The 70,964-nt window shown below is 48.0% G+C and overlaps 2 protein-coding genes across 2 annotated transcripts; both read right to left on the reverse strand.

Annotated features, from left to right (window-relative positions):
• Positions 1-2,302: 2,302 nt before the first annotated feature.
• On the reverse strand, positions 2,303-31,142 carry TNNI3K (TNNI3 interacting kinase). Its single transcript, XM_059853531.1, has 25 exons — positions 30,301-31,142; positions 29,622-29,730; positions 28,210-28,295; positions 26,050-26,147; positions 25,447-25,557; positions 21,325-21,423; positions 20,885-21,023; positions 18,339-18,483; positions 18,146-18,250; positions 17,076-17,170; positions 16,340-16,489; positions 15,716-15,802; positions 15,271-15,327; positions 14,155-14,247; positions 14,012-14,069; positions 13,703-13,897; positions 13,256-13,360; positions 9,352-9,404; positions 9,141-9,193; positions 7,855-7,987; positions 6,737-6,846; positions 5,157-5,216; positions 4,780-4,949; positions 3,032-3,111; positions 2,303-2,918 (listed from the first exon to the last, which is right to left on the reverse strand). The coding sequence occupies exons 1-25, from the start codon at positions 30,338-30,340 to the stop codon at positions 2,848-2,850; spliced, it is 2,502 nt and encodes an 833-aa protein (XP_059709514.1). The 5' UTR covers positions 30,341-31,142; the 3' UTR covers positions 2,303-2,847.
• Positions 31,143-35,532: 4,390 nt separating this feature from the next.
• FPGT (fucose-1-phosphate guanylyltransferase) lies at positions 35,533-39,530 on the reverse strand. Its single transcript, XM_059853532.1, is given in 4 exon segments — positions 35,533-37,425; positions 38,186-38,278; positions 39,133-39,300; positions 39,439-39,530. Coding segments are annotated over 4 exon segments (1,794 nt in total). The 5' UTR covers positions 39,509-39,530; the 3' UTR covers positions 35,533-35,962.
• Positions 39,531-70,964: the final 31,434 nt, after the last annotated feature.

The raw sequence follows: 70,964 nt of genomic DNA on the forward strand, positions 1-70,964 counted from the left end.
TTCTCAAAACAGTGTCTCTGTCATTTGAGCAGGCAGAAGTTTGGTAATAAGCAAAACCATGGAAATGGATAATTGTATAGGTTTGGAAAAGCTTCCCATGGTCCTTTCTGCTTTCCTATTTGGTGCTAATTAGTAATTAACTTCAAAGTGAAAAGTAGGTTGCACTTAGGGAAAAACAAGATGTGCAGCAAAAAGAAAAAAAAGAGTAATCATTAAAGTGAGCATATGTGAGCAAAGCAAACTATCCAACAGTGTTGCCACTGGCAAAACTCATTCTTGGCTCATCAGGAAGGCTTTTTTAACTCCCTGAAGTGTCAGGTATTTTCAGCTGCCTGTCATTGGCTTCTGATGGTTGTGCCTCAGATGAGCCTCAAACAGCTGGAACCTGGTGACATTCCACAGCTGAAGAGAAGCATTTAATCAGTTCAAAACCATGCCAGCTGTGCACTGCGGACACAGCATGGGAAAAGTCTAAAGTCTAGCTCCTGGAGTGGGCACCAGCCCTGGCATTGCTGGCAGATGTGTGGAACAGTGACTCACAGACAGCACCAAGGGTGCTGGGGGTGGACAGCATGGGCAGCTCATCCATCTGTCTGAAACGAGGGCTGCAAGGTGGCTTTCCTGCCTGGGAATTGCCTGAGTGGTTTTGGGGCTCAGCTGTACAAACCAGACAGGACTGACCACTCTGCCTGCCCACTGGGGCTGAGCCTCTGAGGCAGCCCTTCTGTGCTGTGCCAGCTGTGCAGGCCTGGCTGTGCCAGCTGTGCAGTCCTGGCTGTGCTGGCTGTGCAGTCCTGGCTGTGCTGTCCTGGCTGTGCTGTCCTGGCTGTGCTGTGCTGTGCTGGCTGTCCTGGCTGTGCTGTCCTGGCTGTCCTGTGCCATGGTGGGGAATGTTGGGCCCTGCTGCAGGAGTGCTGGGCTCACTTATGGCTGCTGTCCAAGCCCTTGTCTGGCTGGACGCCAGATTGTTTTAATCTAGATCACCTATTGCTGATATGCTAAACAATTTAAAATATCACTACAGCTGCCAGGCACTGGCAGGTCTCCAAAACAGGGTAAGAATCCTCTTAGCATCTCATTCTTGGTAAATATTTTGGTGTGCTGGGGCTTCTCTGGGAACAGCACGGGCTGCTTGCACTCTCACAAACTGCTTTGGAACATGTTCTACTCATTTACATATTTCAGAGTTTTTGTTTGTTTCACTAAGTGATCACTCCTATGAAACTCGTTTTCCCCTGAGCCTGATTTTCTGCTATAGAGAGCAATTAACTAAGACATTGGATCCTTCAAGGAACCAGTAATTTTAATTAGTATTAAAATTAGTTGCAAGCACTTGTCTTTGTGAAGAGCTTTTAAACTAAAAAAGCTTTGCATTCTGGTATTTTTGTTGTTGTTGTTTCCATGCATTCCCCTCTGACATGTTCTGAGAAGGTGCTCAGGGATGACACAGCAGCTCAGGTATCAGTGAGCACACAGAGGTATTAATGCACATGAAGTCTGCTTCCTTGCTCCACTTTTGCTTTTCTAATCCAGTTTAGTTTCTGGTTTTCAGGCCCAGTCACTGAATGCAGAGTCACTGCATGGTTACTTTAAGCAAGGGAAAAAGACAGAATGCAGAGATATTTGTAAGATACCTGTTGAAAAAGAATCAGTGCTGGAACTGATTTTTCAGCTATGACATTGGATCCTTTCTCACCAATGGTATTTCTGGCCAATGCAAAGACCAAGGAATGAGACCTCATCTCTATCCACCCTCTTTCTTCAGCCTATTCCCTGCCTGTGCTTCTGTAGCTCGGCCATGTGGAGCAGATCATCACCTGGCCAGTCAGAGTCAGGTAGGCAATTTTCGTCAGCATCCAGGTGCAGCTTCTCCCTTCTGCTCTGCCCCTGTTCCCTCACAGCATGCAAACTGCCAACCTTGCCTGGACTCCTAGAAAAAATACAACAGATTTCCTCCAGTTGTAGACAAATCTGGATGTTGTTTTGTTGTGGTTTTATAGTTCCTCTTGTTCATCCCCTTCCGTGGAAATCTCGTGACTTCTTGGAGATTGCAGACAGGGTCTGGCAGGGTCCTGGTGAGCCCCATCCCAGGCTTTCCTGTGTGTTTATTCTGACATTTCTACTGTCCCAGCAGCTGCTGGTGTAAATGGAACAACACCTGAGACATGAGCCCAGAGGAGCAGTGGTAACCACTGACTGGTACCAGGGCAGTGCTGGGAGAGCTGGGACAGAGCTGTAACAGCTTCCTGCCATTCAACTTTTCAGCAAGTGAAACAGAACAAATGGAAAATGACCCCTAAGCTTTACTTAGTGAAATCTTCCCCATTTTTATTGCTTCAGCACTATTAAGTAATGGCAGATGTGCTGGAAGCATTGTCAGAGCCCACCATGCAGCCACAGCTCCTGTCTGTCACACTGCTTGAGGCCTCTGTGCAGACCTGCTTCAGGGATCATGGCAGTAGAGAAACAACATCCTCAATAACATCACAGAGCCCTGCCATCAATGGGAAATACTGATTCCTGCTCAGCCAGGAAGGCAGCTCTGCCTTGGCCACACAGACAGTATTACAGATAACTTTTGTTAATTTGAAAAAGGACCCCAGAAAATAACAGCGTGACTAACTCTGTAATTGCTTCTAGAGGAGGAGTTCAACTTCTGCTGCCCTGCCTCTCTTCTCTTTTTTAATGCCCCATGGCCAGACTTGCTGTTGCAGGGCATGGGGTGGTTAGCTGAGGCAGATGCAGAAGCAGAGAGCAGGACAGGGACATTTGTCATCCAGGAATGTCAGAGTGACACCCAGGGCTCCGTGGTGATGGCTGGGCTGGGGCAGGTGGATGCTCCATCCCTCAGCTGCTGTCCTCCAAGCTGCTGCTGCAGGAGTGGAACCTCATGGTGCTCAGGGGGTCCGACACGTAGCCTGCAGGAGCAGAGAGGGTCCCTGCAGCTGGCACAGAGGGCTCCCTGGCCCTGCCCCAGCACGGCAGCCTGGCCCGTGCTCGGGAGCTCGGGCAGCACTCTGCAGCAGCTCACCGTTCTTGTCCACGGGTGGGCACTGGAAGCTCCTTCTCATGTCATCCAGAGACAGGCCCTGGGAAGGGGGCTGCCCGGTGCTGCAATTTAAACAGGAGGTGTCAGTTTGTAAGACTGGTGATGGCACATCTCCAGACCATGAGAACTTTTTTCCCAGAGTGGAAGGAAAGAACAGTACCATGAGACATCAGCCTGGGGCCCAGCCACAGCAGTGCAGAAAACAAAAAGCAAGAACAAGTCATGAAGTGAGGCTGTGACCCCCAGGCATGCTGGCACTCAGTCACCCTTCTCAGAGTAACTGCCCTCAAATACCCCATTTGGGGCTTCACAACTGTCTCTGGATTGCCATCTTGGAAACAATTCCAGGCATCAATCCAGGATCATTGGCATGTTTTTATGTGTCGCTGCTAAAAGGTTCTTGCAAATTCATTTCTCAGGCAAGGAAGATGGTGGGATTATCTTCCAGTCATGGACCAAACCCACTGTCTTGCTAACATGTGGTTCATCCCTGATCCTGGAGATGGGAGTTGCTATGTTTGCCCTTGAAACCAGCTCTCCAAGAGGTAGGGTATAATACCTCAGGCATTTATTAATGGTACAATAATACAGAACCCATCTGTGTGCCTTAAAAAATATCAGGAGTTCTCACTGTTCTGTAGTCATGAAATGAGTGATACCCAGCTTTTAGGGTGTACCGTGGTAGGACCAGTCCCAGCCCTGCTGACTCCCACAAACCTCTGTCAGGCTGTTCCTGACATAGCTGTGCCCCACCTCTGTGCCTGCTGGAAGGCTCTGGATTCTGTCTGTCTGTGCATCTGCCCCTTCCCTGCACACCAAGGACACTTTCACCTTGCCCCCCCAATGGCAGCCTGCTCCCTGTGATGGACAAGCTGATGGCACAGGTCCAGTGCTCTCTCCTGGTCCTGCCACGCCACCTCCCAGCAGCACAGCCTGCTTCTGTCCTTCAGACAGGTCAGAGGAGCCCGCAGAGCCTGTGCCCAGGCAGCTCGGTGTGTTGTACCCACCCCTGTGCCCAGGAGGGTATTGGGTACCCACCCCTGTGCCCAGGCAGCCCAGGTGTTTGTGGGTACCCACCCCGTGCCCAGGAGGGTGTTTTTGGGTACCCACCCCTGTGCCCAGGCAGCCCAGGTGTTTGTGGGTACCCTCCCCGTGCCCAGGACGGTGTTTTGGGGTACCCACCCCGTGCCCAGGAGGGTGTTGGGTGCCCTCCCCATGCCCAGGAGGGTGTTTTGGGGTACCCACCCCAGTGCCCAGGCAGCCTGGGTGTTTTTGGGTACCCACCCCGTGCCCAGGAGGGTGTTTTTGGGTGCCCTCCCCATGCCCAGGAGGGTGTTTTTGGGTACCCACCCCGTGCCCAGGCAGCCCAGGTGTTTTTGGGTACCCACCCCTGTGCCCAGGCAGCCCAGGTGTTTTTGGGTACCCACCCCATGCCCAGGAGGGTGTTTTTGGGTGCCCTCCCCATGCCCAGGAGGGTGTTTTTGGGTACCCACCCCGTGCCCAGGAGGGTGTTGGGTGCCCACCCCGTGCCCAGGAGGGTGTTTTTGGGTACCCACCCCGTGCCCAGGAGGGTGTTGGGTGCCCACCCCGTGCCCAGAAGGGTGTTTTTGGGTACCCACCCCAGGGCCCAGGCAGCCCAGGTGTTTTTGGGTACCCACCCCAGGGCCCAGGCAGCCCAGGTGTTTTTGGGTGCCCACCCCGTGCCCAGGAGGGTGTTTTTGGGTACCCACCCCAGTGCCCAGGCAGCGCACGCGCGCGCGTTCACGGCGTACTCCAGCTCGAAGCGGGAGCGCAGCGCGGCCACGTGGCTGCGGCCAGGGCCACCGCGGGCCACCAGGCAGTCCGAGGAGGACGAGGGAGACAGGGACCCGCTGCTGTTGCTGGAGGCTGGAGACATTAACTGGATTAAAAAAAAAAGGTAAAGGTACCATTATGGCATATTTACAAGTCCTTTCTCATCTCTCTAAGTCGTGTCCCACTTGGCCCTGGACTTTTCCAGCAGCTCCAAAGGCACCCTGTCCTCGGCTGCTGCCGCCGTCCCTGTCCCCCTTGCACTCCCATCTGCTTGCACACACACACACACAGGCCTCCCCTGCCGGGTCCTTACCTCAATATTGCACAGACACTCCTCCAACTTTGTGACAACTTCTGAAAACTCTGGTCTCCCCTGCGAACACACCAGGAAAACCAGAGCTGGGTTAAAAATGGAAGGGTGCAGATCTGATGGGATTGGACTGACACACAGGGAAGGGATGAGCCATCATTTCCCCTCTCTGAATTTCATGGCATAGCTGTCAGTCTGTTTGGGAATCTGATGAAATTTGCAAGTTTGGTGCTGAGCTACAACATGAAGATGTGTGTGCACATGAACTTTAACTGCAATTCCTCTCTTTTTCTGTAACAATCAGATTTGAGCTAATGATGACTAGTTCACAAAAAAATCTATCAATAAATTATTGGCTCTGCTCTTTAGGTTGACTTTCTCTTTGCCCATGAGCAGGAGTTCAGACACAGAGATGAGCAGAGGGCAAGCTCCTGGCCAGCCTGCCTGTATGGCCATCCTCCTCCCTCCCTTGTCCATGAGAGTTGCACTTAATAAAACTAAATGTTTACTTCTTTACAGAGCTCAGCCCCAGGCCTTATGGCAAATTCTCTGGCTCTAATTAAAGCTCACAAATCCAGTTAGCCAATGAAAAAGGCTTCTCAGGAGATGCTGCTAAGCTTCTAATCACCAGTTTGCCTTTGGAAACAGCTGCTGTCAAAAGTTTCTGGGAAACAGATGTTCAAGTACCTGATAAACAGAAACAGAGACATGGCACATGGGAACTAGTTTTCAGCTGGGATGAGCCTTGAATGAAATGAAAGATAAATAAAAGGATAAATTTTCTAACTTTGAGGCATTTCATGGCCATCCAGCAAAGCCCCCACTCCTTTTTTTTTTCCTTTACAGTGAGCAGACCTTGTGGAGAGTTTTGACCTGTGAACACTCGTTGAGCCCCAAAACTCACCATTTTTCCATAACAAATGGTAGCAAAACACTTTCAGTAATGCAAAATAGAGCCTAATAAAGAACAGTAGCAAAAAAACCTTAATAAAGATAATTTTGACAAGTTTTTGCTCACATCTTGTGCAAAGTTCTGGCCATCCATGGGCTGATTGAGCCATCAATTGTTTTATAGTTCTGTCCTGAAGCTCTGAAACACTGGCAAGACGAAGTGACATTGGGGTCACAAATGGGTAACAAGCTGCACTGGGACTCTGAAAAGATGGTTTTTCCTTATAGGGGCTGACTGGTGGTGGGAATGCTGACAAGGCACAGGGACTGCACCCATCTCAGTGCCTGCTTCAGTCAGCACTTTAATATGACACCTTATTAAAGAATTTAAAATGAATGTGTGTTACATGCTGTCCTTAACCATTGCTTACAAAAATCTGAGAGCAGCAAGGAAATTTCTACTAATTTTGTAACAGCTAAAGTCATAATCAGCATTATGTGATTAATTAAGTTTTGTTGAAAGGATAAATGTTAATTTACTTTCCTCCTCAATTCACCAACTCTCCTGTGTTTCCTGACACACCCCATTGCCTGCCTGGGGGCTTTCTGCAGTGACCCTTCCCACAGAAACCCTGACTTTGGGGGCATCAGCCAGAGCAAAGTGCCCATTTTCCCTCTGCTGGGTCACTCACCTCAGGACAGGCGTTCCAGCCCCTCATCAGCAAGGCAGAGATGGGCTTGGGGATGGAGTAGCCGATGGGGGGGCGGATATGGTGATAAGCCATGTCTGCTGCTGCTGCTGCTGCATGGGACAGCCAGAGACACCCGTCAGCACCTGGGGTCACCCCAGTCCCAGGAACACCCCTGCCCACTGCAGAGACACCTGTCAGCACCTGGGGTCACCCCAGTCCCAGCAACACCCCTGCCCACCCCTGAGACACCTGTCAGCACCTGGGGTCACCCCAGTCCCAGCAACACCCCTGCCCACTGCAGAGACACCTGTCAGCACCTGGGGTCACCCCAGTCCCAGCAACACCCCTGCCCACCCCTGAGACACCTGTCAGCACCTGGGGTCACCCCAGTCCCAGGAACATCCCTGCCCACCCCTGAGACACCTGTCAGCACCTGGGGTCACCCCAGTCCCAGGAACACCCCTGCCCACTGCAGAGACACCTGTCAGCACCTGGGGTCACACCAACCCCAGGAACACCCTGCCCACCCCTGAGACACTGCTGAGCCATCCAGCCAATGAATTAAGGCTGGATGGAGGCTGGAGGTTTAAGGAGCCTTTTGCCCTCAGACCAAGAGCAGACTGAGATGCCCCTGCCATGGCCACAGGCCCACCTCTGGTCACAGGTCACACAGCAGTGAGGGTCTCACTGGCACAGGGGGCTGAACTCTGCCTCCTCACCCATGCTGGCTCTGACCACGTCCTGCTGCACTCATGACCCCCAACAGCTCTTGTCAGACATCCAGGGCTCAGAATCTCAGCAGAGCCAAGTGCAGCCCTGGAAGTGCTGCTCTGCTGTTGTACATCCCCCTTCCCCCCCGGTTTGTGGATGCTGTCCTGAGGCACACCAAGGAGATGTACCAAGGAATGGCTTTGCAATCCCAACAGTCGTGTGAGAAACAGACAGCCTGCACTCAGAGTGTCTTGTTCATAGCCCCAGACCTACAGAGGATAGTTCTGTGCTCTTCACCAAATGCCAAATCTCAGCACTCAATAACATGCTTCAGTATGATAAGGGTTAAGGTTACACAGTGTAGCTACTTCAGAGAAATGCAAAACACTATTCCTTGAGCACGCTACCTGGTTTCAGGTGAGCAAAGGGAATTTCCCCCGTCAGCAGCTCCCAGAGGCACAGGGCGTAGCTGAAGACGTCGGCTTTGATGGTGTACCTTGTGCACTGGGTGAACACCTCAGGGGCCATCCAGCGCAGGTTCTGCACACCAGGACACAGCCGTCACACGTTGGCCGTGTTCACCTCCCCACACACACCTAGTCCTGGATTTGTAGGCTTGTTTTCCTTTGTTTCCTTATTTCCTGCCTCCATCACTCCATAAAATAATTGGTAATCTGCCAATTAAGGAAAAACTTCCACCTGGCTTGCAAGACCCAGTCAGTGTGTTACAGTGCATGATATGTACCTGCATTAGCTGGGTGCTCAGGTCCATAGGGCCAGGCTGAGCTGGCTTAAAACATCACAGCAGGGTGAGAATAAAAACAGAGCACCAGGCCCAAGGTCTGGAGACCACATCACATGGTCTGAGAGGTAAATGCATATGTGCCATATAATGGGAATTAACTACTGCTGCAGCTGGCAGAAGTAAAAGCTGGCAGTAGCTGCATTGGCCTGGGGTCTGCTCTCCTGGGGTCCTGCTGCTCCCTGCAGACCCCCAGTTCTGAGGCTGCTTCACAAGCAACTCCTCTCTCCCTGGGGTAATGGGTTCAGGGTGGACTTTTAGAGTCCTTGTGCTGCCTACCCTCCACCCACACAGTGAGTGCCACTACTGAGAGTTAAAGAGCTGCTTGCCAGGGCCTGGGGCAGCACCACCTCCCTCTGGCACTGCCCCTGCACTCCATCCCATCTCCCATCCCCACCCACGTTAACAGCTGGGGTGAGCATTCCTGGCCATGGAGTGACACACAGGACACATCTGGACTCAACCCGTGAAGACAACAGCTGTCTTGTAAACCTGACTGTGAGCAACAGGCTATTGTGAAGAGAAGAACTGTGAAACAAGGGAACCAGTGCTGAGCAGCTGCTAGAAAAAGGAGCCACCTGCCAACAGCATGTGAGTAGGGAAGAGTGGATTAAAAATAACTCTTTATTAAGGAATTGGAGCAATAGAGCTCCAAAGACAGCCTTATAAAGCATTGTTTTCTGCTGCAGATGTTATATATTCCCTGATCTCTGTTACTGAAGACAGAGGAAAAAAAATAAAACCAAGACAGAGAAAAACTGAGAGAGATTTAATACTACACCTGTCCATCTATTCCAACAAATGTATTTCCAATGTCTTCTCCTAAACTGTGTTTGCCTGTATGTTTGATATTAATTATGTGGAACAAAACAAGAAACAGAAGAAACAAACCCCAGGTTGTTTTGTCATGTTGTCTTCATCCAGGGATTGCAGAAATCGAGATTCTGAAGCAGAGCAAGAAAAAGAATTACTCTCAGGCCAATACTCTTATTATACAGCAGTCCTACCTTAAGGGCAGTTCCGTGGGGCCCTCTCAGTAAGCACATGTTTAGTTTTAGAGAATTTGGGGTTAATGCATAAGTGTTTCATAAAAACTCCTTACCTCCAAAATCAGCAACTACTGCATGCCCATCCTCATACAGGAGAATATTGTGACTGGGAAAAAAAAAAACCTATAGGTAATTGTTTGATAGCTTCTTAAAGATGGTGAAAATGCTATAGTTTTTGGGTCACAGCTAAATATTTGAGCTCAAATCACCTCCTTGGAGAGCTAAATGTCTATAGGTATTCCTCCTTAGGAAGGACACATTGCCCCTGAGAGGGCAAGCCAACCTTTGACTGATGTGCATGCAACAAATCCAGAGAGACTTTTAGAAATCAGCAACAAAACCACAGGGTTTCAAACAAAATGGAAACCTGGGGGAAAGCCCACAAGCTGCTTTAGCTAGGTCACAAGTTCCAGTACCTCTGGAGGTGAAGATTTCCCTGCCCCACTCACTACACCTTCATGGCACAGGGCTGTGGGAGGCTGAGCAAATCACAACACAAGGAATGTGGACACAACAGTGCTCTCAGGATATTTATCAAATGCTGACCGAGCCAAGAAAATTCAGAAGAGTGAAAAGCGTACGAAAAACAGAAATGAAAAAGTTGGCAAGAGTTTACATGAGGAGGGAAAATGGAAGTAATATTGATGGTCTCAACAAAAAGCACAACTTGCTCATATTAGAGCTGCAGATACAAACAAGAACAGTCAAGTGAGGAACACAAATTTTACCAGATAACAGTCTTAGGCCAGAAAAAAATTTAAGCTCTCTCAAGCAGGACTCCCACAAATCACTGCCTTCAAGATTTCCACCTTCACCTAAACCCAACCCTTGGGATGATAAATTTAATCATAAAAATGTAACCATGACTCTCTTGATTTATATTTGATCTGATTTTAGCTCTCATGTGTACTTTCCATCAAAATATTGACATGATTTTAGTAGGACATGTGGAATTGTTTTGAGACCCACAGCATATGCCAAATGAAAATATGAATCAAACACAAGGCTGAACTAGAGAGACTCTTGAAGGCTGTGCCCCAGGGTGGGTGTAGGTACACAAGCCATACAAAACTACAGACTTTGCTGTGCTCTGTGCTCAATTTGGTCTCTGTCAGTAGGGACAGAAATTATCACCGTGTCTCAATGTGAATAAACTGCACTGAGCCCTAGCTTCAACTTCAGCCTGCCCAGGATTGTGCAGACTTGAATAAATCCAACTTGACAAGCCAAGACATCCTGAAGACCTAGGCTGACAGTTTTTGTGGAGAAGCAGAGAAATCAACAGAAGTTCCCTTTCTCCAGATGGCATGCATCAGCCTTTCACAGAATCACAGGATCTTTGAGTCTGGAAGAGAAGTGTCCAAGACCTCCAGGATCACAGAGTCCAAGTGTGACCAATCCCCACCTTGTCCCCAGCCCAGAGCACTGAGTGCCATGTCCAGCTGTTCCTTGGACACCTCCAGGGATGGGAAATCTGCCACTGCCCTGGGCAGCCTCTCCCAATGCCTGACCACCCTTTCAGTAAAGAAATTCTCCCTGATGCCCAACTCGAACCTCCCCTGGCCCAGGACCTGACCACCAGTGCTGAAATGCTCATCTTGGTGCTGAGTGCATTGAGGGCCATATCTGAGAGCAGGAAGCAGGCTCTGGGAGGGTCTTGTCAGTCTGGTACCTCCACGGAGCACTACACTTACTGATTTTTCTTTTTTTAAGTAAAAAGTACACCCCACAGAAATGAGGCTTGGAAGGTACATCCTAAAAATGCTGTTATTGCCCCAGTGACACTTGAAAATTTGAAAACCTGAGATGAAACAGGTTGTTGAAAGGCTAAATGTTAATTTACTTTCCTCCTCAATCCACCATTCTTAAGCTTGTGTTTTGAGAAATACAGCAAGAAAAATCCAAGCTGAACTGAGCTGCCAGAAGACAAATACTGAGTTCAGCAGAATCTGAAATTAATTGTCTTCTGTTAAGGTCACACAGGGATTGCAGTGGTGAGAGCAGGCATTGTTCTCTTCATGAAACCATGGAAGGAAGAAAACGAGATAAGAAGGAGGAGTGTGCACTCATCCTGGCTTTGTGAAAGGACATGGAGCTGGATCTGCCAGGCACGGGGGCTGCTCTCTCCCATGGCAAGTGACAGGCTCAGCACGTCCCTTTCACAGGGATTTGGGCCATTAAAAGATCCTTCTGCCTTCAACATGCCGTGGGTGTAATGAAAAGCAAGGGATATTTTAAGATTTCACAAGGGATATTTCAACAAAGAGGAGTGCAGACTCCATCCTCATTACCACCAGGCTGCCATCCTCTCTTTCATCTCCCTCACCAAGCAGCTCTCAGAAGTGTTCACAGACAGTTAGAGCCATCAAAAGCAGGTCAGTGGCTCAAAGGCTTCCTCCAGCCATGTTCAGCTGCTATGGCTTAAATTAAATGGATAATAAAATGGTCTCTCTTTTATTAAAGTGCTATGATCATCGTGGCTGCCATCCCTCACCATGTGTAAGGGGTAATAAGGTGATGCATGTCACCATTTCTGATGGCTGTCAGAACTGAAAAGCAAAATAAAGCTCCCAATTATTCTTCAAATGGAAGGATAACCCCTTTTCCAGGGTAGAGACACGAAAGATTAATTTTCTTCTCTATTCTGTCAAGCCACATTGCAGGTTTATTTAATGCATTATAGGCAGTGCATTAGATTTCAGAATTCACAAAGGTGGTTATGAGTTATGCGAAAATTTAAGGTAAAAATATGAGGCTCCTGTGAAGCCCCTGGCAAAACTTAACATAGAATTTCACTCTTAGTCTTTCTCTTAAACTGTTGCAAAGATTTTCATCTGGTAATTGTGCCTGTGGGTTGGCTGGGACTCATGCTGCAAACATGACTCCTGCTCTTGCACTAAACTGTCAGAAGTTGAGCTCTCTCAGCAGCACACACCAAGGGCACCAACAACCCTAGAGCCCATTATCTTCTGACCCTTACAAATATGATCTGTATGGCTGCTCTGGGGCTTTCTGGCTCTCTAGGAAGGTACTGGTTTGGGTTTTCTTTTGAGGACACAATTATTGAAAATCCTTCAGTGCAGAATTGTTCTCCTCAGAGCCACCAAGGCACGGAGCTGCACAGAGAGGTCTGAGCCTTGGCTGCCCTGGAGCAGAGTCAGGCTCGGGGCTCTTGGCTCGTGCCACTGCCTCAGGAGCAGGGCTGTCCCTTGGAACAACACAGGTCTGTGGCCTGGCAGCACTGGGCAGGGATGCAGGAGGCTCAAAGCACAGTGCAGATGCCATTCCAGCCTGCCTGCTGCTCTCAAGGGCTGACAGAGCCAAGGACCACGTTTTGTCATTTTCACCTCCAATCTTGCAATCAGTGCAGCTCAGGTACTTCAGCCCCTGTTGCTGCAACATGCACCAGACTGTTTCCCTAGCTAGAACACAAGGAACAGGCTTTTCCCTGCAGATACAGAGGCCTCAGTGCTCCCACTGGGACACCACCAAGGAGATGGATGAGTGCCCAGTCCCGTGCAAGATCCCAGCTCCCAGGGGGCAGCAATCAGAGCTGCTGTCAGCTGTAACAAACGAGCCCAGCAAACCGAGAAACACACCAACTCAGTGATTGTGGGGAAATATTTACAGTAAAAGAGACAAAGCAAAGGGGTGGAGAGGAAGTGAGAAGGGAATGTGACCAAGCGCCCTTTGACAGATGGTGTTAGGCTGAAATTCAGCACTGGAAAACAGAGATTCAGGAAAACAAACAGATGCAGGAAAACAATGTCAGCGACTGCAGCCTTCCAGGACAACCACAGTTCAGCTGTTGAGACTTGTACAGGTTTGTATAAAACCCCTGAGACTATTTTCAACTGAGTGCTAAGGAGATACTGGGGTTGCAGGAGACTGCACAGGGTCCCTGTGGCTTTGAGCCTTCATGTTGTCTAAATTCTTAGGTTAGAGACAGAAACTGACCTGTTCAGATCCCGATGTATGATGGGCTGTGTGAGATTGTGGAGGTACTCCATGCCTTTGGCCACATCTACTGCAATGATTAGTTTAGACTGCAGATCAAGAATTCTGTATTTTGTAAAAAAAAAAATAAAAGATTACTTGAAGTTAATAGACAGCTGAAAATTATTCTGATCTGTAAATCATGCAACATTTAAAACTGTTTTACAGACAAAATAATGTTACATCATCTATGTAAAGTAAATCTATATACTGTAAAATAATGACAATAACAAGTTTGTGAAGACCTATCAGTTTATCTTGCACAGGCAATAAACTGAGCCAAAGCTCAACATTTTCTAGGGTGTTCCTTTCTCTGTTGTCCTATGCTGCAATGAATATTTACATCAGCTCAGATTCCCTGCTCTTCCAAATTCTGTAAGCAGGCCCACTGGTGGATGAGGGCAATACCTCTTCTGCTCGTGGAGCAGGGAGAAGAGTGATCCCCCAGAGATGTACTGGGTGACAATGGCAAACTGGCTGGGGTCATCCAGGCAGGCTCCCACGAACTGGATGACACAGGGATGGTTCAGTCGGCAGAGGATGGAAACCTCGCGGCAGAACATGTCCACGTCAGACTTGGAGCTGTAGGTGTTGGCTCGGTAACTTAGGGTTGGCAGGAGGGGAAGCAGAAGGCAAAGGTATCATAAGAGATGGGCTTTTGAAATGCTTCAAACTAGGTGATTGGCCAAGCAGGACGGAAAAGCCTGGCAAACTTACCGTTTGATTGCAACAATCTTATTTCTACATCGTCCCTTATAGACTTTTCCAAAAGACCCTAAAATAGTTTAAAATAAACAAGCTCAAACATGTTTGTTATGAACATCAAGCATTTAAAGTGAATGCACTTTCACTTCTGGTACCTGAGCCGATGATCTCGTGGAACTCTATCTCAGAGAGCTGCAGGTGGAAGTGGGATGGCAAACCAGCACGGAGCAGGAGGACATCAGCCTTTTCTGCAGGAGAAACACCCACCCTGTTGGTAAAACATGGCCAGGGGAGGACAAGCATGAAATCACTGCACTTCAGAACTCTTGCACTGGGAAAGCTGACTTTTCCCTGTAAATGGACTGCTAATCCTGCTCCCTGCTGCAGCGAAGCCCAGTGACAGACACATCCCTGCAGCCTTGCAGGCTGCCTTGGGCACCCCTGGCTTTAGCACCTGCCAGCCACCAGCACTGCCCCCCATTCCCAAACCCTGCCTGTGCCATGGGGTGGCAGGGCAGAATTCCTCACATGGAGAATTCATCCCTTCCTTCTGTGTAGCCAGTGCTCATTGCTGCTGCTGAGGATGCTAGTCCAGAGCCAGCTGGCTCTTGGTGATATGTGGAATCTAAACTTTGCAGCTGAATTTAGTTGTCAAATGTCTCTATCTTGTTGATCTTTTTAGTTCATTATTATAAAGTTTATCAGAATATTTCTAAACAGATAATTTTGATGCTGCTATGTGAGGGATATAAGGATTTGATTCTATTCAGAGTGAACATTTAAAGTGGAAAATTGAAAATACCACAAAAAAAAAAAAAGAGGACATATCTTAAAATACCTTAAAATATTTATCTGAATGTTTCAGCTGTATTTGTTTCAGAGCAACACAAATTATTTTTGGACAGAAATTTTCTTATAAGGATAATCCAGGCATTCTATGGTGTGATTTAAATGATACCTTGCATTCCTGGAGAAATGGGTATTTCATTAGTGCTATTTCACATCACAGCCTTTCCTCAAAGAAATAAAAAGAAATATATATTTTTTTTAAAGTGAATGAAAACAGGGTAAATACAGGAATTGTCATTATACCATTATACTGAGTAACAAACCTAAGTACATTGTTTCCTAAAATTATCCCAGAGAAATGGAACAAGGTACCATAAAAAGTTCAGGAATAATGAATCCTGTGCAGGATGTTCAGGCTGACAAACACCTTGGGTCAAAGGACCACAGAAGTTCACGTTGTCCCAATTTACCATTGCAAATACCTTTTGTCATGCTTTTAATCTTCCCTAGGGGGGATGGCACTGACACGTAGGACCCGTCTGAAATGAAGAACAGAGTGAAATTATGGAGTTCAACGACAACACAAGTGATGGTGCTGATAAATTAATGAGTCAATGATGCCAGAAAGAATTAATAATAAAGGGTGAGGGTTGAGATGAACACACCCACACATCTGATGGGAGCTGGTTTGGGCAGGGATACAGCTCATTTTCCTCGCTGCACCAGGCACAGCAGGCTGGGGTGCTGTAGGGCTGCAGCCTTGAGAGGAATCTGAGTATGGCCAGAAAATGCTGAGTCCCATGTCTGTGATTTTATTTGTGCTGGACAGGAATGACCCAAAGCTCTCTGGCATGGGTGGAGCACTTCCAGAGATTTCAGCAGTCTTTGGATCAGGCCCTTTGAATAAAATGATTGCCCCGCCCATACCTCCTCCAGGCTGGGAGTATTCATTGCAGGGGGATTCATCCTGAGGTCTCTTGTAATGCTTCAAGAGGGTCACAATTGCATCATGACCTGGGAAGGAAAGAGAAATACAAGGATTTGCAGGTAACTCAAAAGACTTAAAAAAAAAAATATTAATTTATACTAAATATGGGGATTCTTTAAAAAATGTAAAACATGACTACAAGGTATGCAAAGACATGGTGATGCTAATCTAAACCTACTGCGATTCTTAACTGTAGAAATATGGGAAATTTCTGCCTGTAAAAACAAGCATGTTGTTTTCTTGAGTCCACTTACTCCTAAAATGCAAGATATGGCAAAGGAAAGCCCTGCTGCAGAAATCCTGCCAAGGAAATTGACAATAGTCTCCAGTGAACTCTTCTTGAGTTTGTGCTGGATTAAACTAATGTTTACAGAGATCTGAGCTGACAAATTGAAGGGCTGGTGTTTATAACCTTTGTGCCAGTGCCTGGGGAGCAGGAGGTGGGAGCTGTCTGCAGGCACTGCAGGTTATTCATTCTGCAGGGTTCTGTCCTTCCCGTGCTGCCCTCCCCTTCCTGCACAGCTTCGGTGGGTTTTGTAGCAGAAACCAGGAAATTGAAATACCTTTCTCATAAGCCCACATCAAACAGGTCTGCTCATCCTTTTCTCCACTGGACCTGCTGGGATCACAAGCTACAAGATTCATATCAGCTCCGTTATCCAGCAGGAACTGCACAAGGCGGATGTGGCCGTGATAGCAGGCACAGTGCAATCCTGCAACACCAGAGAAGAGTGGCAGCACAGCTGTCAGAGCACTGCAATGGGACTGCAGCAACAACTGTGAAGTGCAAATTGATCTCCTTGATAAATAAATATGTGGTCGAAAAACACCTGAAGCAAGAGGTGAAAATTAGACATTAAGGCTGCAGGAACCAATCTATTGCCCCTGCAGAATGTGCCACCACTTTGCCACCTGCAAGCCACATTTAATGACTCTGTATGTGAGGAAAAGCAAGTGGAAACAAAGGCAGCTCTGCGTAGTGGGGACAGGAAGGTGTGCAGCCCTTCAGACACTACATTCCAGAAGCCTATCTCTTTGCAGAACAACTTCTAACACTGCTTAGAAGCCTTAATATGGGAGGAACAGTTTACACCAGGTTTTGTTACTCATATACACCCTAATGAGCCTGCTACATCCTCACTAAACTCTTATCACTTCTATGCCTCCAGTAAAAATATTTCAAAAAAGCTGTGCTCTGTCTGAAAGGTACTGGGGTGCTGGAAATCCTGGTGGTGTATGGCTTCCCAGTATTTTGGTGCTGGTACACACCCTCATACACAGTAAATATGGAGATGTTACCTGTGTGCCCATCTCTCCCCTGATGATTGATGCTTACAACATTCTGGTCAAGAAGAAACTTGACAAGGTCTATGTTCTTTCCATAGGTGCAAGCGCTGCAGAAGCAAAGGGAGTGGTGAGTGCTACAGGCCATAAAAGAAGTACTGTGGGTAGCCAGAAAAGAATTACAAAGAGATAAAAATGCAGTAATAAAGGATCATTAGAAATGTGCAAATGCATGATCAATCCACCAGAGAATATTCGTTTTTACTGGTTCAGAAACATTCTAATTATTGCTGGATCACCTAATTTTGCACAGTTGTGCAAACAGTCTGTGCTGCAAAGTGCCTCTTCAACAGCCCTTTACACAATTCCAGCATCCCCACCAATCTGTGTTCTGCCACCTGGTTTCTCCTTCAGGGTACCTGGCTCAGCAGACATCCAGGTGGAACAAGCTCTGATCCCAGCTCCCAGACTGCACAAGGAGAGGAACCACTGTCCAGCCAGGGGCTGGGGAACCTGATTTTCACTGCCTGGTTCTGCCTCTTGCTTCATGCCCTGTCCTCTATCTCATGACACAAACTCACCCTCCCTGTGCAGCTCCTGCTCTCTCTGCCCCTCACCTGGCTGTGGGTGAGACATTTGTAATTCTGGGTGTTGTGAGACATTTGTAATTCTGGGTGTTGTGAGACATTTGTAATTCTGGGTGTTGTGAGACACTAGTAATTCTGGGGGTTGTGAGACACTAGTAATTCTGGGTGTTGTGAGACATTCTGGGTGTTGTGAGACATTTGTAATTCTGGGTGTTGTGAGACATTCTGGGTGTTGTGACACATTTGTAATTCTGGGTGTTGTGAGACACTAGTAATTCTGGGGGTTGTGAGACATTTGTAATTCTGGGTGTTGTGAGATACTTGTAATTCTGGGTGTTGTGAGACACTAGTAATTCTGAGGGTTGTGAGACATTTGTAATTTTGGGTTTTGTGAGACACTAGTAATTCTGGGTGTTGTGAGACATTTGTAATTCTGGGTGTTGTGCTGCATGCATGTGTAAGTGGAGCCCTACTGACAATGGCATTTGAACACCTCACCTGTGGAAAGCTGTTTCACTGAATATGTTTTCTTTAGTGAGACTTTCTGTTCCTGAGAGCTGAATTATTTCCTTGACAACTTCAAACTTCCCATTGTAACAGGCCCTGAAAAGGAAGCCAGTACAGAGGGGTTAGCAAAACCAGCCTTCCCAAGAGCCCCAGACCTGTCCAGCAGCTGCTCCAGGGCACTCACAGGTGTAGAGGTGTGTCTCCATAGATATTCACCACGTGGGGCTGCACCTCGAAGCTGCTCTGCAGTAAGAACTTCACAATATCATGGTGCCCAAATCGAGAGCAGAAGTGCAGAGGCACATGATCTTCGTTGTCCTGAGCATTCACTGCCGGTTCACCCAGAAAAAGACCACAGAAAGGATTTTATCCTTAACACAGTGTGTCTGGGATTGTTTTGGATATTTAGTAGAATTTTATGTGTTGTGTCTATGCATTTTGAAACCTCCTGGAAAAATATTTGCGGACGTATTTGTTTAAAATTGAAATTTCTGTGATCTTTTGGATATCAAACCCACGTTGCTCTGTGCCACCTGCAGTGCACTGTCAAGGTGATTTTCTGAACTTGGGGCATGACTTCTTTCTTCCAGCTGCAAACTTATTGAGTCTTTTGACAAAGCTTTCCATGAAGGGATCATGAGTCATAAATGACATTTAGAAAGAGCAATTTTGAAGCAAAAGTAAGATAATAACAACATCAACAGAACTGGGAACATCCAGACAGCACAGAACTGCTGGCACCTACCAGCAGTAGCAAAATATTCCAAGGGCAGTTGCAGAGAGTGTCCCTGGGGAATCCTTGACCTGCAGATGGGAATGCTGGAGCCTGCCAGCTGTCCTGGAGCTCCCCACGCCAGGAGCCTTCTGCCTGCTGGCGGGACGGGCTCACTGGCGAGTCACATTGTGTTCAAAGAAACAGCTCAAGTTTGTGACCCCAATTACTGGTCTGCACTGAACAGTGCCAAATTTATTCAGGTTCTTTCCCCAGCTCCTTTCATTCCTGGGCACTAAAGACTTTTCCTCTGCTGCTGCACTTACAGCAAGTTTCAAAGTGTGCTACTTTAAGAGCAAAAGGCTTCCCGCTTCCAGTCTCCCTTTTCTCTATTTTCTGTGCTAAGATTTGGAGTTTAAAGAAAAGGACCTGAAATGGTGCCCCAGATTCTTTCCTTTTGGAATAAGCTCTGTAACAGAGGGCAAACCTCCCACTGCCTTGTCATGATGAGAGAACGTCTCTTTTCCCCCCCTTTATTATAATTATATCAGCCCAGTGCATACACATCGAGGCTGGAACACCTTGAGCTCACCTCTGGAAACAGCACGCGTGGACCTGGCTGTGCTGCTTCCCTCCATGCTCTTTTATTGCAGGAGGAGGATGTGTGACTGCAGGCAGGACTCACAGAGAACATGGTAAATTGATGTATTAACGAGCAGTATGTTTCCAAGCAATGTACTGCTACTTCCCAAAAAACATTTCTGTCTCTTACTCTGAGGATAAGGAATTAATTTTTCAATAATTTGGAATTAGCTCAGTATTTCACAGAATGATAGAATGGGCTGGGTTAGAAGGGACTCCCCTGTGGGCAGGGACACCTCCCACTGTCCCAGGTGCTCCAGCCCCAGGGTCCAGCCTGGCCTTGGGCACTGCCAGGGATCCAGGGGCAGCCCCAGCTGCTCTGGGCACCTGTGCCAGGGCCTGCCCACCCTCCCAGGGAAGACTTTTTTCCTGGTGGTTAATCTAACCCTGCCCTCTGTCAGGGTGAAGCCATTCCCCTTGTCCTGGCACTCCAGGCCCTTGTAAATAGTCTCTCTCCACCTTTCTTTAAGGCTCCCTTCAGGTACAGGTAAGAATCTCTGCACTGATAATCACAACATGCAGAAAATGTGACCTGTGAGTTACAGCATTTGAATGCCATTGTGGGGTGTGTCAGCAGTGTGCAGGGGCACACCTGTGACACAGGTGTCACAGCAATGAGGAGAAAGGCTGGAGAGTGGCACATTTTGTGCCTTCAGAGTTACTGAAGCAGCAAAAGGGGAGGGAAGAACAAGAACCCAGCAGAACCACCAGCTGCACACTGACATTAGCCACAGGATAAAATATTTTATACATTACATTCGTGCAGAATATAAGCAATGAAGTGCAATGTCCCAGCCTGAGTGACATCACCGTGAGGCCACCTGGACGAAGAACTCATACAATGCCCAAAGTGTGCTGAGACAACTTCTGTCCAGCCCATCAGGTCTTCACACAGGCCCTTTCTCAGGCAGAAAATGGCACACAGTGAAGAGTGGGAAACTTGTGGAGCATAATAAATTATGTGATAAAAATCCCCTTTTCTGTGGAATTTTGATTTCCATATGAATTATTCTAAATTACTTGCTGTACCTCGCTCACTAGTTCTCTGCATTTGAGTTACTCTGACTACAGATCCCCACCACAGGGCCACAAGTTCCCTGCCTGGATCAATGTCTAAATAATGAGCCACCTCTGTATAACAATCGTCATTTTGTTTTCTGCCCCTGTTTTTCACCTCTAACTTATTACTGAAAATAGAGTAAACATGGGATGACAAACCAGCATGCTTAACCAAGGAAAGATTTCCAACTGCTCTTTTCTTGTTTCAGTTGTCCAAAGATGATACACAGCCCACACAGAAAGAGTATCTGTTAGGAAGCTAAGACTCTGTTTACAAAACACAGTGTTAAAGAGGATTTTTAAATATCTTTTCTTACCATCAGCTTTGCTTCCCTCTTCCATCAAAAGCTTAGTGATGTTGAGAAAGCCTTTGGCAGCAGCCAGGTGGAGAGGTCTGTCCCCAACTTCACCACTTGCATTCACATCAGCTCCAAACTTCAGTAACAGGTGGGTTACCTAAATATTTAATTAGGGTTGACTAAAAAATAACATGAAAATAAAACTTTGAGAAAACCAGATACAATAGTGTATTGGGTAATACTAGATGTGAGCATCTCTGCAAAGTTAAAACAGGGAGAAGAGATTCAATAGGAAACTCGTTTTCAACTTACATGTCTATAAAAACATTAAAATTCTCAAAAGCAAGCACACATAAATTCTGAAAAACATTTTCTGTGGCGAATGGACAGCAGGCCAACCAGGCTAAGAGAGGAACAGGCTCAGAGTGCCCCGGGCAGGGCTGTGAGTGCCCCAGTACCTGCTCGTGGCCGTAGTAGGCAGCGATGTGCAGCGGCGTGAAGAACACGGCGTCCTGCACGTTCACGTAGGCCCCGTGCTGCAGGAGGATGTCCACAGCCTGCAAGAAACCAGCAGCAGTGCCCAGCACCAGCCTGTGAGTGCGTGTGCTGTGTGCCCTCGACAATAATCTGTGTGTGTGTGTGTGTGTGTGTGTGTGCCCTGTACAATACTGTGTGTGTGTGCCCTGTACAATGCTCTGTGTGTGTGTGTGTGTGTGTGTGCCCTGTACAATACTGTGTGTGTGTGTGTGTGTGTGTGTGCCCTGTACAATACTGTGTGTGTGTGTGTGTGTGTGTGTGTGCCCTGTACAATACTGTGTGTGTGTGTGTGTGTGTGTGCCCTGTACAATACTGTGTGTGTGTGTGTGTGCCCTGTACAATACTGTGTGTGTGTGTGTGTGTGTGTGTGCCCTGTACAATACTCTGTGTGTGTGTGTGTGTGTGCCCTGTACAATACTCTGTGTGTGTGTGTGTGTGCCCTGCACAATACTGTGTGTGTGTGTGTGTGTGTGTGTGCCCTGTACAATGCTGTGTGTGTGTGTGCTGTGTGTGTGTATGTGCCCTGTACAATACTCTGTGTGTGTGTGTGTGTGTGCCCTGTACAATGCTGTGTGTGTGTATTACACGTGCTCAGCTGGTAAAACAGGACTTTGAGACCTCACGCCTCCAGTTTAAAAAGTGTCAAACAGCCCCAAACAAACGGGGTATAAAGGTGCAGAGCATGTAAAATAATCAGCTTACAGTACTTGAACTGAACACTGAATGTCACTGATGCTTTATAAATGAGACTGAAAATTGGTGTGCCACTAAAAAAACTGATTTACTAAGTAAGAAGCACAGAATTGGCTGTCTGGATATTCTCAGAACAACCTTTAATTTTCTTCTAGCCATTATGAACAAAGAGCTGTAAACATATCAGAGTTTTTAGAAGTGAAAAAGTCACACAAAATGAAAGATCCTTTTAAATTTAAATGTGTGAAGGTAAATCCTCAAACATGGAAGGATTTCTTTGTATTTTAGAACATAAGAGCTCTTTGGCTTCAATAAATAACCCTAAGTGCTTTCTTTCAAAATTCTACTTTTTTCGGTCCTTCAGGAGGCCCATGTTTTTTTGAAAGCCATGAACTCTCAAGAAATGCCTTGCTGCACAGCTGCCAAAATAGAAGCCTGAATGAAACCACCTTGGGTTCTACACTGAAGCCTGAGGGGGTTCTTCTGAAGCACGAGGGCTTGGGCTGGGGATTACTTCACAAGTGCTGCACATCACTTGGGTGGGTGCAAAGTTCTGAATGCCATGATGATGAAGGACACTGGACCACGAGTCACAACAGAGTGAAGAGCTGGGGCTGAAGGGCTGCCAAGGGCGGGCAGTGGCCAGTCCTGCCCTGTGTAACTCACACCAGCGCCTGCCCACGGAGAGCCCCTGCAGGAGGGCAGCCACTGCCAGCTGTCACCATGCACCCCTGTCACCTGCTCGCCCGGCTGACACCCCAAATCATGTCAAACGTGCAACAACAGGGACAGTCAGTCCAACCCAGCAACTCTCGAGTGCTCAGAGAACACAAACTCTTCCCAAGCACCATCAGTGTACAGGGATTGCTTCTTTACACAATTTCAATTATTCTTTTTTCATAAGAAGGCCTGAAGATACTTTCTGCATAAAGTCTGTGCCCTGATATATGTAAATGCATCCATTTCCCATTAGTTTTACCCATTTTTCCATGGCATCAGCTATGATTTCCCCTGGAGGCAGCACTGCAGGACCAGGTCTGATTACTGCCCCGCCTGGGGGTTCTGCACCCTCCCTGGAATGCCCTCAGATCCCTCTCGTTGGGATCCCCTCGCCCCTTTACATACAGTCAGAATTTGCCTTGCCAAATGTCACGTGTGTTGACATCCTTTTGCTGCTGATCTCAAAAAAGCATTAGAGTACATAACAAAAATCTGAAGAAAGATCCCCTGAGCTCTTTCTGCTGGCTGTTCTACCAGCTCAGCAACAGGCACTCAGGGGATGGCTGGGAATATGCTCAGGTGCTAAATAAAGAACACACTCCATTATTTAGCTAACCCAGCTGACTCCCTCCACTCTGTTTCCTGTGTCTGGCCAATTTTCAATATCTTGGTGAGCCAGAGGTGGGAACACAGAGCCAGCCAGCCAGGCATTTAATGGGTTGGGGGCTTTCAAATGATTAGTCTAAGACATTTTCCAGCAAACTGCCATGATAAAACTGAAGTGTAGCTGTTGTCTCTGAAAAGAGATGTTTGGGCCTGTAGCTTTTACACAAACATGACTGAAACATCTTTGGATCAGCCTGATTTTAATTTAGCCATGAACTGTGAGGCTGTAACACATTCAGGGATGTGAATAACTCCAATTAATAACTCCATATACTCCTCAAACTTGTTGGGAGCTGGAATTCAAAATTTAGATTCATCTAGAAGCTCTCAAGGTGGATCTTCAAGGTGAAAAATCTGTGTTGAGTGATGTGGATCCATCCCTGATGATGAACATAAACCTGGATGGGTTTTGACACATTTTCCAGGCTGTAGCAATGGCAGCCGTGCCTGCTGCTTTGTGATCCCCTGATAAATAGAATTTTGTGCGCTGTACTAAGCAAACTCCACTCAAGTGTAAATGATGAGAGGGGTACAGAGACAGGCTGGATAGTCTCTCCGACAAGATATCTTTCTAGGAAAGAAAAAAGGAGTCTTAGAAAGCACTGAAAGCTGTCACAGGCATCACAAGTAGGAGGCTATGCTGGAGGGATGTGCAAGAAACACTTCAGAAACTAAGTAGAAAAAAAAAAAAACGATTTTTATCCTCAGGAGACTGACAGTGAGTGAGGGTGAAGCTTGTAACCCAGGGGACGTTCCCAAGCTGCAGAAAGCAGCTGGGTGGGCTGGTCTAAGGCAGCCAGCAGCATCCCTGTGGGGCTCCCACCAGCACAGCCTGGAGAACAAGGGGAACGGATGCTTCCCTCTCCTCGTACAAACAAATGTTATTTCAAACCAGTACTTCAAACAACTTGTACAACAGTCTTACTTTGCAATTTTTCTTAAAATTCTCTCACAAAAGGTTTATTCAGAGGTTTTTTGAACACTCAAGTCAATGATCTTCACTTCAAAGACAATTAATTAAGCCACTGTGAAGGTTAGAAGGAGCCAACAAAAACCCCATGAGACAGACATAAGGACTTTGTCTTTTGGAAAAGGGCAAGGGATAAAAACTCATCCTTAAAATGGGGTTTGAAAAAATTATTCCACGTTTCCATGAATATTAATGAAATTGTGGACCAAACAAGTTACTTTATCTGGCAGAGGAACTTCTAAGCTGACTGAAAATTTCACAGCTATGTAAAGAAGGAAAGCAAGAACTTGGACCGTAAATCCTTGGTTCCCTGTGCAGCAGATGAACCAAATGAGTTTATATATATATATATATATATATATATATATATATATATATATATAGAGTCCCACTCCATTTATGGAGATGCTTCTGATACAGAGCTGATCATTCCAAAGGAAGAAATAAGAAACTTTTCAATACTACTAACAGTTTCTTATTGAGTTAATATTGTTGGGTTGTGAGCATCCTAAACTTGCCCATAAACTCAGCAGGAGCTCAGGATGTGGGAGCAAGAGCAGGTCTGCCTTTGGCATTTACAGCAGAAGGCCCAGATGTTTTAACAACTACTTGAAACCCCAGAGTTCTCAGAGAAGACCTCTTTGTACTGTCCACAGGAGAGACATTAAATACCTGTGAATGAGACCATCCCAGAGTCAGGGCTCAGGTTAACAGCTCCACCACCATTCTGCACAGGACTATTAAATCAAAGAATCATCAAGGTTGGAAAAGACCTCCAAGACCCATCAAGTCCAACCTTTGACCTGCGTCCTTTTGTGCATGTTTGTTCAGCGTAAAAATACCTGCACAGATACAATTTTCCCAAAATGCAGAAAAAACTAAACAAGATCCAGCTGTATTAACCAGTTCTGAGTTTTGTTTCGAAAGGCAGTAAACCAGAATGGCCTGCCAACACGAGCCCTCAGCAGAGTCCTGCAGAGCCCGAGGGACATACCTTGTGGTGGCCGGCGATGGTGGCCACGTGCAGGGCGGTCAGCGCGCCGTACCCGACCTGCTGGATGTCAGCCCCGCCGTGCAGCAGCGCCGTCAGCAGCTCTGCCTTGTCCTGCAGGCCAGGAGCGAGCCCACATCATTCCTGGGACAGGCTCTCCGAGCTGCAGGGAGCAGCCCAGCCCTGGCCTCCCCAGCTGTGGCACAGCTGGCTGTGACGGAGAGGGCCCAGCTGCGGCTCAGGGTGCCACAGAGGCTGCGGGAGCTCTGCCCAGCACCAGGACTCTCTCTGCTGCTCTACTGAGGCCTGGCTGTTGAAAAAGCCTCTGTCCTGATTTTATGGTGGCACTGGACAACTGCTCTGTCTCCAGTTGCACTGGATGTCCCCATCAGCCCTTCCAAAGCAATATCCCACCCCATGGATGACTGCAAAAGCGCATGCTGATTCCTGTGCATGGGCTCTTTATGGGGAATTTCCCTATGCACCACAGATGTGAAACCTGTATTTTTACCACAAATAATGACTAGAGAGCTCATCTAGACAGTTCAGACAAATCAGTTGCTCAGTTCTGATTTCCTGTCATCGATTCTATTTAAAATAATTTACCTTATAAGCTGCCAAGTGCAGAGCTGTAAATCCATTCCTCGTTAGTCTGGACGGGCGCAGCCCTTTCAGCATGAGAGTTCTGATGTGGGATTTGTTGCCTTTAGAGAGAAAAGCAGAAAAAAAGACAGTTACAGGAAAGAACATGCAGATGAGGCAAGAAGCTCCTACATGAGTTTGAAAGCAGAGAAATAGATATCTCAACTGCTGACCTGAGGCAAATAATAAAATATATATTTTGAAACTTCAAAATGATGAGGCTGATGGAAATATCTCATTGGCCAGGACAATTGTGGGTCTGGCTACATACCAGCTCACTGTTTGTTCACACTTTAATGAGGATTTGGTAAGGGTAGCTGAGCTTCTAGAGAGGCAAACTCCTCCTTTGGCATCCAGAGCATGCTGCAGAGAACTCCCTGAAACAGAAGGTGCTTCTGGAACCTCTGCTTCCTCAGTCACTGAGCTCCTTTGCCATCTCAGAACTGGAGCACTGCTCTCCCTACCCAGGACATCCTCACAAGGACAGTCATTTTGGGCAGTGCTCATGTGGCTCCATTAATGTGGGCCAGGCCGGGAGCTTTGCTCTGACCTTTCTGACACAGCGAATAAATACATAAATTCAATAAATTCATCTGCCTTTTGAATACTTGTGACAGTAGCCAAGGACAATGTCAGATCTAGTAGCTCTTTGCCCTTCTCTGAGTGTTCACAGAACTAATGATTAGTGTGTGTTTTCCTAAACTTCCTCTCAGCTACCCCAGCTGCGCTGATGCTCCGTGTATGGATGCCATCTTTGGATAGGATCTTGCACTCAAAAAGGACCAGGAGAGATCCACTCATTGTTCAGCAGTGCAGGATCAGGTTGTTCCTCACGGTGAACATCTAACTAAGATTGATAAAATCATTTCTGCATGTCATTAGTCAGTACTTTGCACAGCTGAAACCTCAGGGTAAAAGTCTCTGCCTCTCTCAGCCGATTTCTGCTGAAAATTGTATAACAAGAGCAAAGCAAGTGCATGAACTAATGACTTTTTTGTGGATAACAGAGCAGCTGTGTGGATCCAAGTGGAAAATCCCACCATTAGTATGTTTGTATGAGCATCCCAGAACACATCTTGTCCTCTCCCCTTGTGTATTCTGATGTGCTATCTGGAAAAGCCCTACTATCAGCTGAAGTTTGTCACTAGAGCATTTCAGTTATTCTTCTTTTAATCAACATGAAATAAAATACAGACTTTTTCATTATGGTAGAAAAGTTGGTGGTGTAAGTACAGCAAAGTGCTGCTACAACAAGGTCCCTGTCCTGGAGCCTGAGCCATGACAGAATCCAGGAAAGTGGAGGCAGAAATGCTCTGTGATGGGTTTGGATTAACGGATCACACGGAAGGCATTCAGGATGAGCTGAACACCTGCAGTGAATCCTGCTGCACCATGCACAGAGCCTTGGTCAGACGGAAGGATCAGCTCCTGGGGGGCTCTGTGGCTCCATCCAAGCCTCGGGCAGGGCAGCTCAGAGCCAGGCTGAGAGCTGCTGCTGTAGCTGAGGAGCTCAGGGCAGCTCAGAGCCAGGCTGAGAGCTGCTGCCCCAGCTGAGGAGCTCAGGGCAGCTCAGAGCCAGGCTGAGAGCCTCTGCCCCAGCTGAGGAGCCCAGGGCAGCTCAGAGCCAGGCTGAGAGCTGCTGCTGTAGCTGAGGAGCTCAGGGCAGCTCAGAGCCAGGCTGAGAGCTGCTGCTGGCCCAGCTGAGGAGCTCAGGGCAGCTCAGAGCCAGGCTGAGAGCTGCTGCTGTAGCTGAGGAGCTCAGGGCAGCTCAGAGCCAGGCTGAGAGCCTCTGCCCCAGCTGAGGAGCTCAGGGCAGCTCAGAGCCAGGCTGAGAGCTGCTGCTGGCCCAGCTGAGGAGCTCAGGGCAGCTCAGAGCCAGGCTGAGAGCTGCTGGCCCAGCTGAGGAGCTCAGGGCAGCTCAGAGCCAGGCTGAGAGCTGCTGCTGTAGCTGAGGAGCTCAGGGCAGCTCAGAGCCAGGCTGAGAGCTGCTGCCCCAGCTGAGGAGCTCAGGGCAGCTCAGAGCCAGGCTGAGAGCCTCTGCCCCAGCCGAGGAGCTCCCCGAGAGCACTGCCCTGTGCCTGCCAGAGCAGGTCCAGCTGGGGCAGGGGCCCTGCCCACACCTACCCCCACACACGCAGCACAGGTGCAGCAGCGAGAGCCCGCTCTCCGTGCGGTAATTCAGGTTGACTTTGCAGAAGGCTTCATCAGAGCTGAAAAAGGGATTTTACAGATGATTACTTCTCTCATCTTTCAGCACAGCTTCTTGCATGTGGGAAACATTTAAAAGAGAAATCTCAATGTAATTTTTTTGAGACACGAGGCTGAGTTTATACCCAGTTTACAGTCTGTAAATCTAGAAATACTTTACTACTATCAGGTTGAGTGGTCCAGATTTATTGTTTCCTGAGAAATCCAGCTATGCAAGCAAAATATATACATTCTAAATTTATCTAAATTAGGGGAAATAGGAGGAAAGGCTCTTAAAAAATATAAACAATGCATATAAACTCAGTGTCTACATTAATGCAATAATAACTATGATGTATTTTTAAAATACGTGTATTGATTTAAAAATGGTGAGTAGGACATGCATAGAGCAGGGGCCATCTTGCTAAATGAAAAGAATAGCCAGGAAAAGCCTATCAAAAAGTGAGTTTATACTCCCCAGGCAAAGTCACAGGGACAGTGATCACTGTGCTTGCTTACAGGTTGTTAAATGAGACAGTACTTGGACATTTTAGCTTTTGTCATCGAGCCCTGTGGGTTTCCTTCAGCACAGACTGATTTGCTAGTAATCCATCAGACACTGTAAATAATTACATTTGTTGAAAGCTAAATACACCTACAGTTAATACTGCTTTGGAGAATCTCAATTTTGGCCTGCCCACAGAAGTTTCCATGCAGTATCAGCACACCCATGACCCTGGGTTTATAGTTACACTTGGATTTGTGCAACTATAAACCCACCCTGAGGGAGGAGCAACCATTACACGCATTTAACAAGGTTACAATTTAAAAACCAAAAAGTTTCAATACTTTTCTCAACTCATTTCCAGTCTGTGAGCGGGGAGTTTGCTGCACTGGAAGTGTGGCAGGTAATGAACACGTCTGTGTTACCCAGCTGGCTGAGCCTGCTATCCTGAGAAAACCAGCACCAGCCTAACTTTGAATCCACTGCTTTTGTGTTTGCTCACAGTGGTACACTCCAGCAACATTCCTGGCTGCAGAAACACACCAGCAAAACTGAAAAGTGCACAGCAAAATCCGACATGGTGCTGGAGCTAATTATTTTACAAAGGTATATAGGTGTTTGTTGTAAAATATTGGCATTATTAATCAGCAGCCACTAATTTTGGTACTCTGCTGTGGGGCTCTGCCCAGCACTGTGATGACATATTCCCAAAAATAGACAGAAGGAACACGCATTCCACACAGGAGAAACTCTGTCCATATAAAACACCTGAAACTGGAAATACTGTTTGATACCAAACAGTCATTTGAAAGAAATCCATAAACAGATTCCCAGAATATTTTACCTGAAAACATGCTTTAACTCTGCCAGCTCCTTTTCCTTGATTTGCAGGTCGTCCTCCAAGCGCTCCGTGACTGTGGCATAGGATTCACTGACTTTCTTCTTCCACTCATCTACAACACAAACTCCAAACTGATAAAACACTTCAAAGCACAGAAATAATAATGTCGCAGTAACCAAAACACTGGATTTTCAAACATCCAATTGTACACTTTCACATATATCTCTATTAAAATTTAAAAAATTACAGCTATTAAACTGTTCCTGCTGCAGCCAATACAGAAACATATACAAGGATTTCAGAGACAGTGCATATGTATTTTAATATTTAATAACATTCAAGAGAAAACTTAAAGTTCAGGTTGCATTTGTTAGCTCTTTTTTCCTCATCAGACACACAGCAGAAAAAGGTTAGAGATTTAAAGGTTTTTCTCATGAAGTATGAGTTAAAGCAACAGAGTATACAAGTTATTATGATCTTATATAGTTGCCCAAATAAATTTAGCTTAGTAGCTCTTTTGGCTTTTTTGTCTTCTTTCACAGCCTGTATCGGGTTAAGTCAAGAACAATACCTGAGCCTTGAACTCAAGAGTAAACCAGGAATGAGTTATCTCCTGAAATACCATTTGCTCCTTGCTGATGGATGGATGGCACACTGCCTGTAAGAAAGTGACATTAGTTACCCGTGCAAGTCTGGGTTGGTCTAGATTTATAATTTCCCATTTATCCAATTTATCTTCTTGGTTTCAGCAAAGTTCTTGCAGTAATATGATTCCCTGTTCAGTGGCAGTGACAGTCCTGCTGAAAAATACTTGTGATAGTCTCTGGCTAAAAATAAACATTGTGCCAAGAGGAATGTCATGCAACAATAGCACGGAGCGAAACAGCCTGTGCTGTCCACTGGGCTAAAGCCATAGAAACACCCACTCAGCTTGCTTAAAAATCCCCAGCTCATTCCCACACAAACACTTGCCCTCATCTGTTGAACACTTACAGCTAGTGGGAAGTGGTAATTTGGCAGCTTGCTACTGACTTTGTAGAGAAAAGGGAATTGGAGCACCTGAACCCCAGGGGTCCTGTGAGGATCCCCAAGGAGGGCAGGGGGTCCCCAGATGAGAGAGGCCAGGGATGATTGCCACTCACAACCCCCTGGCACAGAGGGTGCATTGGGAGCACTTGGGTATGGCACTTAGGAAGGGCGATACATAATTCAAAGTGAAATGCAAATATACACACATAAATATTTATATTTATGCATTTATATATTTATGTATTTAAAGCGTGGTGATTGCCCTTGGCAGCTGTTCTGTGTGTGACTTCTCATCTCAGTGAAGGATTTCAGGCAAGCAGACAAGTTAATAGAACACACATCTCTGAAAGCTCCCACACGCTGCAGCCCACGCTACCAACCTCGCTGCCTCGGCAGCACCTGGCACTGCCAGCCTGTCCCTGTGCTTGGACAAACTTACACACCAACCCCAGGACCTGTTTCTGAAGAGTTTGAACTCCTGGCACTGCCAGCCTGTCACTGTGCTTGGACAAACTCACACACCAACCCCAGGACCTGTTTCTGAAGAGTTTGAACTCCTGGCACTGCCAGCCTGTCACTGTGCTTGGACAAGCTTACACACCAATCCCAGGACCTGTTTCTGAAGAGTTTGAACTCCTGGCACTGCCAGCCTGTCCCTGTGCTTGCACAAACTCACACACCAACCCCAGGACCTGTTTCTGAAGAGTTTGAACTCCTGGCACTGCCAGCCTGTCCCTGTGCTTGCACAAGCTTACACACCAATCCCAGGACCTGTTTCTGAAGAGTTTGAACTCCTGGCACTGCCAGCCTGTCCCTGTGCTTGCACAAGCTTACACACCAGCCCAAGGACCTACTTCTGAAGAGTTTGAACTCCTGGCACTGCCAGCCTGTCCCTGTGCTTGCACAAGCTTACACACCAATCCAAGGACCTGTTTCTGAAGAGTTTGAACTCCTGGCACTGCCAGCCTGTCCCTGTGCTTGGACAAACTTACACACCAACCCCAGGACCTGTTTCTGAAGAGTTTGAACTCCTGGCACTGCCAGCCTGTCCCTGTGCTTGGACAAGCTTACACACCAGCCCAAGGACCTATTTCTGAAGAGTTTGAACTCCTGGCACTGCCAGCCTGTCCCTGTGCTTGGACAAACTTACACACCAACCCCAGGACCTGTTTCTGAAGAGTTTGAACTCCTGGCACTGCCAGCCTGTCACTGTGCTTGGACAAACTTACACACCAACCCCAGGACCTGTTTCTGAAGAGTTTGAACTGGCACTGCCAGCCTGTCCCTGTGCTTGGACAAGCTTACACACCAATCCCAGGACCTGTTTCTGAAGAGTTTGAACTCCTGGCACTGCCAGCCTGTCCCTGTGCTTGGACAAGCTTACACACCGACCCAAGGACCTATTTCTGAAGAGTTTGAACTGCTGTTTCACTGTATCCTGTGATATTTGACCAATGATTTGCAGAAAGGCACCAGCCTGGAAACTGATTCCCACATCCAGTCACCAAACAACAGGGAGAGCTGAGGTTTTAATGTCCTTCACAGGGAGGGTTTACAGGAGTAAGTATTTTGAAATTATCTTTATTTCAAATTAATGAGAACATACCCACAATTAACATATATCCACATCAATCATTTACTTGAGGAAGCTGTAAGCTGCTCCCATAAACTTCATGGCCATTCTGGAGACATTCAGATATGTCCCAGAAAATGAAAAGGACTCTAAAAGAAAGTAAGTGTTTTCAAGAAGAAAGGAGAGGAACCCTGGCCCCTGTAAAGGAGCAGGTGTTTGCAGTGGCTCCCCGTGGCAGCAGATGAACAAGTGTACAGCAGCACTGCGCTGTTATTTTTGCTCTCACAACATTAGAGAGGCCTTTGCATGGGGGCTCATGTGCAGAGAGCAAAAAACAAAGCTCTTACATCAGAGGTCAGGGAACGAGAAGAGGCTGGAACCTCTGAGCTCAAGCAAAAACACCCTGACAAGGCACGAACATTGCTCTGCAGATCCAACTGATCCTTAGAGCTTACTTCCTCTCCTCCGCTCCCCACACTCTTCTGGCACAGATTCTTCTCAGCTGCTCATTTTTATTGCAGCTGCCTTCCCTTGTGCTCTTTGTTAAGTGCCCAGTTTCTCAGATTTCAGTTTCCTGCACCAAAGGTCACTGAAACACTGCTCTCAGGTTTCAGGATAACACAGACAGCAGGGCTAAACCTCTGCTGATCACAGTGCCTGCTCAAGGCATTCAGGGAAATCATTGCTATCATGTTCATTATGAGCCCTATTATTGCACTACACAGCAAAACTAATTAAATAAAGAAAGCTGACATGAAAAAAATCATTAAAAGCTCATCTTGAGTTTGTTTGAGATTGTACCAGCCTGAATTGCATTTCAGGATAGATGGAGCCAGGCAATGATCTAGAGGATATATGAACATTGCACTCATCTGGGAAACTGTGAGGATCAGCCAAAATCAAACTCTAGGTTTCAGAAGATGACTCCCATCCACAGAGGTCCTGCATGCCTGGCACTCTCATGACTGCATCCTTCATCACTCAGACTGCAGGAAAATTATGGGCCAGGATGCTGTGATGGTCTTGTTTTAAGAGCCTGGTACTGGAAACCAGCAACCCCTGAATTACTGACCTTGCTCTGAAGTTTTACTGGGTGGCCTTGCACAGGTTTCTCAGTTTCCTTGGGACACACTTATCCCAGCTGGCTGCATGAGAAAATTGTTGTCACCTACATTAACAGCAGACTGTGGAATACAAAGATTATGTGGAGCTGTAAATGCAATATGGATAAAATGCATACAAGGATTGAATACCTCAGCCTTGAATTATTATTGTCAGGAAGGGTCTGCTCTGCAGGCTCTCTGATTTTAATGAGATGTACTCACACTGTAGCATGACCCTTGCTGTAAGGACTGCAATTTACTATAGCTAAAAATGTACACACTTCATAAACAGCTGCAATACAGAGAATTGTAGGATCAAAAAAGCATTTGGACTGAAAAAGCCCTCCCAGACCATCAAGTCCAACCATTCCCCTGGCACTGCTGAGGCCACCACTAACCTCTGTCTCCAAGTGTCACATCCACGTGGCTTGTGAATACCTCCATTTGGGAAAATAATTAATATAACTCTATAAATAAAATATATATTGTAATGTTCTTCATAACATTTTACATTAAACTTGATTGCAGTTTAAAAATGAAGAATGGTACAACACCACAAATTCCCATACCTGTAGAGTAAATCCATTAAACCTGCTGGTGTTATCCAGGGCTAATACTGATCAAAATCTGCCTTCTCAATTTGAGACAAAAATGTTCAGAGTAAGAGGCAAGCAGTGGGTGACACACAGAACTAAAGCAGTGCAACGTTTCTTACCTGGTAAATCCATGCTTATTCCATTACAACAGGTTTTCATTAAAACCTTTGCCTCGAGATCCGAGCTGGGGGCTAGCTGTGCTAGTCCATGGCTACCACCAAGATGCCACTCCTTTTTTTTGCCTTGGAATTCACACTGCTCCCTAAACCACAGCAGCTGCTGCTGGCCTGACCTACCACAACCTTTTCCAAGTTGGTCTGGCACTGTTTTTCCTCATTCTCCCAATACTTATGTGTCAGAAACAATTCACTTCCTATTTTTACCCAGTTTGCTTTCAGTGATGAAATCAATACCTGGTACTCAGGGAATTCAGAACAAATGCAATTGTAACAGTTAAAGCAGATAACCATGTTAAAAGGGTGCATTTCCCTGCTACCAAACACTCAGAGAACTCAGCTGGCAGCACAGAAACCCTCAGGGCAGCCTGTACCAAATGAAGTTTGGTCTCCAACTCAAGATGCAAAGTCTGCATCAAACATGTTTCTCCTAAAATCTTTTGTGCAACAATAGCTGAATAAATCATGCAAACAGGATGATATACAAATGACAACTCCATGCTCTATGACTACTTTCGCTTTGTGACTTAAAGGGTTTATCCTGGACTTAGGTGTTCCCAAACCTACTGCTTCCATTGTTTAACCAATATTTCAAACTGACTTTTAGAATCTATTTGCTCAGAAATTCTTATTCCTTTGAAGCCAACTCCAGCAATTCCCAACCTCCATGTTTAACTTCTTTGTATTTCTTCTTGGAAGGTTTATTACTGAAGAAGAAACCTAGTGTAGGTTAGAGAAGGGTGGGTAATGCCCAGGAGACATTACTCTGCTGCCTCGTAGGTGGCATAAGAAAGGTGTCATTTGGGATTTCAGTCAGCAGGGAGATAAACACTGTCATCATGAGACATTAAATAAAACATGAAAACCCACAGAGACATTCAAGAGAGAAAGATGCATCACATTTACAGCCAAATCACATTGATACACTGCACAGCACACTCCTAAAAATCGCAGATTTATCTGTTTGGAGCTGGATCTTGGGCATCTAAAGTAGAAACAGGAGGACTTTCATATCAAACTTTTATAACTTAAACTTTAATATTAAACTTATATTTGCAGAAGGGGAGAAGGGGAAGAGGGTTCCTCTGAAGATATGCACTGTGGGGCCACTCACAACAAACCTCTCTGGCTTTTGCTCTGCCCCACCAAGGACAGCAAAGACTGCAACAGTTCAGTTTAGAGAAACACAAGGTGCTGCTTTTGGCATGGCACACATCAGTCAATCTGTGGGCAACAAAGAGCTGGCAGCTTCTCCATCACACTGCCAGCTTCCAACAACTACTAGAAAAAAAAAAGAAATCATTATGTCTTGATGACTGGCGTTGACCCCAGTACTACGAGTCACAAGGGGAAGAATAATCACTCATGCCAATCTTTTTTCTTCTGACAAAAACCAGGAAAGAATAAAAAGTTACAAAATGCCCATGACAAGATGTCTTGAAATAAAATCACTTTTAATCATTTTACCTCTAGCTAACTACTGTTTGAAACGGTATTGCAAAATGGCAGCATAAAAAGAGAGAAACATAAGTTGTGTTATTCCACATTGCCAATATTCTACCCTTTAAAAGCTTTTAAAGCCGTTTTCAGACAAATCAACAATTTTTTCTGTATCGTATTCTGATAAAAAGCTACAAGACATAACATCCAACCCACAAAAGGTCACCAAACAGTGGTTTTAGATCTGAAATAGTTCCCTGTTTTTATCAAAAGAACATTTTATTTGCATTTGCTGCTTTATTAATGTTATGCAATTTCTTAATTTCTACTGCAATGAGATCAGAGAAGAGATCTGTGTACTTTTCTCTTAGGATTCTTACAAGCAGGGAAGTAATCAATCGTCCACAAATGAAAACAGGAGGTTTGATCAAGTACCATTCATTCTATAATCAGACTTCTCTTTTTGTCTTTGTAGGCAGATTTCATCATAAATTTGCTTCCTAAACTTCAGCATGTCTTCCACATCTTTGTAGGTGAGCATTTCTTCAACAGACAAAAGCTGAAAGCCACTCACTTTGAAAGCTGACTTGTGCTGCACAGAATTCAGCATGCTCAGTGACATCCTAACTGATTCACTCAGAGTAGAACAAACAGGGAAAATCCTTGCAGTCCACAGCCCCAAACGAGTGTCATCACTGGAGAAGAGCTGGTCTGAAGCCTCTAAGCTCCAGAGGTCAAGGCATTCTGGCAAGCTGGCTCCAAAAAACTGGAGGGAGTGTATATCTGACAGCAATTTCACACTCTTTTTCAAGTCATCGCCTACACCGAACACCATGGTGACGTACTCCACTCAATCAGTCATTTTCACACTTACTGAACTCAGGAAGCAGCCTGAGGGTATGTCTACACTGAAATTTATGTGTGACCCACTAACAATGCTGCCTTTCCCTACTGAGACTTCAGGCCCAATTCTGGAGTACTCAATGACAGAGCGAGGCCCTATCACACACCCGGACTCAAGGATGCTCTGGATGATGCTCAACTGATCCAAGGTCTTGGCTGAGTCAGGGGAGATGCTAAAAGCCACAGGTTGCAAGCCAAGCTCAAATCTCAGTTTGCTCTCAGCAGTAAAATGAAACAAATACTCCTGAGTAGTCCCGATGTGGTAGAACTGGGAGTTGTTGAGGACTATGACATTTAGGGCGGTGCCTTGCAGGAGGGAGTACAGCTGCTGCCGCACTGCCACCAACCCTGAGTCCTCCTTGGAGACATTCCTTGTGTTTTTGGTGTAATCTGGAGTGGCTCCAGGCCCCAGGGCCTGGAGAAAGTCACCATATGCATCTATTTCACAGCCAAGAGTGCCCATCTGCTTATAGAACTGCAGTAGCTGCTGGGCAGTGCTGTGGTCCATGTAGAACACACTGTCTGTGTACACACACTCCGAGGCCATGGCTGAGTCTCTGCAGCTCCCAGGAGAGCTGAGCTGAGGGCGATCCCGCCTCACACACACTGCACCACTCTGCTGCATGGTCTCCACATCAGGCTTGTGCAGGAAACGATAGCATGATCCATACTCCAGTCCTCCCTTTCCTGAAAAACTGGATGGATCTAGCACAAACACCCCGTGCGTGGTCCCGACTGCCAGGTCTGAGGGGTGAGCCAAGGCAGTAAACCCGGGTCTATCAAAGGTGATGGTTTCTGGGACTCCAGTGCTGTACAGCTCTATGTCATCCGAGCACGTGACGAGGACTCCTGGTTTCATGTGACGGGGGAAGTCGATGTACATGGCCAGCTTCAGCTCCAGCATCTGGTACAGGGGCTCGCCCAACGGCAGGGCTGTGAAGATCTTGCCCAGGGCACTTGCATTTGGCAAACGCTGGCTGTAACCACCTGGAAAAAGACTCTTTTAGTTCCACAGAGACACTGTACCTAAGTGAGCAAAACACTAAACCTAGGCAGCTATTTCACAGGTACACAAAAGCGTTCACAACCTCTCAGCTCGGTCATACACCAAGTCTCAAAGCACATCTGACCTTATCCAAAACCCAGCCTGCCTTATTCAGCTCATATTAAAACTGTGATTGATTTTGTTACCTTTTTGTTTCAGAGCTATCTGCTGCTGAAGTGACAAAAGCAAACATCACCCGCTTTTTGCTTGGAGGAGAACCACCACATTCCTGATGGGAATTTTAAGCCAGTGATGAGTCAAAAAGGCAAAGGTTTGGTCACAACACCTGTTATCACTTGGTTTCTTTCTCCTCTGCAGCACTGATGTTCTTCCACATCTGGAAGTGGTCTGACTCAGTGGATAAGAAGGCAAGTATTCAGCCTGGCCAGAGGCACGAGGAGCCCAAGGTCCCCCAAGAGAGGGTTGCGGTCCTTAAATGGATGTTTCAAGGCAGAAATTTAAATCACACCTGTGAATCACATCTTTCTCACTGGCTGAGCAACTTAAGTGCTGAGAAGAAATGCTGAAGTGACAGTAACATCTGGCAAGCACCAACCTAATTTCAAATGATCAGACACATGGGTTACTTTTCTCAGGAAACTATATATTTTGGAACTGAAGCTCCTCTGCCATTTTATTATTTAAAGGAAGAACAAAATAAAAGGTATCACTTTAGAGCAAAATACACAAAACTGAATTTACCAGAATGGATTAGCAGCACAGTGAAGGAAGTCCACTGATCACCATACTGCTCTTCCAAGCACCGAAGAGCATGAAGAGTGGATCCACCATTTCCTAAAGAAAAAGCATTTCAGCATTTGTGAGAAGAGCTCCGGTAACACCTGTTCTGACAGGTGAGGTGTACTGGTGCCCAGCCAGAGAGATGGGATAGTCTTTCTACCATATCATGGTTGATAAGATCACACACAGAAGCTGGTGGACAGTCCCTCTGGAAGTCTGAGGTCTCTGAGGGGATGGCATCCCGAGCAGACAGCTCCAGGGGAATCTCTGTGATTTCCCCTCCCAGTCACCTCCGCACAGCCCCATCATTTGAAGCATTTAATCAATCAAATAGGCCATAACTCAGCCACAAAAACCAGCTCCTGTAAGAAACCAGTCACATAAAAGCCTACTAACAGATTCAAGGCAGTGTTCAGAAGTACTCCTGACATTTACAGTATGGAAATAAGAAACGTTTGGGATCTGAGGGGATGGTTTGGGATATTTTATGAGCTTCTGCAACTTAAAATCGCCAGATTCCTGAGAATTAACCTCTGCATATTACTCTACAGCGCAGATAATACTGAGATTACTTAATTTGTACATCAAAGTGAACAGGAATTAAGACTTACAAGATGGTATTATGAGCAGTGAGACCAGTTTTACATCACCACTGGGTAGTGTACTAAAACATAATCAGACTGTTAAGTAACCAGGTAAGTAAGAATGTGCAACACACGAGTTAGTGCTACCCCATACCCACAGGACACGCTCCGAGGAGCGGCACAGCTCGTTCCCCAGCACCACCACGGCTCCACGTGGGCTCCCGCCGCCCCCGATGCCCGCAGTCCCCGCACCGAGCCCCGAGCGCGGTCCGGAGCCCTGGCCCCCGGCCGGCCGGTGCAGGAGCCCCCCGCAGCCGCACGCACCGATCCTGGGCCCCGGCGGGTCGGCGCACACGAGGTACCGGACGGCCCTGGGCAGCTGCTCCCGCCGCAGCTTCTCCGCCAGCTGCTCCCGGAACGCGCCCGCCTGCGCCGCGTCCGCCGCCGTCAGCACCACCACGTCCCACAGCTCGCCGGGCCGGGCGGCCGCGCCTGCGGGAACGGCCCCGCTCAGCCTCCGCCGGCCCGGCCCCGCTCAGCCTCCGCCAGCCCGGCCCCGCTCAGCCTCCGCCAGCCCGGCCCCGCTCGGCCTCCGCCGGCCCAGCCAGGCCGCCCCTAGCCCCACCGCACCTCGCAGCGCCGCGAACCGCGCCAGCCGCCGGGCCGTGTCGTCCCGCCGCGCCGCGCTGCGCCGCCCCATGGCCGGCCGAGCGCCGGGGCCCGGCCCGGAGAGCGGCCCGGAAGCGCCGGCGGGGCGGGGGCGGGCGGAGCCCTCGGGACCGCCCGGCCGGGCGGGGCCGGGGCGGCTCTGCGGGGCTGCGGCCGGTTCTGCCGGGCTCCGGGCTGGGCTCGACTCGACTCCGCCGGGCTCCGGCTCTGCGGGGCCGCGCTCGGCTCTGCCGGGCTCCGGGGCCGCTCCCTGCACCCACGGCGGGGGGAGGCGGGTGCCCGGTTTGTAAATCCGGGGAAGAGCAGAGTCCGAATGGCACCTGACCTCGCCCTTTGACGTCTGCCCGCCCTTCCCGCCCTGCTGGGGCCCCTCCCGGCCGCGCCTGCAGCCCTCGGGGCGCGGCGGGCGGCGGAGCAGCGCTGGGAGCCGCCAGGCTGATAGCGCCCGCTTTCTCTGATAGCGACTGGCAGGAGTCACACAGCTGAGGGCTTTTCCAGCTGAAGGCTTTTCGCTCTGCGGTTCCTTGCCTCGGATATTGTGGGTTTTGATCTGCGGGTTCCGTTTGTATTCAGAGTCTGTTGAGATTACAGATACCAAATGCAGTCAGAGGGGAATGAAAGAAGGCTTTGCTGTGATAAGATCTCATTATACACAAATCTTACAATAAAAAGTAGCTGTAAAAGCACGATAGGAGCTACTGAGAAAAAAAAAGAATTTATGAAGTTAAAAAAAAAAGTACGATAAATCCATAGTTTTTCGTGATTGTAAACCGCTGACAGAGAAGATTAAAGAAAAAAAGATAAATGCTTCACTGTGCTTCCTCAGTGTGAGGCTGTGATGCAGGTGATAACAGTCCTAACCAGAGCAATGCACACCACAGAGATCCGTTTGATCCTTCCTTGTGCTCTCGACCCACTCCAGTAAGGACGATGGTCTCTTCTGCTGGAGCTACACCTCTGCTCTTTTGTACGGGGTTTTCATTGCTGACAGCAATGCTGCCCAGCAGTCCCGGCTTTCCCGGGAGTCCTTTTTCTGCTCAGAGCCCAGGTTCTCCAGGCCCCGCACATTTGTGGCCCCTCGCCGGGCTGTGCAGTATGTCTGGATGCTGGACCAGCATCCCCAGGATGTCCCCCCTCCAGGTGCGGGCAGTGCACCTCCCAGCACAGCCCCCGCAGCGCTGGCACCTCGCTCGTGTTGTGATTACAGGACACAACCCAAGATAAATTTATCACTGAACAGGTATCCCTTCACTTGCTGCTGTGCTAGGTAATGCAGTAAAAAAACAAGCACGGGCATTGTTTCTGAGCACGCTTATTCCACCAAATTCCATCAAACTGTGTGAGGAAGAGGTTTCCCACACCTGTGGTGTGAGCTAAGCTGCCAGTGGAAGAGCCCGAGTCCCTCCAACACCTCAGATGGAAATGCTCAAGCCCTGAATATTTATGGAAGTGCTGAGATTCGATGTCATTTTTGTAATCTAAGCTCTTGCAGAGGCACAGTTAGAAGATACTTGTTCTCAGCAGCGATGGACCTGTAACACCAGACCCGCTGCTCAGCTTTGCCTGGCTTAAATCGTAACAAAAAATAACTACTAAAGTAAACTCTCTGATTTAGCTCAGATTTCCTATAATCCCACCCAGAACAGTACATATCTGGTATTTCAAGGTGAATTAAATGTGTTGATAAGTGCTGTGAATCTGTGCTCTTACTGATTCTTTTCCTTAGAACTATAATTTAATTGCTGCATAAAAATGGGAGAAAATGCCTACGTGGTTCAGGTGGCAAAAATAAACAGGTGTGGTGCTGGCTTGTGCCATGCAGGAAGAATTTCTTCACTGAAAGGGGGGTCAGGCCTTGGCAGGGGCTGCCCAGGGAGGTTTGGAGTGCTCATCCCTGGAGGTGGCACTCAGGGCTCTGGGCTGGGCACAGGTGGGACTCGGCGGTCCCAGAGGTGTTTTCCAGCCTCAGGGATCCTGTGACTCCGTGCCCAGGATCTGCAGAGCGTGGCCCTGCTCAGTTCCCACGGCTGAGCTCTCCCCTCCCCTCCATCCCCACGCCTGGCACAGCCCCTGCTCCTGCCTGCCAGCGCTCATTAGTGCTGTCTCCACTTGATTAGTTTCCCAGTTCTCACACATGCAGTTACTTATGGTTTGGGTTTATTTTGCATAAATTATCTGTGTTTCTGTGTCCCAGTTGAAATGTCCCCACTGCACGCTGGTGGCCAGGTCAGCTCATGGAAAAATAACTTACATGTGTTGTTATTTGTATACTACTGTATATTACTATAAATATTGTTACACTGGTGGTGTTATAAAAAAAGGGGATACAATTCAGACCCTTTGCCTGTAAATAAGCTTTCCCTCCTTAAAATCTATCTGGGTAGAAGAAATTTTTTTTTTAGCAATACATTATTTGGTAAAAAAGCTTCCACAAAAATAGAGGTGAAACATTTTATAAACATTTTATTAAAGTCATATGTAAGAAAAATGTTAAATATTTTTTAGGCACATCAGCTGTGACTATGCTGGGCTTAGATACCTGTCAAAGGTAATATCTGCAATTTATTGGAGACAAAGCAATTGAAATGCTTAGCTGAAGATAAATGATCTTTTTAGCTGGAGTATAGAGTCCATAATTACAGTGGGAAACAGATTAGGAAAAATAGCATTCCATCATTTCTCCTGTTTGACATTTGCAGAAGTTCAGGGTATTTATTTAATATTTAAACAGCCCATCTCAGGAATGTTTTCAATGTTTGATTTGGTTGAGCACTTCCCTGACACCCTTCATCATTCACCCAGATTATTTTTGTAGGCATACATACAATATTTTAAGATTCTGTCTTTTTATCTGCAGTGTGTTTGTACCTGGACAGTTTGTTAAACTGCTAATGAGTCCCACGGGGCAGTATGTTAGAATTAAACAGACATTGATACCTGCTAGAAATAAATTTTAAAAGCCCAGAAAAAAAGTCTCTCTCTCCCTATATACCAACAGTCTGAAGCTAAGCTGTCACATTATGGGCTGGGTGTTGGGTTGCCTTCTCCCTTCTTTGGAGTGGGCAAGCTGGCACCTTTCTGGCACTGCAGGGCTGCTGGAGCACTGTGCCCAGCTGTGGGATCCCCAGCTCAGGAGGGACCTGGAGCTGCTGGAGAGTCCAGGGGAGGCCATGGAGCTGCTGCAGGGCTGGAGCCCCTCTGGAGCCAGGCTGGGAGAGCTGGTGGTGCTCACCTGGAGAGGAGAAGGCTCCAGGGAGAGCTCAGAGCCCCTGGCAGATCTCTAAAGGAACTTAGGAAAAGGGGGAGAGTGACTTTTTACATCGGCAGATAGTGATGGGACAAGGGGGAATGGTTTTAAACTAAAGAGGAGTGATTTAGATTGGAGATTAGGGACAAACTCCTGCCTGGCAGGGTGGGCAGGCCCTGGCACAGGTGCCCAGAGCAGCTGGGGCTGCCCTGGATCCCTGGCAGTGCCCAAGGCCAGGCTGGACCCTGGGGCTGGAGCACCTGGGACAGGGGGAGGTGTCCCTGCCGTGGCAGGGTGGGGAGTGGATGAACTTTAAGGTCCTTCCCAAGCCAAACCTGTCTGTGGTTCTGTGAACTGTAAAGAAGGAAAATCAATTGCCTCTCAAGGTTTTTTGAGAAAAGCACTTAACTGTTGGTAGATTAGGTTATACTCTCCAGGAGATGGCACCATACATTCAGTCTTTTTTTAAAAAGCCAACCCAACCCCAACCACAGTAAAATCTTCAAAAAGTATGGAGAAAATGCTTGCAGAAGTCCAACGTATTATCATTACAATGTTGTGTACAAGTTTCTATTTTTGATATAATCACCAAATATTTGATAACTATTACTCCTAGTGTAAATGACTCTTTGAGAAATGTCTGGTGAGAAGCAGAGTGGAGGAGTTCAGTAGAAAGACTCCAGTGGAATGTTCAGTGAGTGGGAGAAGGTGTCTGCTTCTGACTGTAGTGTGATTTTTGGGCCTGAGACATGAAAGAGCAGGACAGGGGGATGGGGTTTGTTTGTTCTGACAGAAACAGGAGGTCCTGTAACCCAGGCTCTACACTAAACGTGATGATACTTTTAGTCGGATGATAGGATTGGATCCAAGTTCCCCAATAGCAAATGTACCTGAGAAATGTTTTGGTTTTTGGTTTTGGTGGGTTTTTTTCCTTGTTTGTTTGATTTTAAATGTTTGGGCTTGTTCTTTGCTATGTAAGCCACCTGAGGATCTCCCCTTGGGTTGCCCTGGCGAGGGTGGTGGCCTCATGCTGCAGCTCAGCTGGGCACTGGCTCAGCCCCAGGAGACACCCTGGCCCCAGCCTGGGGGGTCCCTGAACTGGGCTGACTCCTGGCACCCACCGAGGTCTGACCTTGTAACTTTGTACCTGTATGGAAATGAGGAGTTCGTAGCAAAAACTGGCTTTGCATTCTCCAGGTGTGCTCCCTGAACAGTGATGCTGATGCAGGAAGACAGCAATGATTATTTTGTACTGCTCCTGGCAGCACTATCAATATTCTTATTTTCTGTTCATTCCCAGCACTTTCCCTTTTCAATACTGTACCTTTTCCTTTAATACATCGCTTTTGTTTCTGTTGCACTTATTTGTTATAAATATATTATTGTCTATTGGTTGCACAAATGTCTTTTGGGAATTTTTTCTTCAAAGGCAGGGAAGGAAACAGAGAAAGAAGAGAGGTTTTCTTCTGCTTTTGGGACTGGCCAGTGCTGCTGGTCAACCAGGGAGGCAACTCCACAGGAGCCTGTGTGCCATGTCCAGTGTGGGACAGATAAGACCAGTGCTGGCTGAGCTCTTCTGGAGCAATTTCTTTAATGCATTAAGCACAAACTGTCTTTCTTGCTTTCAAAGTCAGGCATGTGTCTCATCCTAATTATGTTCTTTCCCCTCTAACCCATTTTTGTTCAAGTTCTTGCATGGGAAATTGTGTCAGTGTTCTCCTTCCATTGCTACTATATAGAGGGGGTCTGCTATAATTACTGCTTGAACTGAGGTTTTCGTAATTGAAAATGTTAGAACATATATTGACCAAATGTTCTGGCTTTGGGCCAGGCCAAAATGTGCCTTCTGTCTCCTGGTCATCCTGCTGTTGGGGGTGTGCAGGGCAGGCTCTAGGGGTGCAGGCAGGAGGGAAGGCACAAGGCAAAGTGCTGTTCATTTCAAACTTTTTGCTGTATTTCCCGTTTATTTGAAAAACAATTTATCTCGACTCTTGCATGACCGACAGAGGACATGGGTCAGGTCTGTGTCAGTGGGCAGACATGTGGGAACGCTTCCACAGCATCTAGCTTTCCCTTTAAAAGTAGAAAAAAGTAGAGAGAATTACAAATAATTCACTCTTTTTCCATCCCTGTCTTTAATGAAAGTCTAACAAAGCTGTGTTGCAATGAGTAAGTAACTGTTAGATGTATAATTAAACCTCCCTGTGTAATCTGGGGCGCTGCACGATCGAATGAACCATGAGTTTCCCTTCTGGATATATGACCTCACTGAAAGCTCTCAGTATTTTTCACCAAGAAAGACTGAAAGATGTGGGTTTTTAAAGAATGGGGAAGTTATAGACTACAAAGCTGCCTAATATTGGCTCTGAAAGGAAAAAAACAAAGTCTACGAAGAGCTATTGTTGGTTGTATGGACATCCAGGAGCCAGCGGTGCTGGGAGCTGGTGGGTATGGAACAACTTCAGTGTCCTGTTGCTGTTCTGAAACCCGTGTTTACAAGTTCATCACCAAGATTTCATAGTCTCTGGTTAGTAAAAAGATGAAGAATGTTACCAATTACATTTTAGATGCAAAAAATGGGTGCTTGATTTTTCTTGTCTTTATCACATCCTTAAAGGAAGAAGAAAAAGACATGAGGAGCCTTTGGCAGCCAGGGAAGGAAGTGAGGCTCTCAGAAGGCTTTTTAATGTGGCTCTAGAGATTCCAGACACTGCAAAAGAGCAAAGCACTTTCTAAACTGCAGAGAAAAATAAATATTTTTAAAGGATTTCAGCATATTTAACGTAAAACTTGTTGATTTATAAGAGTCTAATTATTACAGTTATTGAAAGACCATGATTATCATTAAAAGGCTATTATCAGAAATGAAATGCTAAAAACAAATGATATATATTGAATAGGATCATACATATTTCATAGAACATATTATACTGCAAAATAAGTTGTCATGTAGCCATGGCAATGACTTTTAAGTTACCCTTTTTGATGCCTTAATGCACTGCTCTGCATGTTTTAGTGTCAAGCCTCTGAACATGCCCAGCACTCAAAAGCTCCAGCTGAGAGTGAATATAAAGTGGTAATTACGTAGCTAACTGGTCACATGCATGGATAAATGGTGTTTGTGGGCACAGGCCATGGCCCTGGGAGCCCGAGCTGTTGGAGGGGAGCTGGAGGAGTTGGAGGGGAGCTGGAGGTGCTAGAGGGGAGCTGGAGGTGTTGGACAGGAGCTGGAGGTGCTGGGACAAGAGCTGGAGGTGCTAGAGGGGAGCTGGAGGTGTTGGACAGGAGCTGGAGGTGCTGGGACAAGAGCTGGAGGTGCTAGAGGGGAGCTGGAGGTGCTGGACAGGAGCTGGAGGTGTTGGACAAGAGCTGGAGGTGCTAGAGGGGAGCTGGAGGTGTTGGACAGGAGCTGGAGGTGTTGGGAGGAGCTGGAGGTGCTGGACAGGAGCTGGAGGTGTTGGACAAGAGCTGGAGGTGTTGGGACAAGAGCTGGAGCTGTTGGGAGGAGCTGGAGGAGCTGGACAGGAGCTGGAGGTGCTAGAGGGGAGCTGGAGGTGCTGGACAGGAGCTGGAGGTGTTGGACAAGAGCTGGAGGTGCTGGACAGGAGCTGGAGTTGATGCACGTGCCCAGATCTCATAAACCAGAGGGAAATGTCTGCACTTCTAAGTGCCCATATCCATTCTACATGTCCTTAATTAAGAAACTTTTCAGAGTATAATTAAACACCAAGGCCAATATTGATTCCCCAATTAAATTCAAGGCCAGGGGAGGTATGAATGGGTATGTTGCAGGTCATGGGGCTCCTCCTGATGATCTTTGTTATGAACAGGGCATCTGTCTGTAACAACTTTTTATTTGAGAAAAAAAAAAAAAAGGGATTCTGGACTATATTTGTGCATTCAAAGTTCATCATATTTTATTGATAACCCCTTCCTCTATCATATTATGTCTGTCTACTTTTATTTCGAGTGTTTTCTTTGATTTCTGTGTCAAAGAGCTGATGGGTACATCACAGCTGATAAGATCCAGCTGAGATTAAAATGACTTCAGGTTTGTGGTAGAGAAGAGAACAGTTTCTACATACCAGACCTCATAAAAGCAGAAGGTATAGATGCATGGTGAGTGCTGAACTCTCATTTACCCTCTCATTAGATCACGTGGGACAGGAGCTGGTCTTGGTCCAGGCGCTGCAAAGGCCATTGAAATCTTTTATTGTAGCCTTTCATTGTAGCTGCTTCACTGAGGAGTCAGAGATGCAATCATCCATGTGAGGTCCTTGCTGACAGTGTGGAGTTCCTTGTGAAGAGCCCCTCCTTGTCACATCAGGGGTTTGTTCCTGTCTGGGCTTTCCCCATTTGCACTGGCAGGGGCTGGTGTTGGGCTCCTGTGGCTGCAGCTGGTGGGGAGACCTGCAGGTGTGAGGAGATGGGGCTCCCCAGAGGTGGCTGTCACCCAAATCCACCTTGGGAGAAATCCAGGTGTCTGGCCTGGGGGAGAGCCCAGAAAGCACAGGTTGCCCAGAGCAGCTGTGGCTGCCCCTGGATCCCTGGCAGTGCCCAAGGCCAGGCTGGACACTGGGGCTGGAGCAGCCTGGGACAGTGGGAGGTGTCCCTGCCGTGGCAGGAGGTGAAACTGGGTGAACTTTAAGGCCCCTTTCAACCCAAGCCAGTGATTCTATAATTCTATGTGTCTTTCACATTTAAATAGGGAGTGTAAAAGAATATCTCAGGTTTTGTCCTCATTCTTCAGAGGGACATTAATTAACATCTTTGAGGCCAGAATTTATGTCCTCACCCTTGGCTGCAGGCTTTGTGCTGTGGTAGGTGAGACAGTTTTCCACCCCTGCAGTGCTCATGGTGCCTGCTCACACCTGAAGAGCCCACCCTGCATGGGGCAGCCCTGCAATCATGTCATCAGGGTGCCTTACACAACCTCCAAGGTGACATTGCAGTCACTCAGAAATTACACAGATGTGGTAGAGGGTGACATTCTTGTCAACTTGACACAGAGGTGACATTAGCATCTAATTATCTTGTAGTCAATTTAATGGCACCAGTCACATCCTGTAGATCACATATTGTACCACCTTGATGAACTGAATCTCCTGGGGACATTAAGTGAGTTTGGATCACCAACAATTCAGGTGATCAAGGAAGCATTCAATGGATTCAATAAGTGTGGCAGTGCTCAGTTGTCTCTGCAATGGTGGTTTGCTGCTGTGAGGCCTGGGTATACAGGGATGCCGTGGTAAAAATGAATGGAAAGGGAGAGCTTGGGCTGGAAAACCATCCAGGAATAGTGTTACATCAGGACCCGGTGCCTGCGGGACGTGGCAGCAGCTCTGAGAGCCCCCAGGCACACGGGGCAGCATGACAGAACCCAGCTTTGCTGGGAGGACAAGCCTGGTCGTTCACACAGCGCAATTACAGCTGAGCTGAGTTGAACTGGATCAGCTTCTTCCTATCATTAGGGCCTTCCTAATTTCTCATTAGCCCTGGCTTCAGTCAGGGCTGTCACAGAGTTTTGTGCAAGCGGTGAAACAGCCTGGTGAAGCAGGGGACAGGGTGATCATCGCTGTCATCGCTGGAGCCTGATGTTTCATCCAGACACCTGAGCCTGCGCTGAGGCTGGCCAGGTAACCAGAGACAGCAGCGAGTGAGCATTCCACAGACATTCCAAGGCGAGAGAAACGATCTGTGTTAGAGGCTCTGGTTGGTGATGCAGCCCTGAGCTCTCCAAATTCTGCTCCTCTGAGAGGCGCTCACTGTCTCCCCAGGGTGAACAAAGCTCCTGAGTCACTGAGCTCCTCTGCAGGCTCCCACGCTGCTCCAGCCCACCACGGCTCCTTGGCTAATGAGCACTTCTGAACAACAACTGCCAGGCTGCCTTCTGGGAGTCCAGCCACCAGGATGTTTTCCTCTATTTAATTAGATAACAGTCAACATATTTCACAAATAATGTCTCTCTCTCAAGAACCATTTGTTGTAGGTGTCTAGTTTTCTGTTTCTCAATTACCCCTTTTTCAGAAAGCATTTCTGGTTTTGATTGATCCTCAGTTGTTATTAATGCGTTCCTGGCTGTATTATCCAGAAATGAGAACTATAAATTCATATCTCTGGATGTAATCACACCTCTATTACCGTCCATCACAGAACACACAACAAAAAAATAATGCAGCTTTACATCTCAGTATTAATCAAAGGAGTTCTGATTTTTCTTTTTTATTTTAACGGGTGACCTGGTTTGGGAATAGTTTTATGCATGTTTATTGTAATCACACCTAAATATTACCTTCTTCCTTAGCATTAGAGGTAATTGGAAAATTTAGTTTTAATGACATGCATGGTTAGTAATGAATTACATTGGCCACCCAGAGCAGTTGTCCTCATGCTATCAGTCACTGCTTAGATATTCACAAGGGAAATCTTATCGTCTTGCACAGAAACAGAGAAACAAACATTATATTTAATTGTATGACCAAGCACCACAGTAATAATCTTTATATGACAGTTAATGCTTTCACTACTTATCAATTCACTTATTATGTTACTCTTTGAAAAGTGAAGTGTTGAACAAACAAGTAGTTCTTTCTCTTCTACCTATGTAAAGACAGAGTGTGATTGAGTAAGCCTACTGAAAATTTTAATTTTATATGAATTGTTCTACTAAATCATGATGGCATCGCTGTGTCTTGTTAAATGGTTATCTCTTTCAAATCTAGGGAAAAGTTTTCAGGTATTTCATATATTTCGTGAAGTCTAAAAGAGAATCAAGGAACAGCATGAAAGTCACAGAGTCAGATTGAAATTTTGGTGCTACTTTGATGGGTTTCCTGAAGTGTTCACATACATTTGTTCTGTGTTTTATGACCAAGCTGTAGTGGCCATTCCAAAGCAGTGCGGTCAAAGAGCTGCTGAAGTGGGATGTGTTTAATTGCTACTCCTGCTAACGAAGCCAGCCCGGGGCTGACCTGTCTGTGTGCAGTGCCAGCAGCAGCAGGCAAGGGTGCCTGGTGAGCCCGGTGCCCAGAGGTGTTTGTCAGCCCTGCTGGGACACCAGGTGCCTCAATGCAGCCTTGCTTCTTGCTGAGGACATGGCACAGTGCCTGAATGAAAGCTTCTCTCTGATTCCTGGGAAGAAATTAGATGTGGCCCTCTTTTCTACCAACTGTTCGGATATGTGTGACTGGCAGAGGCAAATACAAAGATAGACTCTCTTATCAAGCTGTCTGTGCATGCTGGGGGACAGGGGCCTTGCTACGCCTCACTGCCATGCTGGCATCAGGAGAGCTAAACCAGACTTTTCACCTTTAATTAAACCCAGGAGTTAATTTGTCGCTGCAATGGCAATGGAGATGTATCCACCCACAGCATGGTGCACACCAGCTTCCTTCCCATTCAGTAACTCTTGCTGTGCTCCTCCACTTCAGCTCTGGAACCAAAACTCTTCAGTAGGCTCAGGCTTTAGCTTATATTTATATGATTGTAGTGCTGGCAATAAAGCTTTCATGTGGAGCAAGAAGGAGATGAACAATAAAACAGGTTAAGTGGCCCAGTAATTGAACCTGCTAGCAAATGGGGGGAAGCCCTCTTTGTAGTAATTTCTTTGCTTTGCATAATGTGGGAGTCTGAAGCAAACAGGGTTTTCCGTGGGCTGTTGATGTGTGTGTACTCGATGTGCCACGTTAATAATGCACATGGAAATTGAGTCATCGGCAGGTTGTCCTCTCAGCACACAGATTGCCATTGCCCAGAGTGCATGGCAAATGAGGAGGTCAATAATCCATACAGGGCTGTGTGCTCGGCAGATCAGAGGGAGGGAGGGAGGGTAATCCTGCCTCAGAGCGTGGGATCACCCTGAGTAAAGCCCTTTGGGAAGTGCAAAGGGTCATAAACAAGCAGTGCCTGAGCTGCTGCTCTGTGTGTTTCAGCCATTCAGCACTTCAGTTCTTGCTTTCCAGACTCATTGGATAGTTCTGGCTGCGTTGGTCTGCAGTCCCAGCATCATCCTGACCTGCCAGGATTTTGTCCCTGTGCTCCCTTTTGCTGTGCTTCTGCTGCCCTTGGCACGCACTGGGTGCTCTGCTCCCCAAGGTGCTGCACAGGTGATGGCCCTGACCACCTCCGTCTGTTTATGGGCCCCTTGTGCCCCTCGGGCCAGGTGACAGGGGGCATTCAGTGAGGTGATGCACCTCTTTGAGGATGGCTCAGAATTGCTCCTGCAGGAGCAGCAGTGCAGCTCAGGAGGGATCCCTGTGGGAATGTGGCTTTCTCAGGATGCCCACTGCCTGCTACCCTCTGCTGTCTGCCCACTACCCGTTGCCCACTGCCTGGGGACCTGGTGCCACCTCCCCTCATTTTCCTGCCTTGCTGCTGCTGCCAGGACCCTGCTCCAACACACACTGCACCCAAATAATAATTCCCCCTCTGATTTCTGTTCTTGTGCATTATTAAGCAGCATCGTGGCCTCTCAGTGTTTCTGTGTTGCTGTTTCTCTCTATGCTTTTGCCGTGTGCAAATGCTGAGATGCACAAACACCTCAGTGAAATCCCCCTCTCTGTGCAGAACTCACAGTGATTCTGTCATTTTTAATACAGCACCTAATTTACAACCCTCAGCATGCTGCTGGAGCAGCAGAACGATAACAAATTACCAACCTCATTTATTTTGTTGCATAGTTTGTTTTGTAATTACAGGGGGAGGGTGGTGGTGGTGGTGGGGCTGCTCTCAGGCTCTGGTGGGTGTGTGTCTGTCTCAGGCATGGTGAATGCTTCTGACATGGCACTGAGTGCTTGGTCACCCTCAGAGGACTGTTGGCACAGCTGCTTGGATGTCTCTGGTTCATGGAATGATAAAGTCACAGACCGGTTTGGATTGGAAGGGACATTAAATCTCACCTCATTCCACGCCCCTGCCAGGGGCAGGGACACCTTCCATTAGACTGAGCTGCTCCGAGCCCTGCCAGCCTGGCCTTGTGGTTGGAAGGAGGACTGCCCATTCTGCTTCCTTCTGTGCTGCTTCCTCTGGAACCCCTGCACACCAAATGCACAACCCATTTAGCCTCAAGGATTTACACTGGTTTTGAAGTTGTCAGTGCAGCTGGGACCACTCCAGCAGGGTGGATGGGGCAGGATTTCCCTCCCAACACTGGCACCCAGTGCTGCCAGGGCAGCGTGGTGCGACACAGTGGCACTGACATTGTGCATCCACTTCTCACCTGCAGGATTTCAACCTGCCTCTTCATCCTGCGGGAGCTCTGAGAATGTAGTGCATGGCCATGGTGCTGGAGCTCCCCTCCCTTGCTGGCATCACTCTTTCAAACCGGGTGGGTGGCAGAGGAGATGTGGTTGCCAACCTCACCAGCAGGTGCCTGTGAAACAAACCCCTGCAAGGGGAACCCCCCAACACCCTGGTCTGCTCCCCGACTTGCTGGGTTCATAACGCCCTGCAGGTGGGCTGGGAGGGATCCCCGCTGCCCCCAGTGCCACTCCAGGCTCTGTGCCAGGGGCACAGGTGACTGAGCAGGTGAAACAGGAGCTTGGGGCATGCTGGGCTGCCAGGGAGCCCCACCTCTCCAGCCAGGGTGGACCATGAGGGTCTGGAGGGAGCCTGTGCTGCTGCCGGAGGGGGCAGCGGGAACTGGGAAGAAGGGGTCCAAGCTGCCAGAAAATGAAAACTGAAAGTGCAGGAGGAAAAAGGCCATCTGTCTTATTTTTAACTGTTACATTTTTAAAATAAGGGTTAATATTGGATTTTTCAGCAAAATGCCTCCCTGTGCTTAATGAAATTCCAGCCTGGCCACGGTTTCAGCCTGGTTTGTGAGTGACACTAAAGGCTTTGAGATTCAACAGTTGCCACATCCTGTGTATTGCCAGAGACAATTGGGGCTAAAGAAAATACCAGCAATCCCTGAATTAATCAGCAAATGAATTTGTTCTGCCTGTGCTAACATTGATTTTTTCCTCCAGTTTTGCAAATCTTGGCTAATGAACTTCCTGGCAAGAGTGCTTGCCAAAAAAGAAAATTTTGGTCAAATATTGTAGAATTTTGATGGCATATGAAATGAGTGTATAAATCCCAGAGTATATTTGCTAGAACCCAGTTATGAAGCTCATCTTGCCAAGAAAAATATGAACTATTATCTGACTTGCTTGCAAGTAGGCAGCAGACAAATTTACTTCCAGGATGTATTCAGGGAATGGCTTAGAGCTCCAGAAAGGGAGTGGTGGTCTCGGAGGCAAAGGCTGTTGAGGAGTTAGAACAGCTCCTCACTGCAGTTTATTTACCCAGCTCCCAGTGCGTGTTGTGACTGCTGAAGTCTCCTGTTGAACACTGCTCAGGACCCCCAGCTGCAATACTCATGCTGGAAGGCAAGCTGAAGGAAATGGTGTTTAACTCAGCAGCACTGGGCGTCTCCTCCATGGCTGAGTGATGGAAGCAGGGCAGCCAGCCAGGTACCCCCTCATCCCCTCTGCCCCAGAAGGTTCCAGGAACCTGCAGCTCGTGTCTCCACAGCTGGGAGCAGCAGGAACTGCGGGTTCTGTCCTGGTCTCCAGTCCTTTCCAGCAGCACCTCTGGAATGCTGCAGGACAGTCCAGTGGTGCTGTCCCCGTCCGTTCCAGATGGAAGGATGAAGTGACATGGCCAGGGGCTGAAAAAGCCTCTGTTGCATTTGGTGCCATTTGAGCTATTTTAATTTTAAGCTAATTTTTTGTGTTGTCAGACTCAATACCATCAGCCTCACCCCCATGCCTCTGCAGCATGGCCACTGCTGCTGCCACCACTGTGGCCATGGTGTCACTGCTGATAACTGCAGTCTGATATTAGAGAGATTAATTTACTATGAAAATGACCCTCAGGAGACTTGTGCAGACACAGGATGAATCATGTTTGAAAAATCAGATGTCTCATTGTTTCAGAAGTTCTAATCAACTTTTTTTAGCCATGAAAAGTAGTGGCTACAGGCAGATCATGTCTGCCCCATTCTTCCAATGGGATGGCTCAAGGAGCAAAGCCCTCTTACCATTCTGTGGGAGGCAGGATGATTGCTGTGTTGTGCTGGGACCTGCTCAGCCAGGCTGTTCCATCCTGTGCACTTTCATTTTGAAGGTAAAAGAATATGTCTTGGATAAACTTGGAGCTAAGACTTCTCATCTTTTTTTGGAAAACCTAACAATCAGATATTTCAAATAATGAAACAGAGACTCTGTTTGGGACCTGTGAGACTGGAAACATGAGAAAGTAAACCAAACTTTCATTTAAAATCTGTAACAGTCTCAGTTTTATGATCAATAATCTGTTTTTTTTTTTTTTCCTGAGGTCATTATCATTTTCCTCACTGTTTCTCCTGTTGTCACCTTTATTCAATAGTCTATAAAATATGATAATACAAAACTGTCCAGACGTGGAGGCTGTAATAAGACCCAGCAGAGAGTCCAGCTGGGGAATTTCCACTATCTAAGTGGTTTTGTCTTCTTATTTAGGCCCATTTGATATGCCCAAGCAGGTTCCTGCTGTAGGAAGTGGTGTGTCTCAGCTGTGCAGTCCAGCTGGGACGTGGCTGAGATGTGTTTGAGGGCAGCGAATCACCTGCTCACACCTGGGAGGAGGAGAAGGACGAGGAGGAGAAGATGACACAAACGCAGCCTGAATTCAGTCTGGCACTCTGCTGGTGGTAGACCAAAAGAAATGGAAAAGGTGTTTGCCTCTTTCTTGCCTGGACCCCTGTCTGTGAGTGGTGCCTCCAGAGCAGCCTTCCTGGCCTATTTTCAGCCCGAGGTTTGGGTGCTCAGGGCACTTTGCAGCAGAACCCCAGGGTTTGCTCTGCCTGTCTCTGCAGGAAACCACACCTTAATCACCTGTGCCCTTGGTCACTGCCCCCCCACCATCACCCAGGTATCAGTGACAGATTCTGAGCCAGCCCCCAGAGCATGGTAGCACTGGGATAAACCCCTGTTTGCCTGGAGTTACCCTCTCTTCTCCCAGGAAAAGGCAGGGTGGGCTCAGCTCACGGTTTGAGCTCCAGGGTGTGCTCGTAGGAGGCTGCTGGGCTCTTTCCTGATGTGGTTGGTGAGAGCTGGGCTGGCTTGGGGAAACCTCCTCTTCTGAGGTGCTGTTGAGCAGGTTTGTTGAGGTCAGACAATAACTGAAGGTAGTTCAGACTTTCTGGTCTGAAGGTGCTAGCAGCGGTTCTTCACTTGGGAGGTCTCTGATGAGAAATCCCCAGTGTGAGCAGCAGCTCTGGCCTGGGGCTGGGCCAGCTGGTGTGCCCAGTGTCTCTGCTGCTGGTTCACCCAAGGTGTGCAGGGAGCTCTGAGCGTGCTCCCCCAGGACAGCTCTCCTCACCTTGCTGCCATTCTGCTGCACATCTCCTGCTCCTGCCCACAGCCCTGCTGAGCAGTGAGGTGATGCTGTGCCACTGCTGCCAGCTGTGCCACAGCCCTCCCTCTCCCTGATGGGCTGGGACAGCACCGACATTTCTGCTCCACCTCATATGTGAAAGCTCTGTCTTGAGCATTATGGTTGAAAGCTTCCTGATGGCTCTTGCTTGGAAACTTGGCACCAGCTTCACTAAATTGGAGAACAGACAATTCATCCATTAGGTTTCCTAGAACAGCTTTCTGGTTTGCAAAGGGAAAAAAAAAAAACCATAAAAACAACCCAAAAACCTACATCCACAAAAAAGCATTGGGTAGCATGTGTCAGAACCATCTGTACATGTAAAACATGGAAGGGAGGGGAAAACTGTTGTTGAAATGTAAATGCCAGAATTCCATAATTTGAATTCAGGAGATTTGAACGACCTCCTTTGGTCAATAATCAAGCAAAAGATTCCCAATTTACCAGCCTGTGTGTGGTATGGACACTTCATCTGGCCGAGGGGAGCTCTGGCTGCACTGGAGGTTGCCCGTGCTCAGTGCCTGGGCTGATCCCACCCTGCTCCTCCAGACTCCAGAGGGGGCTGGGGGCTGCAGCCAGGTGCTCTCAGCAACCTCCAGCTCCCTTGGCTGGGGTCACTCCAGCCTGTCAGCCTGCAATGCATCTTTTCCCTCACCCTCTTCTGTGCAGTTTTATCTGGGTTTTTGTACCAGTGTGATAAGGAAAGGCAGTTTTTGTCACTGACAGACATGACGTAAAGGGTGATGGTGTCCTAGAGGTGTGGCCAGGTGCTCACTGGGATTTTCCCAAGGCTTACTTTTTCTGGAAATATATTTAACTCTTAATAATATAAATGTTTGCATCAACTTCTGTTTAAGCTGGGCATCTGTCTGGTATGAAAATCCATCTGAGAAGTTATGGGCAGTTATGGGCAAGGGTTTTACCCAAGCACCCTCAAAAGACAGGCTTTTAAACGAACCATGATGGACAACAGGGGTGAGCTCCCAGGTGGATTGTCCATCTCTGGCTGGAGGCTCAGCCATGACCCCCAGCCCAAGCTGTGCAGGCTGTGTTTGGAGCTGGGGCAAAGGCAGTGCTGCCAGGTGGGGAAGGAGAGCTGCCACGAGCCCAGGGCTGGGGGCCTGGAGGAGATTTCCTTCCTGGGCTGGGAAACACTGCTCGTGTCACTGTCTGCTGGACAGAGAGGCTGCTGCAGAAGGTCTCTGATCTTGGTGCCCTCGGTTTGAGTTCCTCACTGCCAGAGGAGCTGTTGCCCCGGGGTGTGTGGGACTCGGTGCTGTGCTGCCATGGCAGTGCAGGTACGGAGAGCAAAGGTATTAATGAGCAAAGTAATCAGCAAGCAAGCAAATGAACACCCTGGGCCGTCTGTCATGAGCCAGCTCCATGGACAGAGCTCTCTGCAGATCCCTCAGAGAGAAAACGAGCTCTGTGCCAATTTGTCTGTCAGTGTCAAGGAGAATCTAACACACTGATGTCTGGAGACAGATGTCTCCAGGGGCAGGAGGCTGTGGTGGGCTGCAGGGAGCAGCCAGCACATGGACTGGGCTGTGTGGGGCACGGGGAGGCCCTGGGGCTGGGGCAGAGCCCTGGGGGCTGTGTGGGGCTGGGGCAGAGCCTTGGGGGCTATGTGGGGCTGGGGCAGAGCCCTGGGGGCTGTGTGGGGCTGGGGCAGAGCCCTGGGGGCTGTATGGGGCTGGGGCAGAGCCCTGGGGTCTGTGTGGGGCTGGGGCAGAGCCCTGGGGGCTGTGTGGGGCACGGGGAGGCCCTGGGGCCCGGCCAGAGCCTTGGGGTCTGTGTGGGGCATGGGGAGGGAGCTGGGGCTGGGGCAGAGCCCTGGGGGCTGTGTGGGGCTGGGGCAGAGCCCTGGGGGCTGTGTGGGGCACGGGGAGGCCCTGGGGGCTGTGTGGGGCATGGGGAGGCCCTGGGGGCTGTGTGGGGCATGGGGAGGCCCTGGGGGCTGTGTGGGGCACGGGGAGGCCCTGGGGGCTGTGTGGGGCACAGGGAGGCCCTGGGGGCTGTGTGGGGCTGGGGCAGAGCCCTGGGGGCTGTGTGGGGCACAGGGAGGCCCTGGGGGCTGTGTGGGGCTGGGGCAGAGCCCTGGGGGCTGTGTGGGGCATGGGGAGGCCCTGGGGGCTGTGTGGGGCACGGGGAGGCCCTGGGGGCTGTGTGGGGCACAGGGAGGCCCTGGGGGCTGTGTGGGGCACAGGGAGGCCCTGGGGGCTGTGTGGGGCACGGGGAGGCCCTGGGGCCCGGCCAGAGCCTTGTCTGGTTCCTGCGGTGCTGAGCGTACCTTGCTCCAAAGTGCCCCTGAGGCCTGCTCAGATGGCGTGCTGCAGCCAGTTCTCCCAGGTCCCAATTAGTGTTTGAGTGCTGCCCATGGCTCCTGGCGCTTTCTTACTGGACCTAGTACTGGGATTTTACTGCTTTTCCTTCAAAAAACCCTGGCTATTGCTCTCCAGCTGGCAGGTGCCAGCTGCAGCACCTGCCTGGCTGCTGCTGCCTGTGCAGGGAGCACCTGGGGCTGCCGAGCCACCTGCAGCACGGCACAGGTGTGTGTGCAGCCCTGGGCAGAGAGGGAAGGGTCCCACGGCACTGGGGGGCACTGGGACACAGCTCCCAAAGCTGGGGGTTAAGGCTGCACACCCTGATGTCTCTCTGCAGCCCTAACCAGTGAGGGGGGATCTTCTCTCTCTGCACAGCTCCTGCCAGGAGGGGACAGCTGGGGGGTCGGGCTGGGGACAGGGACAGGGACAGGAGGAGAGGGAACGGCCCCAGGCTTGGCCAGGGCAGGCTCAGGGTGGATATTGGGAATATTCCTTCCTGGACAGGCTGTCCAGCCCTGGCACAGCTGCCCGGGGCAGGGCTGAGTCTCCATCCCTGGCGGGATTTAAAAGCCCTGTGGATGCCATTTGGGCATGTGGGTTAGTGGTGGCCTCGGCAGTGCTGGGGGATGGTTGGACTTGGTGGTCTGGTAAGGCTTTTCCACCCTAAATGATTTTGTGATTCCCAGATGTTGTGAGGGGCTGGGAACGTGCTGCAAAGTTGTTTTGAATTGACAAGTCATGACAGCATGTTTATAGGTACTGTTGGGAGAAAAATCAACCACAAAGGGAACTCAGTTTTATTTGTCATTAATTTTGAATTGCTTCAACAGATGTTTGCTGGGAGCTGCTTTAACCTGCTAATTTGTCTCTGTGTAAAGCAAAACAGATAGCCTCAATTAAGAGACTGATTAGCAAGTTCTTTAATGACTTTCAATAGTTTTAGTCATTATTGCTGATACAGAATACTGAATCCTGAGTCCTGGGTGCTGGGATTTAGTCATTGTGTAAAAGCTAAAACACATTGCAGTTGTGTGTGTACAGGGCATTTTTTTTTTTTTTTTTTTTTTTGGTAGGGAATGGTGCCTTGGGGTGTCCACCATTAACAGTTTAACTCTAATGAATGAATGGCATCTCTGGCTGCATTGCCAGCAGACACATCTCCAAGGCTGGAAGGGGTGACGGGTTGTCATCTCAAAGGTGCCTATTCCAGCCCCCACAGGCATTCCCTGCTCTCCTGTGTGCACAGGTGCCAGCTCCTCTCCTGGCAGCTGATCTTGCACAGCTGCTGGAGTTATCCCCTGGTGCCATCCCATCTCGCTGCCCCACAGCACACACCAGCTGAAGGCTGTTCTCTGCTGCTGTCCCTGACACCTGGCTGAAGGGACTATTGTACCTGCGTGTCACCTGGCCACGGGCCTGGGCCATGGAGAGGTCTGCCTGGGAAAGGCTGGTCCAGCCAAACACTTACGGCACTTAATCTAAGTGCTGAGGTGTTCAAAACCCAGTGAGGTGAAATACTGGGCTGGTCCTGCACTTCCCTGGGGCAGCAGCTGCTGAGGAGTGAGACTGATTTAATCAGATGTAGAGCTCACACTGTCCCTGCCTGTACTCCTTGGGCAGAGCTCCGCCCTGCACCTCCAGGGTGGGTTTGGGAACCCCTGATGGCACGAGCTGGGACACCAGCCTTGGGAGCAGGGCACCCCTCCATCACCTGGGAAAGGCCAGGCTGCTGAGCTCTTCCCTAAGAGGGGACAGCACAGAACACTTACTGCTCCCTTCTTGGTTCTCAGGTAGGAGCTGCACATCAGAAGTGAAGTGTTCCTTGACTTACTGAAATCCATTACTTCTCCCTGCATATCTGGCTTCTCAAGCATCCTCTTGCCATGGGGACTGCCCCACCAGCACTGGTGGAAGTGACTGGGCATGTCCATGGGGCTCTTTCATTGAGGCCTGGATGCTGAAGGACCTGTTGTGTCTCACAGCTCTGCAATGTCTGGGGCTGTCCTTTGGTTTATGTTAAACATAAACACTCCATGTTTGCTATTGAGTGGGAATGCTCCTTGCAATAAGAGGGCAGCCAAATTTTTTTAAAAAATAAATAATTGTTTTGAGGGCCACCATTTAAAAACAAACAAACAAACAAACATATTGAGAAATTACATGCTGAAGAAGTTGCAAGCTGGCTACACAAAACAGCCAATCATTTCTGGAAATCTTGACCAGCAATATTTTGTCCCTGTTTGGCTCTGCTCAGCGTACACATCTTATTGCCATGTCGTGGAGCCAATGTGTGCTTTGATCACTGAGAATTAAGTCAATAAATGAATGTAGAGCACTCAGCCAAGGGCAAAAATCACTCTTTACAGCACCATGAAAAGGTGTTATTTATTTATTTCTATTGTCACACAGAGAATGTTGCCACAGTCACATTGAAAGTTATAACCAATTTGTGGCTGAAAACTGCATTTTAGGTAGATGAGGCTAGTTTTTCTGTTAAAAAGAGAAAAAGAAAGCAAACAGAGGAAAGAAGGCCTGTGAGAAGGAGCCACAGGAAAGCAGTGAATTCCAAAACAGAAGGGCAAAGTGCACCATCCAGATCTTCTCACTGAAGGCTGATGGTGAGCAGCAGCTCAGCCCTGCTGAGAGGAGCACTGGGTCTGCAGACAGGGCTGTGAGACCAGGCCCTAGTGATCTTAGGGGGCAGGTAAACATTCAGTGTGGTGATCAGTTCTCAAGCTCCTTCTGCCTGGGAAGCTTGGGAGGAAGGCTGTGCTGTGGTGAGGGGAGGGTCTTTGGCAGAGCCTGGTGGTGGCCCTGCTCTGGCAGTCCAAGCTGCAGTGTCCAGCACCAAGAGCAGCCTCTGCAGTGGCAACGCAAACAGGGAATGACAGTGATCCTTCCCAGGTGCTATTAAACTGTGCCACTGCCTTCAGAACAACATGGGAGCAGGCAAGATTGAATCCAGGAAGTTTTTATAGCCAAACTTTGTTTCAGTTGCATTTTAATATGTGAAGCTCTTACTTCTCCATTGGTGAGCAAAACTCCTGGAGTTTTTGCAGATGTGCAATGTAGATATAATAATCTCTGGAAATGTGTTTTGGGTGTTTATTTTCAAGGATAAAAGAAGAAAACAAACCTTCAGTCCTGGCTGGGATTTTGGTTTCAGCAGTCAAAGCTCTTTTTCTTCTAGGACATCATAAACAATCTGTTCAACTGTGGAAGGACCTGTCAAGAGACATCTGTGAAGACGTGAGGTAACGAGTGGAACAGCACACAGGGGCTGTCCCTCAGGCTGAGCTCGTTAAAAGGCACCACTGACATACATGCTACAGGCTTTTAATGGAGTTCTATTTGTAAATGTTACATCAACACCTACCATGGTTACAGCAGAAGAGAGACCCAGAAGAATTGATTTCTTCTGCAGGTGGTTTTGAGTCTCTTTATTTTGAGCAGCTAACACTTCAAGGTTTTTTTCTCTCTGTGTCTCAGTCAGGCCATTGCTCTTCCTTCTGCAGGTTGAGTCCCTCCCTAAGTCCAGCATTCATGACAAGGACTGTGCATCAAGAGTGTGGGCAAGGGCTCAGCTTGTCTGGAGCCACAGGTCCCTTGGTTTTTAAAGATAGTGTTACAGGGAAGGAGAAAGTTATTTTTTTCTGTAGGGCAATGGGATGATAAGGCAGTAAAAGTGGTGAATGAGTCCTGACAGTAATCATGGTGTACTGTGTACTTGGAATAACCTGATGCAAACATTCCCCAGCTGGAGGTTCTAAGGGAAGGCTGGAGGTCAGAAACACGCTTCAAACCCTCCAGCTCTGCAGGGGTGCAGGCCTGAGTCCTGGCCAGCTCTGCACACCAGAGGGAGGGCACCTTCACCTGGTGGGGCTGGTATGGACTGACACAAAGTCCCACGTCTGAGTGGCACCTGGGCCCTTCAGTGTGGCTGCTGGAGGAGTCAGCACGGCTCAACAGGACAGGTGACATCAGAAAGCAGGAAGAGACACAGGCATATCTGGTCATTAGCTTTAAAATCGTTCTAAAAAACCCTCCATTTTTTATTTGAGCAAAATCACAAGGATTATTTGTAACAACAGAATGGCAGCTGATGATTTAGCTTGGATTTGCTTTGGCAGGGGCCTTCATGAGGACACGCTGGCGATGGGGAGCCCTCCCACCAGGCGTGTGTGTGCACAGGCTGGTGCCAGAGAGCTGGGGCAGGGGCTGTGCCCCCTGGCAGGGCATGGCAAGGGGGCCATGCCAGCCCTGGGGTCACAGCCTTGTGTCCCTCCGTGCAGCCCGGGGGCCTGGGCACCTGGGAATGGCTGCCACGGGTCTCTGTGCAGAGAAGAGCCACGTCTGGGACGGGGTGGAGCTGGGGAGGGCTGCCACTCCACACTATTTCTGCTGTTTATCTGGTCAGCACCAGTCTGTTGTGTGGGCAGATTGTGCTTGTCTCAAGGTATTTGGAGTGGATAATCTGATCAGTGCCAGTCCGTTCTTGGCTTCTCTGTCCACCTGCTGACTCCCTTGTGTCACCCTTCTGGTGCTTCATCCATCTGTCAAGAATTTACTTACAAACTGCATTAAAATAAATCACTGGGATTTTATGTGCACAGGGATCCTGTTTCCAGCATCTCAAATGCCAATAAATGCCCATGTCTGCAGTAACAGTGTTGTAAAGTCCTGCACTAGTGATTTGCAGGAATGCCGAGATGCCTGGGGAGCAGCCTTTTGACATTCAGATTTGGTGGTTTTCAGGGTTCATTTTATACCTTGCTGTTGAGTAATACAGGTTTTCAGTGAGGGTGCATGTGCTGAGCACCATTATCAAAGAAATATATTCAGATGCAGAGCACAGCAACAGCTTCCATGGAATTATTGCCTGACTGGAGAAGTTCATAGCTGAGACCTGGGGCTAGAGAAATCCTACAGATTCAGGCATTTGTTACTTTCTGGGCTATTGATTTGTCATGGGGAAGAACAGGGTGACCCTTTGAGGAGTGAGTTGACTGATCCAGGGATTAAGATCTTTGAATGTTATGTCCAGATAGTGAGCAATGTGACACAAAAAGATTCTAATGCATTCAGCACAGCCAAACACAGCAAGACCTGAACAAACCCCGAGGACACCAGGACAGCCAACCTAAAATATAGGTCAATGGTTTCAAATTTGGTGTAAGTTCTTTTTGCCTAATTAATCTATACCTGTCTATATGTAAATGAGAGGGAGAGGCAGAAAGCTGACTGCTGCTGAAAGGTCCCTGAGGCTGAAAGAAAACACCTCCAGCTTGTGGCTAATTATTTTTTTCCTCTGGAAGATACAAAAACATGGAGTTGATTTGACCTGTGCACCTTGTACCAGGCGCTCTTTCCAAGTCTCTGCTCTTTAAAACAGCAATTAAAATATTAGAGGCAGGGAAGAAAATGCTGCTGGAAGCACAGCAGCACAGCGAGGCAGGAAGGAGATGAGCATGGCCTGAAATCACAGCTGCTGCATCGAGGTGTTCACAGCCTGTGGCTGTGCCCGTGCAAGACGTGGGCTGAGTTTCCAGCCTTGCTGATTCTCCTCAGGCCTCATGACATCTGCTGTTTCCTCCCTGAGAGCCCCAGCCTGCAAGTGTGTAGCTGAAGGAGACTCATCACTGCAGCACGAGGTTCCCCTGTCCCATTCTCCAGGCTGGTACCAGGGGCTGTGTCTGCCTCTGTCTCACTCACTGCTCTCCAGCCCTCCCCAAGGTGAGCTGCAATCCTCAGGGAGCTATCAGGATATCTGATTTATGCAAGAATCTGTAATAAACTGGCAACAGTTATTTCTGTAGCTAATGGGAATGTAAATTTTCAGATAACATATGTTAGTAATGATAAGCAAAACCTCTGATAAGAACACCCCCCACCAGAGAAGAAAACTCTGCACTGCCTGCTGCAGTGCTGCTGCTCCTTGCTGTCAGGAGCGTCCCTGAAGGATGAATTTGTGGTGTAGAAGTGGCTGCTGAGACTGAAAGTGTCTGTCTTGACAGAGACCTTGTTCTTCCCAAGCAGGTGAGTTGGCTGTGCCTGTGTGTGGTGCCTCCATTTAGCCTGGAATGAGGCAGAGAAGGGGCCTTTCTGATTTACATTCTGATTTACCTTTCTGATTTACATTCTGATTTACTTTTCTGATATACATTCTGTTGCATCTTTGGGAAATAAATCTGAAAGTGCAATGCCCAGGCAGTGCTTAGGGCGATGAGTGAGAGCTGTGGCACACAGCTGCTCCCACCAGTGACTGACTGGGGCCCAGGGGCTCCAGATGGGCCTTTGATCATCTGTGGATGGTTCTGAAATGCACAGATTTGCTCCCTCCATCCTCAAGGCTTCATAACAAATTCATGGTCTCGCTCTTCAGAGTGAGGTTAAGATGTGACTGACTGTGCTGCTGAGCAAATGGCTTTGCTTTGTGGTGTTTCTATTAGGCTTGAAAGCAAGTATCACTGCCTGGCCTAAGAGGAGGTTTATATTTCATGTAATGGAGGCTATACATCCCGATGTGCATTTGTAATGCACTGGTGGAATTTGTCATAGGAACATCCAGACCTCTTGAACACGCGCTAAATTTAACTTTAAAGCAATGCTAATTCAGGGGGAAAAACCAGTATGCATCATCTGTCGTCAATCTGATAGTCTGTGATATGTGTAACCAATTGTTCTTATTTACATTAATTTGCATTGTGAAAAGCAATTTTACAGTTTCAGTCAGACTTAATAGGCAATTTGCAGCTCGCTGCCTAATGGCGCAGTTACTTAAGCCTGCCCCGGGGTGCTTTCGAGACCTGAGAGGAGACTAAACCTTTTAAATGTTCAATTGAACAGCTTAAAAAGTCAGGAAGTCCTCAGCTGTTAGCTCTGGCTCCTGCCTGCCTTGTCATATTTGACATTGTTGCTTCAGATGCCCTTTGGTTCCGATATATTTTGCCCTAGACAGCTGAGAGGCTGATCTGATCCTGCAGAACGTGGTGGCACCAGCGGCCCCCAGCCTGCAGAGACACTGTGCCCGAGGGAGGGCAAGGTAAGAGTGTCCCCCAAACCTCGTGCTGTGGCATTTGTGGGTCGCTGGATCTGCTACCTGTGTTTAATGACTGAATTTGCACCGAGGGGTCTCACCCCAAAAACCCCTTTTTGCATTTACAACGCATGAACTGCCCTGGGTAGGTGTGACAAAGGCAAATTCTACAAGATGATTGAGTGAAAACCCTTAATTTGCAGCAATTTTTCTTCAGGTTGGATGTTTACAGGAAAATTGTAAAATAAAGTAACCTCCAACTGGGTGAGCAGCAGAGGCTGTTGTGATTCCAGCACTCTCGAGCACTGCCTCAGAAAGGTCTCTGCTCCATCCAGGGATTCTCATTGCTCTAAGAGTTGGTTTGCTTGCTGCAGAAGTGCTTTGGGAAAGCTGTAAGCAGGTCCTGTGGGGAAGGGCTCTGGCTCTGTGCAGTGCAGATGAGGGGGCAAGTAACAAATACCTTCTCAAAAGCTGGAGCACCACTTAAATCCTTACTCTGGGAAGGACTGAAGGTCACAGGATGTCTGAAGTTGGGTATGAAGACTGCAATGTACATGAGACTATGAGACTAGAGCGGGCCACTGGTGGTGGTCATTGGTCATGACCACGGTTGTTTCTCTGGCCTTTGTGCATGGTGGGTCATGTGAAATCACAGAATCCCCAGTGCTGGAGAAGACCTTTGAGGTCACCCAACCCAACTGTAACCCCACCACCACCATAATCACCCCTAAACCATACCCCCAAGTGCCACCTGGCAGCTCCAGCAAGAGTGAGTTTTGTGAGAACTGCACAGGAGCTGGGCTGCTTGCTCGTGCTTGTACTAATGGCTGATGGAGACAGTGGACAGCTGGGACTCTCACACAGCCTTGTGACAGCTTTGGTGTGTTTGAGGTCACTGCCACCCAAGGACTGTGCTGATGCTGGGGTGGGGCTGATCCTCCGCCACACTCAGCAGTATTTGTTCCCAGCATGCTTCCAGATGTTGCTTTATTCCTGCAAGAGGGTTTTACTTCAAAAGATGTTGCAATTCCCTTCACAGCAGAGTGCTAGAGAGATTCCAGAGCAGTGCTACGGCTCTGTGCTCCTGGGCATATCTGGTGTTTGCAGCATTGTGCAGAGGAGCGTGGAGAGATAGTCAGGGGAAGTTCCTGATCAAATCGTTCCATGTCCTCACTCACAGAGTCCCTTATCTACAATTAGCTCAAAGGGTTTGAGGCTGTGAATATCCCTGCCACTTTGGTGAAAAATAGCTAAAGCAGAATTATGCTTTTATAACGTTTTTCAACTAGATCTGGCTAGTTTGAGGCCATCTGAGCTTTGTGATGCATGGAGGTGGTGTAGGTAGCCGAGGCAATCTGGCACTGTCTATATTTGTGCTTCAGAAATGCAGCGATCCAACCAATTTTCAGTTTTAAACTTTTTTTTAGGATGGCCTTGCTGTTTTCTCATGGATACATAATTAAAAAGCATGAAAGTTCAGGAGCCAAAGTGTGAGAGGTTGAAACCAGCTCATTTAAATGAGAGGTCTGGGACATATCCACAGCACTAGGATGAATCTTTACTGCCTTTTGGAGGTTTACTTGTAACACAGCTGATATTTTTAGCTTTTTGTGGGAAATAGTGGCAATTGCAGCTGCACGTGGTGTGACCTGTGTCCTGTGGCTGAAAGCAGGGTTAGACCTGGGGCAGAAAGATGGCTGGAGCTCCTCTTCTTCCACCCAGGCTCAGACAGCCTTGGGCAAGGCCTGCCATGCCCCAGTGATGATTCACTGCAGCCCACGACTCTCACAGGTGACTTTGCTGCTGTCCTTTGACACCAGCTCCTCTGGCAATCCTGCTGCAGTGTTTGCCACAAAACCCACCAGGAATAATATTTTTTTCAACCTGCTGTGGGTTGTTCCTCTGCACTGACCAAGAAGTCCCTACATAGAGAAAAAGGCTGTCACCTGAGATAGCCAGCCACTGCTGAGGTTTGGATTGCTGCTCGCCTCTCTGGGCTGTTCCCTCACGGTCCCAACGGTGCTGGAAGCAGCTGCTGCTGTTGGCCACACGTTTTAGAAGCAGGATCTGCTGGAGCTGCCACCCAGTCTGTGTTCTGCTGCTCAGACCTCCGTCCCTCTGCATGGCACTGTAAGGCAGACAGGTTTTATGTTTTGGAGTCTGTAGTCTCTAAAATGCAGAGGCAGCATTTAAGAAAAAAAATCAAAATATTGCAGGGTTTAGATACAGTTGTACTCTTTTACCTTTAAAAGAAGGACTGATGGGGACAATTTCTAGTTTACAGCACAGTGCAGACACAAAGCTGTTGGCTAACATTTCATACACAGCAGCCTGCAGATACAGAATGGCACGTTCTGGGCTCGTACTCCTGTTCCTGTGAAGATCACTTGCTGCATCTCAGCCTTCTGCTAAAGGACACTGGGCTTTTCATCTTTCTTTGATTTTTGAAGATGAGTTTCATCAGCTGAGCTGCAAGCCCTCTGGTTCGTGCTGAACACTGAGTACATTCTTTAAAGCATAGAGGAATGCTCAGGGAAGACATTAATCTATTAATCCCTTGAATGTACAATGACCTTCATGCCTGTCTCTTGCAGGGGGTGGCCATGGCTGCCTGCATGGTGACACCAGAGAGTGTTTGTCCCCAGCGTGGGTGAGAAGCAGACTCGTGCTCCCTGGAGGTGGGCACGGAGGAACAGCACCCGCGGAGGATGGGATTGGTGTGCAGAGAGCCACCCAAAACACAGAACTGGATCAGCAGTAGGTTGCTGGGGGAGTGGGGATGGTGCCAGCAGTGCCCAGCAGGCTGGTGCTGGCAGAGCGAGCCCCAGTGCCACGTGTGTCCCTCTGTGCCCGGTCTGGCCCTGCCCTCCCTGCAGGGGCCAGGGGGCCGTGGGGTGAACCAGCACTGAGAGCTCAGCACCAGCCAGAGGAGGGAACATTGTTCTTTAAGGCACTGAGACACACGGAGAGGGGTCTGGCCCTTGGATGTACTGAAATTCATCTTGTGCAGATTGCACAGCTGTACCCTGGGCACACACAGAGTCCAGGCAGGGGCACTGGGACAGGCAATACCTGAGTACTAAAACAAGCATGGCCTCGAGCACAGGGTCACTCAGACAAGGCTGGCTGCGACTCAATCACTTGCTTCAAACTGAGGGGCAATGCATAGAGGTGCTGCTGTAATACAGCCTGCGAGCTGCGCAGTGACAGAAAAACACTGGTGACTTTATCCTGAATGGTTCTGATACACTGAGAATCCTGGTCTCACTGTGATTTACTTTCCTGTCCCATCCACAGAGCTGCATCCTTCCCAGATAAGTCCAGTGTCTGCTCTGAAGGTTCTTTGTTTCCTCTTTGTTTCCTTCCTGCTAGACATTGAAACAGAGAGAAGCCTCCATCAGCTCTCTTGGCAAGGCTCCTTGCCTCTTCTCGGAACACCCACACCCGAGCAGCTTGTCTGTGGGTTTTCAGTGAACTGCCGGGGAAGCTGCTTTGTGACAAAAGTATGATTAATGATTGCTTTTGCATGTTTCTTATAAATGAGATGCTCTGTCACCAAATAAATACACAAATAAATGGGCTGGGTGTAAAAGAACATGTTTTTCACCAAAAATGACATCCTTAGTTGTAAATTTTAACAGATGTCATGAAACCAAAGATATTATAATCTATTACAAAAACCCTTTGAAGTTCTATTTTAATTAACTGGCAAAGCCATCAGAATTCTTGGAGAGAAAATGATATGTGCACGTATCTCAGGAATCTCTTGAATGTGATCAGGAGGATGTGATTGGCATGGTTGGAAGATGAAGTGCTGAGGAATAGAAGTCAAGAGCAGGCGCTGCTGTCACAAAGCATAGCTGATACTTAGCAAAGGAACTCTGGCATGGAAAGCTACTGAGAAAAATATTGGTGCCTTAAAACCCCTTCGTTCTCCAGCAGCAACAGGGGAAGGCACTGCAGCTGAGCCAGTGCTTGGAGCCCCTCTGCAGCCAGGCTGGCTTAACCAGCTCAGTTACCCTGCAGTTTGGGTCAAAAGGAACAAGAAGAAAATGCAGAGTTTGACCAGTGCTATGAATAGGGTTGGCTAGTGTTGAGCAGGGTTACGGTAAGGGTTGGCTCGTGCAAATGAGGAGGAGTTATTAAGTGTGGTGGGAAGAAGTTGTGTTAAAGTTCATCGTTCCTTTGACATGTACTTCTGTTGTCCCAGTTTGGTTTTGAGCCCTTTTCAGAGCGGACACACCAGGGGCTGGCAGGCCTGGCAGGGTGACACCTCAGACCAACCAGGGGAGTGAGAGGGGCTCTGCCAATGAGGGGCACGGAGGGACTGACTGACAGGCCTTGGGAGGAGCCAGATCTACTTATACAGAGGAGGCCACGCCCATAGGAGGAGCCAATGTACACGTAAGGGCAAAGCCAAGGGCTGTGGGTGGTGCCAGAGGCCGTGTAAGGGCTGTTCTTTAATATTAATGCCACAGTTGCAACCTTGGGCATACAAAAGGTGGCGATGCCACTTTGTGCTGAGCCTCTGGTGGGCAGGAGCCCCACCAAGCTCCCAGCACCATCTCCATTTTGCTTTGTGTTTTTAATTGGTTCGTAATAAAATTTTTATTTCTCATTCCTGCCCGGGGTCTGAGTTGTTCCTAACATCAGTGAGAAATAATGGTGAGTTTGTTTCAACAGGGGTGAAGGGAAGCAAGTGCCACAGCTGTGGCATTGGCCAGGAGGCTCTGCCGTGCTTTGGAAGCTGATCCTGCGTGTTCAGACCTGGGGCGTGGGGGAGTCACACACCATTCCTGCTGCTGGGAAATACCGGGAGAGTCCTGCCCCTGCTGCCAGGAGTGCCCTGTCCCTGCTGCCAGGAGAGCCCTGTCCCTGCTGCCAGGAGTGCCCTGCCCCTGCTGCCAGGAGAGCCCTGCTCCTGCTGCCAGGAGAGCCCTGTCCCTGCTGCCAGGAGTGCCCTGTCCCTGCTGCTGCCGTGGGAGGGGGAGCTGCAGGGGAGACCCCAGCCCCGAGCGCTGCCTGGCCTTGCCCAGCCTCCCTTCCCAAGTACGTATTCCATTTGCTGTCCCCGTCTAAATTGGATGCTCTGAATGATGCCTTCAGTACATTTTACTTCTAATGTGTCCCCCTTGTGTTAGAAAAGACGCTTTTTAGAGATGATCACATCTTCTGAATGACTGTGTCAGCTGCTTAGCTTCACTTAGTGAAGTGCCTAGACAAATCTGATCCTGCAGCCTTCCAGGGAAATTGTGGGAAGTCCCTTCTTCCTGGATTGAAGCCGCTCTCAAAAAGATGCCCAGGTTTTAACCCTGGATTTATCTCAACAACAGTCATTCTGGAGCTTCCCAGGCTTTTGGTACTTACAATATTTATTGTAATGCAGCTAATGCAACTTCAGAGCACCCAAAGTAAACACGTCGAGCTTGGCAGACAGCTTGGATAAACCTGCTCTGTTCAATCATAAGGTCAACTTGAATAAATTTCCACCTTCTTCAAAGAAAATTGTGAGTGAATGTTGAGGCTGAAGGGATTTTAACTCCCTTGACAGAAAAGCTTTAGTTACATCGAGGAACAATGAGCAGTTGAAAGATGCAATTTTGGTTATAAAAGGACTACAGCAAGTACATATTGAAAGACAAAATAATTCTTGCTATTCACCACACCATAATATTTAAATACACACAGCATTTATATAGTGAGACTTATTTCTAGAGTCAGCTGATGGCTCTGAAACTTAGTCCTCTCTCAGGCTGTCAGATCCTGGAGTTTCCCTGGAAGAACTGTGCAGGAAACTGTGTTCTCTGGCAGAGCTGTCACCCTCTTCTGGAGCCATACGTGGCAGTAAATGGAGCCCCGGGATGGGGAGGTCGCTGCAGGGTGTTTGGAAAGGAAAGGACTATTTTGTGTCTGTTCAGAGACTTTTCTCTATTTATTGGTGTGTGTTTTTCAGCAGCCAGGTAATGAGCCTCAGAAAAACGTATTGTTTAAGGAAAATAGCAGTGGTTTTGGGGGAATAACTGAATCAAAAGTTTTGGGAAGCCATGGCTGTTCCTTAGGCATTGAAATGTATCTGCTGCTAAGAGCAAAGCAATTTTTTCTAATTCCAAAATCCCAGTTTGCAGGATGCTAAATCATCCTCCGGCTTAACACAACAGTCTCTTGGCAACTGCAGATGCTTATCGTGAAAGATTCGCTTTAACAACAGATTGAATTCTCAGAAAAGAGGCCAAACATAAAGATGTTAGAAATCAAAGTGAAAATCCAAAAGGATTTTGAGGCTTGATTTGGTTAGGCATCAAAATGTTTGGATATTTATTTGAAACTTATTCAAGCTGCTTAAATCTAAAACGGGGTAATAGGCTCTATCCCCGCTCGGTGATGGGAGTCTTGGCACATACAGCTCCAAATTGCATTGACCTTTTGGGCTGCCAAATTCTATTGCATTTTCATGCCTAATTTACTGTCCAACCCAGCCCCA

This window comes from Haemorhous mexicanus, chromosome 9 (assembly GCF_027477595.1).
Source record: "Haemorhous mexicanus isolate bHaeMex1 chromosome 9, bHaeMex1.pri, whole genome shotgun sequence".
Taxonomy (NCBI): Eukaryota; Metazoa; Chordata; class Aves; order Passeriformes; family Fringillidae; genus Haemorhous; species Haemorhous mexicanus.

Coding starts and splice junctions, on each gene's coding strand:
- TNNI3K (XM_059853531.1), bottom strand. CDS start 30,340: ATGGGAAATTATAAATCTAGACCAACCCAGACTTGCACGG. Junction 29,731..30,300: donor ACCAACCCAGACTTGCACGG/GTAACTAATGTC, acceptor TTTGTGTTGTAG/ATGAGTGGAAGAAGAAAGTC. Junction 17,171..18,145: donor AGTGAAACAGCTTTCCACAG/GTGAGGTGTTCA, acceptor TTGCTTCTGCAG/CGCTTGCACCTATGGAAAGA.